At 40.0% G+C, this 72,089-nt stretch overlaps 2 protein-coding genes across 3 annotated transcripts in view; both read right to left on the bottom strand.

Moving 5' to 3' along the window:
• The window catches only part of arpp19 (cAMP regulated phosphoprotein 19kDa), a 17,976-nt gene extending 7,802 nt beyond the window's left edge, over positions 1 to 10,174 (bottom strand). The window contains exons 1-2 of the mRNA NM_001037260.1: positions 10,102 to 10,174; positions 3,278 to 3,400 (exon numbers count right to left, since the gene is read on the bottom strand). Of these exons, the coding sequence (NP_001032337.1) occupies positions 3,278 to 3,400; positions 10,102 to 10,161 (183 nt within the window). The 5' untranslated portion in view covers positions 10,162 to 10,174. The remainder of the gene's footprint in view (positions 1 to 3,277; positions 3,401 to 10,101) is intronic.
• A 4,316-nt stretch (positions 10,175 to 14,490) lies between these two features.
• On the bottom strand, positions 14,491 to 43,563 carry fam214a (family with sequence similarity 214 member A). 2 transcript variants are annotated; one of them, NM_001015702.1, is given in 12 exon segments: positions 14,491 to 15,058; positions 17,361 to 17,557; positions 17,689 to 17,757; positions 18,669 to 18,827; positions 19,201 to 19,306; positions 19,762 to 19,841; positions 21,585 to 21,701; positions 24,370 to 25,798; positions 26,739 to 26,864; positions 27,915 to 28,117; positions 29,251 to 29,435; positions 43,184 to 43,563. In NM_001015702.1, coding segments are annotated over 12 exon segments (2,841 nt in total). In that variant the 5' UTR covers positions 43,200 to 43,563; the 3' UTR covers positions 14,491 to 14,904.
• Between the last annotated feature and the right edge of the window lie 28,526 nt (positions 43,564 to 72,089).

Below are 72,089 nucleotides of genomic sequence, written 5' to 3'. Positions count from 1 at the left end.
TTGGTACCTAATGTTATGTGGGAGATAAGGTGCTTGAAAGTGGAAGATTTGATGTGTTTTTCAGGTATTTCACCAAAACTAGCAATTTTGGGAAAGCACTGCGACTCTGTAGTTTGGAGTAGAAAGACATGGGTACCAATTTTGAATTCGCCCGAATGTGTACTTTCCAAAAATATATGGTTTTGGGGGGTCAATGTATTTTTTTGTGTTTTTACCCCACAGAAAATGCAGTAAACGTGTTGAATTTTCAGTAGCTAAAGAGACCTCTCGGGCAATCTCTATGCACTGACATCCTTATGGGGTCTCTAAATGCCAGATACAGTGCTGATCCTATGCACAATGGGCATCAAACTGTTCAGCGGACCCTTGGCTTTCATATTTAGGGTGTGTTTTCTTGGTACCTAATGTTATGTGGGAGATATGGTGCTTGAAAGTGGAAGATTTGATGTGATTTTCAGGTATTTCACCACAACTAGCAATTTTGGGAAAGCACTGCGACTCTGTAGTTTGGAGTAGAAAGACATGGGTACCAATTTTGAATTCGCCCGAATGTGTACTTTCCAAAAATATATGGTTTTGGGGGGTCAATGTATTTTTTTGTGTTTTTACCCCACAGAAAATGCAGTAAACGTGTTGAATTTTCAGTAGCTAAAGAGACCTCTGGGGCAATCTCTATGCACTGACGTCCTTATGGGGTCTCTAAATGCCAGATACAGTGCTGATCCTATGCACAATGGGCATCAAACTGTTCAGCGGACCCTAGGCTTTCATATTTCGGGTGTGTTTTCTTGGTAGCTAATGTTATGTGGAAGATAAGGTGCTTGAAAGTGGAAGATTTGATGTGATTTTCAGGTATTTCACCAAAACTAGCAATTTTGGGAAAGCACTGCGACTCTGTAGTTTGGAGTAGAATGACATGGGTACCAATTTTGAATTTGCCCGAATGTGTACTTTCCAAAAATATATGGTTTTGGGGGGGTCAATGTATTTTTTTTGTGTTTTTACCCCACAGAAAATGCAGTAAACGTGTTGAATTTTCAGTAGCTAAAGAGACCTCTGGGGCAATCTCTATGCACGGACGTCCTTATGGGGTCTCTAAATGCCAGATACAGTGCTGATCCTATGCACAATGGGCATCAAACTGTTCAGCGGACCCTAGGCTTTCATATTTTGGGTGTGTTTTCTTGGTACCTAATGTTATGTGGGAGATATGGTGCTTGAAACTGGAAGATTTGATGTGATTTTCAGGTATTTCACCAAAACTAGCAATTTTGGGAAAGCACTGCGACTCTGTAGTTTGGAGTAGAATGACATGGGTACCAATTTTGAATTCGCCCGAATGTGTACTTTCCAAAAATATATGGTTTTGGGGGGTCAATGTATTTTTTTGGGTTTTTACCCCACAGAAAATGCAGTAAACGTATTGAATTTTCAGTAGCTAAAGAGATCTCCTGGGCAATTTGTATGCACTAACTTCCTTATGGGGTCTCTAAATGCCAGATACATTGGTGTTCCTATGCACAATGGGCATCAAACTGTTCAGCGGACCCTTGGCTTTCATATTTAGGGTGTGTTCTTTTGGTACCTAATGTTATGTGGGAGATAAGGTGCTTGAAAGTGGAAGATTTGATGTGATTTTTAGGTATTTCATCAAAACTGGCAATTTTGGGAAAGAATTGCGACTCAGTAGTTTGGAGTAGAAAGACATGGGTACCAATTTTGAATTCGTCCGAATGTGTACTTTCCAAAAATATATGATTTTGGGGGGTCAATGTATTTTTTTGTGTTTTTACCCTACAGAAAATGCAGTAAATGTGTTGAATTTTCAGTAGCTAAAGAGATCTCCTGGGCAATTTGTATGTACTAACTTCCTTTTGGGGTCTCTAAATTCCAGATACATCGGTGATCCTATGCACAATGGGCATCAAACTGTTCAGTGGACCCCTGGCTTTCATATTTAGGGTGTTTTTTCTTCGTACCTAATGTTATGTGGGAGATAAGGTGCTTGAAAATGGAAGATTTGAGGTGATTTTTTAGAATTTTCATAATTTTTTATAGAAAATGCTAAATTCAGTAAAGCATTGCCGTTTGGTACTTAGGAGTTGGAAGACATAGTTACCCATTTCGGATTCGTCAGAATGTGTAGTTTTCAAAAATGTATGGTTTCCTGGGGTAAACCTAATGTTCCAGGATTTTTGGCTTTGGAATGTAAAGTATGCCGTATTCTGCTGTAATGCTTTGAAAATTTAGTAATTTACTGCTGGGAGTTTTTGATCTATAGAAGTCAGAAATCTCAATAAAACTATACATATCAGGTATTGGCACGTTCGGGAGACATGAGGCTTTCCAAATCAGTTGAATTTTTGTCCATAAAATAAAATGTGTTTCTGGTAGAAATCCTTATATCATGAAAAATAGCATTTTTTCTTTTTTTTTTTGTATTTCAAGCTCTAAATCTTGTTCCAGAAGTGGAAATACACAAAAACTCAGGTAGATTTGGAAAGCTCAGGTTCTCCTGAAAAAAACAATATATAGTTTGCCTACCTAAACTTAACCCTGCCCCCAGTAAAAGCCCCTACATTGAGAGAGCACAGAATGTTCACAAAACGTCTGGCACTGGGGGGAACTGAAATGACGAATTCGGCTGGCACTTAAAGGGTTAAAAATTTGTTGTTGGCAATTAAATTTGCCCAGTTTTCCTAGCTTCAGCTAGACAATATCGTTCCAAATGGTCTTTCATTGATAGACAAATCATACTTTTCAACAATTGTTTCAGGATAAGCTTGGCCCTACAATAACTAAAAGATCTTTTAAAAAAAGTGCATGGTCATCTTAAGGGCAGCTGGGACATTATTCGCCCCACAACAAATCTTCGTTGTTGCGGGCGACTAATCTCCCAGCAATGCCATCCCACCGGATAGAATGTAAATTGCCTGTGGGATGGTATATGCGTCACTGCAATGTCCCAAAGTTTTGTCTCAAGACAACTTTGGGACATCGCAGTAACGCAAATGCCATCCCACCGGCGAATTTACATTCTAGCTGGTGGGAAGGCATTGCAGGGAGATTAGTCACCCACGACAACAAAGATTTGTCGCGGGGCGACTAATATTCCCGTGTGCCACTACCCTAAGAGAATTTAATAGGTAGCAGAACCCACAGCACAACTTTCAGGGGACATCGTGAATGTGGAAATTCATGGGCGTGGAAGCGCCAAATGGGAACTGAATGCACCTTTAAATGTGAGTTGCAAAGTTGAATATTTACTTTTACTTACACCTTTCTGAAGTCTCTTCCTCAGAAAATCAGAGCCTCCAGGTTTGGGACCGAGGTTAGGATACCTTGCTTTTAACTTAATCTCCTCTGACTTCTCAGGACTGATGACTTTGTCATCCATTTCCTTTAAAGGAAAAAAAAAAGGATTGTAACTGACTGGTAGAATAACACAGACAAGTATTAGATATTCGGGAGTACTCAGTAGCCCCAGATCTAACACTGATCACACAAAAGCCCTGTCCGTACAGCTGGGGCTGAAGGGGCACTGCTAGACTAAGGCAGTGGATACAGTTTATACCTGTTCACCAGGCCATCAGTACTGCATCACTCCCCAGCCAATTATACTGTATGTACAAAGCAGCACTGAGACATTAAAATTAAAAAAAAAAAAAAAAAGGGTCAGAATTTAGTACTCAGAGATGACGAACGGCTAAGGAGCAAAAAACAAAACCTGTCTTGCGTTATATGGACATTTAGAACATGTCAACTACAGCAGTGTGAGCAGACCTTTATGAGTACAGAGGAAACAAAAAACACATTAGAATGCATCAGATATTGATGCCTTATACAAATGCAGAAGTGTGTGTACTGGTCAATTAAATAAGCAGTGTCAGTGTCTTCACTAATAAGAAATAATGCTTTTGGGTGACAGAATTAGAAAAAGAAACTGCAAGAAAGGGGTTCATGGGAATGGGTAAATAAAAATAAGAAAACTTGCCAAAGGACCTGTAGTGCAGCAAAAAACCCTTTATCATATAGATGCCATGAAGCTGTCTCAGGCAATGGATCTCAGGGTATGCATGGAACCAGTTTAAAAAGTGCTGGGAAATTTGCTATATAAAATCACGCTTTAATCAGAGCCCACATATCATTAGGACACGTACCAAGAATTTCATCCAAACCAATTGGTAAGGAGAACAGAGTTTTCACATTTTATGTGAAATCATGAGCAACTTAGATCTGTAACAAATATACATGGATTAGATATTTAAAGGATACCATTTAGTTAGTACAATAATTTATTTAGCTTTAATTGTTTCCAAATGCTTTGCTGTACTAATTAACTTTCCTACTTAGGGCTCTGGCACACGGGGGAGATTAGTCGCCCGCGACAAAACTCCCTGTTCGCGGGCGACTAATCTCCCCGAGTTGCCTACCCCTGCCATCCCACCGGCGAACATGTAAGTCGCCGGCAGGATGGCAGACGCGGCGGCGCGATTTCGCGCAAATCGCCGAAAAAGACTCGCGAAGAGTGGGCGTGTCCTAACGGTCCCTGCCAGAAGCACAGTAGGAGGGGGAGAGCCAATCACAGCCCTGCACTCTCACAAGCACAGACAGGCTTCAGTTCCCTATCAGGTCAGCCTAGCTGCTGATTGGTTCCTGTCCTACAGTGCAGTGTATGGAGGGCCGCCGGCTCCCCTGCACATCCAGAGAATTCAGGCAGCAGGAAGTGGAACAGATGGGCGGGGCTAGTGGGGGTTTTGTGGAATTTCTCAATAAGTCAGTCAGAAAAACTACTTTTTTTAAGCACAATCATTCTATATCTAGAGGAGTATAATTCCCTGGTACATTCATAATTTTTATAGGATATGTATCCTTTAAATTAAGTTTTAGTAAAATGTAGACAGTGATATCCTGAGACAATTTACAGTTGGTCTACACTTATTGTGTTTTTTGTAATTATTTAGCTTGTTTGGCAGATCTCAAGTTGGAATTTTAAAAGGTATCTGGTTGTTAGAGTCTAATTTACCCTAGCAACCAGGAATTGGTTTACATAATAGACTGAAATGTGAATATAAGAGGGCTGAACAGAAAGTTTTGTAGGGACTCATAGGGTTAATATGCCCCTATGACTTTAAACCCTACAACTTTCTTAGTTTATGCTGTTACTGGGCAAAGACCCATGTATCAGTTTATCCTTTGGCTTATGCCTTATTGGTTATTTGGGTTGACCACACCTCTTGCACTCTCATATAGTGTTTAGCAGGAGGGTGTGTCTTCCTCTTTGGCTGCCTCTGTGTCTCAGGGGAAGGTCCACTGAGCCTGGGACCAACAGGGCCCCATTAAAGCCATACTTTACCCTAGAGTCACCACAGGGACCCCATGAATGAGGACCAGTTAGATAGTTACTCTTGTAGAGCACTTTCTAGGAAAGTGAGATAGAGAGGGAAGGAAGCAAGAGCAGTTTCAGCTCCACCAAGAAAAGTAGCTGAAAGTACCCTTCCATACAGGCACTGTTGCCTTATCATAGGGCCACAGTTAAGACATAGGTGACAGGCAGTATCTAAAACCTGATCCACAGTTGGATGTAGGACTCTTAAAGGTAGAGGTATTCAACCTGAGAACTGAGGTATCTATCCTGACTGCTTCAAAAGGGGTACCAGGCTGACCAGGTGTATTTACCCAGCCCAGACTCTACAGGAAGTAGGATAAATCGGTGAGCATCCTCTCTTTGCTGTACTCAGGGAGTACTATCATATAACCTCTGTATGTGAGTATATTGCAATAACCCTGCATAGTTCTAGTGATCAACTGCAAGAACCTTCTGGCGTCCATTTCTGCTATTCTGCTCTGCACACAGCTACAGATAGTTGTAGCTATGCTACACCCCTGGTTACTTCCATTTAGAAAAGGCCCATCCCAAAGGACTGAGTTGCATGTACCCCATGCTCTTAACCTATACCAGCCGTGTTTCGACTGTTTTACAGCCAAATAGGGTTACAGTATTAAAGGGTTTGTTAACTTTTGAATTAACTAATCGGATGTAGAGCAGGGATCCCAAACCTTTTAACGGTGAGCCACAGTTAAATGTAAAAAGTATTAGGGAACAACACAAGTATGAAAAAAGTTTCTTGGGGTGTGGTAAATATGGGCTGTGATCGGCTATTTTGTAGTCCCTTTGTGGACTGGCAGCCTGCTGGAGGCTCTGGTTGGCAGTGCACTTGTTTCTATGCAACAAATACTAGCCTTCAAACCAGAAATTCATTAAGCACATACTTTGAGACCACTGGAAGCAACATCGGGGATCAGTGATGTAGAGAGACAATTTTCTGAGACAATTTGCAATTGGTCTTCAGTTTTTATTATTTGCGGCGTTTGTTTTGTTATTTTAACAGCTGTCCAGTGGGATTTCAGCAGCTAACTGGTTGGTATGGTCCAAGTTACCTTTCAAGACCAGTTGAAAGATTAAAATTTTACTTCTGAAAGTTATACACAATTTGGCTAGTAGAGTCTGTGACCTACACAGGAAAGAGGAAGAATGCCGCCAATAATTCAAACAATTATTTTAAAAACTTGATAAATGTAATTGATTATTGAAACCATTCTTATATTGCTCACACAACAATCCTTAAACAGTACTACAAGATTTCTCTTTCTCCACCATAACAACACATTTACCATGTTTCCCTGTCAAGCAAACAATTATGTAAAAAAAAAACAAAAAAAACACTCTGCTTTGCTTTAAGTGAAGGAAATTTTCTGATTATCACACTGCATAAGGGCTGTGGCACACGGGGAGATTAGTCGCCGTGCCTCTCGAGGCAACTTCGGCAAATCCCCGCGCCGCGTATGCCATCCCATCGGCGATTTACATTTTAGCCGGTGGGATGGCATTTCTGGAGATTAGTCGCCTGTGACAAGGGAGATTTGACGCACGGCGACTAATCTCCCCGTGTGCCACAGCCCTTACATGCAGTGTGGGATGGCATTTCGGGGAGATTTGTTGCACGGCGACTAATCTCCCCGTGTGCCACAGCCCTAAAAGGCCATTTAATAAGCCTAGACATGTGTCAGCACTAAAGATGGGGTTGATCTACCTCTATAAAGGATGAAGACACACGGTACAAAAATAGATAGCACTGATAACTTACTGAAAATTGTTTCTACGTGTTTTTTAGCAGAGGCAATTCTCAGTATTGCCTATGGCAGGGTATTTTCTGGAGTTCAGTAGCCGTGACAAGTAGCTGCTACTAAGTAGCTCCGTGTGTCTTCATCCTAATAAGCTAGTGCAGCAGGAATTCACAAAACGGCTGCCTTTTTTTCAGAAAATATGGCCACAATGGGCACTGTCCAATGACGTATGTGAATTGAGGTATCTAATTTTTGAGCAAAGCCCTATGCAGAACATTATATATATTTTTCTAAACATGTTAATGAAAATGAAATGAACAAAAACCCTCCTAAAGGGCATTTTTGCATCTATCTCAGGTTAGAACTAGTAACACCAAAACAAATTTTAAAATGTGTATATCTTTAGTTATAACATACTGGAACAAACTCTGTGTTTGCTAAATGATAACTGAACTTTTAAAACAGTTTGCAGCTGCTGGATAAACAGATACAAACTAAATAAGCCTTTTAACAGCTTGTTACTCTCATTGGGCATAAGTGCCAAATGATAATTCAGCTGTGCTATTACATGGCATGCAGAAGTAAATTATATGGAATAGTAAATAAGGCAGTAAAAATGGAAAGTCTGCCAAAAGGGAAATGAAGTACCCTTTTTAATTGCTGCAGTTTAGGTGGGGCAATCATGCTGGAGCTGGAATTATGCTTGGCCCGAAGAAGATTAAAGCGCATTTCATATTATCACTGCTGCATCCGAGTTGAGAGAGGATTCCATCAAGCAGAAATCCAAGGCATGATCAGCAACTATTTGAGGTCACGTTTTGCAAGGTTACAGCTTGCAGACACTGACGCAGCTTTCACTGACTTTCTGATAAAATCAATTTTTACTCTGACACGGGCAGTGAATTAAAGCGGTCAGATATACAATTTCCCCTCTATTATTGATCAACGTTACTTACATTTTACCAAATATCCAAAATCTTGACCCAGTTGGGAGTTTCTTAGAGAGACACATTCAGCACATAGGTCATTGCTGTCTAACCAGTGGCCTGCATTAGTACTGTTCATTTTTTCTATGCAATGGACAGATTAGTGCGCTCACTGTATATCTGAGGGACAGATTATTGTGATGATGATGATGCCATACACAGAAGCCGATTGAGATCTTGAGCAGGCTGGCGGTCAAACAAATTCCTTAAAGAGCCAAATCAGGCCTTAATTTAAAAACCTGGCCAAGAAAATAAACATAATGACTAAGTATTTGTTAAGGGTGTGCCTCCACGAAAACCTTGTACCCCCAAACAAAAAGCCCTATGCTGGAAAGCTGCTCTCTAATGAAGACAATATTTAGAAAAACGTGGTGGAGAGGCCACGAACGGAGTAAGAGATGAAGCTCATGTAATACTGAACATTTCCAATACAAACTATAAAAACTCCAATGCTTTACAGGTGTATCAGTTAACACTAATACTAGTTTATGGAGTATGTATTTGAACAAATTGCCTTCAGTCATGCATGTGCTGAGCGGGCAAGTACTGGAAAAATAAGGAGTGGGAGATGGAGACAGAGACAAAAGAAGCAAAAAACCAAATGCAAACAAAAAGAGCAAATGCAAGGAATTGCTGGTGACCCTGGCACAGAATGTGCAAGTAAAGCTGGTCATATACATGCAATATGATTGTATGAACAATGTTTCGTACCATGTGTGAGCTCCAAATAATCATACCAACAATTTTCGTTCCACGCCGGTCATATGGTCAATTGGACACATTAGAAAATTTGATGGATTACAATTAAATCTTTGCACGTATTGCCTATCAGACAATATACTTCTTTTCCTGAGCCAATACTATTGCAAGTGCTACAATTTTCTGTCAGTTAATAGTCAGAATGTCATCTGATTTATTTTTCTAACTTTAATCCTACAATTTAAACCGAATGGAAGCAGCTGGAGTAAAAAAATAAATATATAAACAAACAAAAAAAACAGTGCAAAATATACACAAAAAAACAGTGGGCCTATAGAATAAGACACACTGAATGAGATACTTGTCTTTCCTGCAACAAAGACAGAGAAGCACTGGCAACTTGGTAGCCTTTAGGAAGAAATAAGCATTTGTATATTTACTGCAGGAGACAGAAGGGAGGCAATTGTATAACAGACATTAAACACTGGAGAGATGGGGAACCCCGGCACAAGACTCCAGTTCAATAGGAACTGAAGCTCAATTACTAAAACAAGGAAAAATTTGCCCTATTAGGTAACCCAAGGCAACCAATCAAATGTGTTTTTAATTGTTCATCCTAAAGCTGTCTGGGGAAAAAAAGTTACTCACTGATTGGTTGCTATAGGCTACTGCCCAGGTGCAAACTTTGCCCAGTATCATTAAATGCACAAGTGGGGTTCCGGCCACAAGAGAGGAGACTGGAGCTTAGCACAAAAGAAAGGGTGGATCCTTGGCACAAGAGACAGGGGCAAAGTATCTGTGGCACATGTGAGAGGGGGGAAAAGCAAGAAGAGCTGGTTATAGGCACCTTGAGCAGGAAGCAGAGAATTGGGTATAAAGGAATAGGTGGCAAGTACTGATCCACTAGTCTTGGCATGCGGCAGGGGCTTCTTGGTACAAGAGACTGCTTGGGCTGCTCACTCGGTGTAAGAGATATGGGGCTAAAGGAGGGTTATTAAAGCAAGTGATCCGTGGCACAAGTGAGGGTGGGGTCCTCGGAACAAGCGGCACAGGCTTGGGGGGCTTGGCACATGGCACAGACAGCGTGAGGGCACGCACGGCAGCAGCCAGGGAAAGCAGTCACATTGCACAAACCAGAGAATGTCGGGGCAGCCCAGGCGAGAGATAGCCCAGGGTGGAATCATGGCACTCATGAGGCGAATCAAAGAAAAACGCGCTCACACGCTGCCTTTTAATTCTGAGTCGCTCATCCATCTCTGTCCCTTCTCCACAGAAGCAAATCACTCACCTTCTGCTCTTCCGCCGAGCTTTCCTCCGGGGCCCTGCTCTCCTGATTATCTCCAGACATGGTGGAGTACTCGCCGTTGCCTCTCAGCTCTGTCTGTCCCGGATCTCCCTGGAAGCTCCTCCTATAGAAAGATGGCGGAGAGGCCGTTGCGTTACTTTCACGCTTTACACTACGTCACACGATGCGCAGGGAATCCTCAGGCCCAGAGTAGAGCAGAGTCCTGACCTCAGGGAGACTCGGCGCAAAGCATTGTGGGGAAGCTGTCACAGCTCTCTGTTTCCTAGCCATGTGCTAGCTAACATGCCTGGGGTAACATGCCAGCTCACCCAACCTGTCCCTTTCCCTGAAATCAGAATTATGTGTAAAATAAATGAATGTTCTGCGTATTTGCTATTATCTGAGCTACATGTTTCGAATCGCGTTTGCAGAAAATATTCCAATTTGTGCTGACTGCTGGGAAACAGCTGCTTTAATCGTCCAGGAATAGTGCATCTGCCGAGGGGCCATGGATCAGCAAGCTTTTCTGTAACAATGTTTTAGAAAATGTAGTGGCTTTACTAAAAGAAACAGAAAAGTAACTTGTTAATAAAATGGATGTGCGCTTTAAATGTAACATGTTTTAATGCATTATTTTTTGTTTCTTTTATTTTATCATAATTAGGGGAGGAGGGCAGCAAGGGAGTGACGGGAAGCACAGGCAGAGATCAGGTCTGGGTCTGAATGCAGGGTCGGACTGAGGGGGTGTAGGGCCCACTGGGGCTGCCCAGGGGCCTTGCAGGTGCCCCCGCCCAGCTGCAGGGGCTGAATACCCTTAAGGTTCTTTCGTTTCATTGGTTGGACGAAAGATCTTTCCCACCCTCCACTTAAGGTGGCCACACACGTGGCGATTTTAGATCTTTCGTACGACTATCGGTCACACAAAAGATCGTACAATCTGCCACTAACCGTTCAGGACTGAAAGGGCAGATAAGGAGGTAGAAACAATAGGATTTCTACCTCCTTCTGCCGATTCAGCCCTGACGGCAGATTTTGCTCAGGCGCCTTCTATGGCGCCCGATCAAAATCTTTTAACCGGCCCGATCGGTGAGTCAACCGATAGCAGCAGCTTCCTGCGATATTGGTCGACTCACCGACTTGCCATACACACACCAAATATCGTACGAAACGAGGTTTCGTACGATATTATCGGTGTGTTTATGGCCAGCTTACATTCAGGGCTGAATCGTAAGATATGGAGGTAGAAACAAAAGAAATTCTACCTTCACCTGCCGATTCAGCCCTGGAGGTAGATTTTGCTCGGGTGCCTTCAATGGAAATCATTTTTAAAATGAGAATTATTTGCTTAAAATTAAATCAGTGGGATGTGGCCTTCCTGTAATTCAGAGCTTTCTGGATAATGGGTTTCCAGGTAACAGATCCCATACCTGTATACAGAAATAAAACAACTTTTTCAGGCCCAAATAGCTTTACTTTGAGGATTGTGCCAAAAAAACTTTAAACAGGTTGCTCACCTTTGAGTTAACTTTCAGTATAATGTAGAGAGTAATATTCTGAGAAAATTTGCAATTGGTCTTAATTTTTTAATTATCTTTAGTGTTTATTTCACTTTTTGTTCAGAAGCTCTCCAGTGTTGAGTTTCAGCAGCTACCTGGTTGCTAGCGTCCAAATTACCTTTGTAAACCAGTCTCTCATTCAAACATCATTCTGGTTACTATTAGGAGAGAACCTGAATAGAAAAATAAGCTGTACAAAGTAAAAATAACAATCAAACTGTATCCTCACAGAGCAATAGCTTTGTAGCTGCTGGGGTCATTTGAAAGCTGGAAAGAGTCTGAAGAAGAAGGCAAATAATTTTAAAACTATAAGAAAATAAGTAATGAAAACCAATTGAAAAGTCGCATAGAATTGCATAACATACAAAAATATAATTAAAAAGTTGACCATCCCTTATAAAATCCTTCTGCTAACATTCAAAGCCCTTCACTCCTCACTACATTTCTTCAATGGACTCCCTGCATGTTTCTGGTCGTCTCCTCCAGTCCTCTCAGAGCCTCCGTCTTTTTACACCATCCACACCCACTGCGCTCTCTCGTCTTAAACCTTTCTATCTCGCTGCTCCTTACCTCTGGAACTCTATCCCTGAATCCCTCCGTAGGGAAAATTCACCCACTCTCTTTAAGAAAAAGCTCAGCTGTTACCTTCTGGAGCACTAAGACATTATTTTGCCCAGTCCTGCGCTTAAGGGCAAATGCCCATACCTGGTGCACTCCTACCTTCCAGTTTGTGCCTGTATGTTACCCAGCCACTTAGATTGTAAGCTCTACGGGGCAGGGACCTCCTTCCTACTGTGTCTCATACCACATGGCACTTATAATAAATAAATAAATATATATATATATATATATATATATATATATATATATATAGTAGTTTTGCAGAAAGCACTCACAGCATGGATAAAGTAAAAAGTTTTCTTTGAATTTATTCAGAACATCGCATCCATATATATAGATCACTTGTCCTCCCTGTGCGTAATTTTGTATTCTGTAAGATTGTACAGTGCTGCGTACCCTTGTGGTGCTTTATAAATGAAGTTATACATACATACATAAATAGTTGTATGTTGGACTAGTGTATGGTGATAAAACAAATACCCACGTATGTAATTAAAGGCACTAAGTTTGGCCAGGAGCAGTAACCCAAAGCAACTAATGTTTGCTTTAAAGGAACAGTAACAACAAAAAATGAAACTGTATAAAAGTAATTACAAGTAATTACCATTCAAAGGAGAAAAGGCAGAGGTAACATAGCAGATAACAGATAAAACACCACTATAGTCTACAGAGCTTATCTTTTATCTGCTATGTAACCTGTGCCTTTTCTCCTTTCTTTGAGCTTGAATGGCTGCCCTCATGGCGACACTGCAGCTTAGATAAAATAAGCTATAGTAGTGTTTCTTTAGCAAGAACACCAATTTAACCAGTGCTGGGCAGCAGTACATTATATTTTAATTACTTTAAAACAATTTCATTATTTGATGTTACTATTCCTTTAAACAGGTGACCAGTAAATTCTATTTGCTGATTGGTTGCTATTGATTACTGCTTCAAGGCAAACTGCCTTTTTTATATAAACCCCCATAATCTTTATCTTTCTTTTCCTAACGATAAAGCCCCAAATCAAATTTTCCTCATGTCTATACAGTAGAGATAAGGAATACATCAGTAAGTTGGATAGCAGATATAGCAGTGGCATGAGTTAAAGCAATTCATAACTAACTTTATCTTCAGGCTTGGATGTTCCAAGGGGGGAGTGATTCCTTATGGAAGGGGGGAGCAGGACATGGGAGAGCGGAGAGAGCTGAGCAGACTCTGAGCCCGGGAGTGAAGGATTTTTCTGAGAGAGGAAGTCTGATACTGAAGAACATGTTTACACAAAAGAAGACAAGAAATCCTGCATTTCTTTTAATAGAAGACGGAGTACAGCTTTTCTGTAAGTGCTTATGGCTGTATTTACATAGACCTTTTCCGATAAAGCTTACTTAGTTTTTACCTTTCCTTCTCCTTTAACTAAATAAGTAGGGCAGAAATGTTGTACATTATGTTTTGGGCTTCTTTACCAGCTCATGGCAACCGCAGCCCTTTAGCAGGGACGATCCATGCCCCCCAAAGATTTCCCCAGTAGCTTCCTATCTTATTTTCTGCTGATTCACTGCACATGCTCTGTGCTGCTGTATGTTATCTAAGCTTAGGGACTGATTAACAATGTACAGGTATAGGATCTTTCCGTAATTTGGATCTCCATACCTTAAGTCTACAAAAAGATTATTTAAACATTAAATAAACCCAATAGGCTTGTTTTGCCTCCAAAAAGGATTGATTTTATCTTAGTTGGAATTAAGTACAAGTAATTATTATTATTACAGAGAAAAGGGAAATTATTTTTTAAAAATTAGAATTATTTGCTTATAATGGAGTCAATAGGAGATGGCTTGTCCGTAATTTGGAACTTTCTGGATAACGGATCCCATACCTATATATATAGAATATAATGTTATGATAGAAGGCTGATGTCGGAAACCTGTGCAATTAGCATGAGAATTTAATAATCATTCCTGTAGCATCAGCTTCTAGGACGTGCATTTTTTGCTTTTTAATTTCCAACAGCTCCTAAAAAATATGGCATTTCTAGCCATATTGATTTTTAGGGTTTAGCTCTCTTTCAAAGTTGATTATAATGCAGAAATACATTTCAAACCTATATAAGATAATAGCTGGGTTAAACCTATTTGATGCAAACTTACAAAAGTTCACATTCACCTCTTATGAAGTTTAAGGGGTCAAAACATTAGTTGTTGCATGTTAGCAATCGTCAGAAATACAGACACACTTGATTAGAGACTTGAATATATTTTAGATTTCAATATTACTGTCAAAAATACATTGTATAATTTTACATAGGCTTTGTGCTACATTAGAACACTGAGGCAAACAATCACTTGTGTAGTAAATGAAACATTAAATATTAAATAAAGAAAATAAAATAAAAATGTGTAAACACTAAACTAACAGGAAGAATTGATAATGCAGCACACAACCAATCAAGTGGTATTACATAGTAGAAAAAAAATGGATTAGGACTTTTTATTTCCAGTCTACATTAAATACAATGAAGTTCATTTAAGAAAATGTCTGGAGCTGGTCCATTGTTGTAGGAGTTACTTTCTCAGGCCACAGTCTCAGCTTATCTCTGTACAAGCCAGTTTTATTCTAGAGCCAAAAGATTCTCTCTTCTGCCATTCCATCAGCATCTGGGTGAATACTGAGGGTTTGTTGGTGTTTCTATGTAAGATTTCAACTCATATGCTGCACCGCTGTCAACTTCCATTGACTTTCGGGAGAAGAGAAGTCTTACGTCTCTGTGGAGGTAGATCTTGCCAGACTTGGAACTCTGGAACCTAATTGTGTTAAAAAATAATCTCAGTTATAGAGTACAACAAATAAATCCTTAAATATAGATCACTAAAACATATAAAGAACTTCTTCTTATAAATGCATATTTTTTTCCCATTGTATAGTTTACTCTACCTTCTATAAAGGGTTTTCATTGAAGATTCTCACATTTTCTGGTTCCTTACCAATTACTTGACGTCATTGTAGCCAGTTGTGTTATAATAAGAGAGCAAGTTAGTAAATGGTGCATGGCCCGACAGGCTAAGGAGATTCATGGCATCACTGGGGAGTTGCCAGTGAAAAGTGGATAAACAGGAAACTTGCAGAAAAGCAACAACATTGAATAATCTTGCAAGTTTGCTTATAGCCTGGAAAGAGACACCACAGACCAAACAGAGCAAATGAAATAACCCCAATAGGTAATTATATGCTCAATCATTATAAAGCCTAAGGGCTCTGGCACACGTTGAGATTAGTCGCCCGCGGCAAAACTCCCTGTTCGCGGGCTACTAATCTCCCCGAGTTGCCTACCCCTGCCATCCCACCGGCGAACAAGTAAGTTGCCGGCGGGATGGCAGACGCGGCGGGGTGATTTTGGGAAATCGCCGAAAAAGACTCACGAGTCTTTTTCAGCGATTTACGCGAAATCGCGCCACCGCGTCTGCCATCCCGCCGACGACTTACATGTTCGCCGGTGGGATGGCAGGGGTAGGCAACTCGGGGAGATTAGTCGCCCGCGAACAGGGAGTTTTTCCGCGGGCGACTAATCTCCCCGTGTGCCAGAGCCCTAAAAGAACTTCACATGTCAGATAAATGAATTACAGTATTAGCTCTGCTTCCTGGTCATAGATAAGAGTTTTGATGACTTCTCATAAGGAAGTCCCTGCACGGCCTGAAATTCTGGTTAATATGGTAACTTGAAAAATAATTAATGTGTACTAAAGAGGATCTAAAGGTCAGTTCATAAATGGTATTATGTAGTATAAAAAATAAACGTGTGTATTTGTGCAGCTGTGACAGCTACTGTTATATCTGGAATATAAGGTATAATATATATTAGGTATAACACTACTGTTTTTCACTGATACTATTCTGTTTCTGATATTATTGCCAAAAAAACACACTGTTTTATAAGCAGAAAACAGTCCATCTAGTTGGTCCGTTAAAAGCTTTTTCTGGTTTGTGTTTAAGCACTTAATATTGCTTTGTATATCTGTTAAATGTATAAATTAATTTACTGAACTAGAGAGACTACCTTATTAAAGGATAATTAAAGTTAATAATAAAAAAAAAACACACAAAAGAATCTTTTTCAATTAGGCTTTAAAAGGTCCTATGTAATATACAACTTACTTCACACACACACACACACACACACACACACACACACTTCTTCATTAACCTCACAATTCATGATAAAATTGCTATTGATTTTTTTTTTATTATGATTAAAATATCATTCAACAAGTGATTTACATAGCAAATTAAAATAGTTTAACGCCAAATAGAACAAAGGATAATCGTTTATGTTGCAAAAAAGGCCTTACAATTTCTTAACAATACGCATTTCTAAATAGAATAAATAATAGCCAATTTAATGAAAAATTAGAAAATAAATAAATAAATAATAGGTGGGTTTGCCTATATAACTGACAATCTGTAGTAAATCAAACGTCTACAGGTACTTCATAGATAAAAAAATGGAAACTGCATTTTCCCTTATACAGTAGAAACCAAATTCTAAATTTTTCAGGGGACTAGAAAAAAAAAAAATGGTGGGATAACAAAGTATAAAAATTAAGGAAAACCGATGCAAACAATGGGAGAAGGTCTGGTCTAGATGGAACTACTATATAACCAGCACAAGGGCATACCCCATACAGGATTAACCCTTTTACCTGACCCACAACCAACTCTCCCCCTCTCCCCCAAGGGACCCAAATTCCCCCCCATGTTTCTTCCTCCCCCCATTTATTTTTTCTTTTTATGACTGGCAATTACAACAGTTATTTCTAAACTAATCTAATTACTACCAACTCAAGATAACCTAGTCCACCTGATCAATGAGGAATGTTGATAAACAGGCCTGCCATGTACTTTGAGATATGGTCAACTCAGTTGAATCATCTGATTGTACTGTAACATTGCTACTACTGACCTTTTGAATGCCTGTTATAATTACGGTGTATAAAACACCAATAAAAATCTAAGTTACAAAAAAAAAAAAAAAAATTAAGGAAAACTTATAATCAGGAAACATAAAACTGAGGTTTTACTGGATTACCAATAAAGAAAGGGGCAAAATACCTCAGGTGAATGAGGTAGCGTAACGTCCTGTCTTCAGCCTTCAGACCATTCTCAGTGACTGCTCCCTTGGTTTCTCGCCTTACGGGAACAGAAAACGTCCTCTGCCGCAGGAATGTCTGGTGGTTGGCTGGCATGTCTCTCAGGTCATATTTCACAACAAACATCTTCACCACAGTTTTGTTTGGATTGAATAAGGTCTGAGAAGAATATATTAAAAAATTTAGTGACTTCAACAAAGGAAACATCAGAACAAAATCCCAGTAAATAGTCTCCTAAATATAAATGAGTAGGTAGTCACTCTCAAGTCTCTATAAAGAAATGTACCTACCACTTGTATGGTTCCAGAAGGAGGTATGCGATAACCTCTCTTGCCAAGAGACTCCAGTGTTATATTACCCTAATATTGAAAGAGATATATATGTGTGTAATGTATATATATGCACTCATTTAATGAACATTTACATACAAAATATAATTATTAATACCAGGACTTCTGTATGGATCCAGTGAAGCTTAAGCCTTTTTTTTTTTTTTTTTTTTTTTTTTTAAAGCAGGGATCTGTCCCCAGACAGAAATGGCATTATCTGGGCTGGGATATACGTTCCCTAGTTTTGGGAGATAAGTGTCAGAAATGCTAAAATTATTTATATTTTATTAGGAAAAAATGTAAACTAGAATTTATATCTGAGGTCAAATTATTTCAATATGTCATAAATTAGCAATTTATGTGTATAAGTATACTGCAGTATTTGACATTCTTTGGTTATCTGTTTAGCAGGAGAGCTAATTTTATATTTAAGCTTAAACTATACAGTTATATTTGGTTTATAATTGAAGTCTATTTATATTACACAGGCTAATCTAAACTGAATTTTTAAAAAATATTTACATGTAAAGAATTATTACACCCCATTTGACATTACAGCACACATTTTAATGCAAAATTAATGAATTAGTATACATAGTGCTATTTAAATAAAGAAATACATACATAAATACATACATATACAAAAGCATACCTTCATTTTTCTCTGCAGAAAAAGAGCGCTGTATTTAGTAACTTAATGTATACCTTATAAACTGGTACGTGCTAATAATATGCAAAGTCTACACAGACTTTACATAAAGCTGTACAGCTGTACTGTATAAAGTTAGACAATGGGTCAATCATACACTAAACAGGTGCTAATGTCTGACAAGCATGCTTATGGCATCTGCTGACTTCTAGATAGCCAACATCAGTGTAACCAACTAAAGATTTTAGTTATATCGTTTATAGTCATTTACAGTTGACTGTGAGAGCCTTACCATGTATGGTGAGGGAGCATTGTCATCTGAAACACTATAGAAAGACACTTTGACAGGCAGGGTCATGTGTGTCGGACAGAATATTCCACTTGCTCCAACTTCTGCTGTAAAACCCTCAACTACACCCAGTGGCTCAAAGCGATAATTCAGCACAGATTCCTGGAAAGAACACAGAGATTAATCAATATTTATACATTTTCTTTGAGCTAATAAAGAGACACAGTAGCACACAATGTAACAGGACATTTTATCATGTGTATCCTTGCACTCCGTTTGCATCAGACAAAACACCTGCAAGGACACACAGACTGCATTGTACATATTTCTAACTATTTTTGATTTATAAGGTCATGTAAGATTCAAAAATCAACAGCAATAAATACATGAACTTGGAGCAACTTTAGTCAACTTTTTAAATCTCATTTTGCTGTTAGTCCAGCTTTGATTTCATACACAAGGCAAAAAAAATGCCCATATATTTACATTTTTAATCTTAAACATAAAATGAGAATAAAAATCAATTAGAGATTACCTCAAAGTTCCCCAGTAGGCTGAGGCATGGGGCAGGTGGTGCACTGGAGCTGAGCTGTTTGTTTGTGGCTACGGTGTCTTCATCTGTGAACCCATTTACATGCTGTCTGTTAAAGGGAAAGTGTACCTGTTTATTATGTACTCTTGGGTTATGTAGATAGCTTCACTTCTTAAAAATGTATATTTAATATAAACAATGTATCATCATTCACAAACGGTTTCAAATATCAACAATATATTCAAGAGACACAAGATTTACTTTTTCTATTCGATAAAACGGCATCAAAGATACTAAAATATAAAAGTTGCAAATAAATTCTTCCACGGTTATGAAAAGGTGCTGAAACATTCATTGTTATACGGTGCTAGCATAAGATTATTATCCTTTACATTACTAAATTCTGAAATATTCACATGAAAATGCTGAAAAGCAAAGCCTTATATTACCAGCTCCCATTGGCGCTTCTGCCAATGTAGCAGAACATTTCCTAGTTCTATGAAAATGTTTTTCTCACTAAACAGGGCAAAATCATTTGACAAACATTTGTAAAAGAAGAAATACCTCTGTGTGGATAAACCTTTAAGTTTCAGTAATGAATTGTCCAGATCAAAATACCCTGACTGTGTTTTTCTTTGTGGAACCTAGGCAAAATAACAAAATGCTTTCATCCTTTAAAATTCTTGCACAAGCAAACAGCCAAAATACATTGTGAATAAATACATGGTTGTTAGAGTACAATATTACAGTACAATAGGATAGTGTCCCCACTCAAGGTATAATGTGCAAATAGGCATATCAGGAATATTGCTCAACTTAAATTTTTTTAAGCATCCATTTTGCAGAAACACAGTGATAACAGTGAAAGTATGGCATGTAACTGTTTATTGTTTGCAGCAAGCACAATCATAAGAATTTGTAGGTTCCCTTTCTATCCTGCCTCCCTGAGTAAGGTGCAGGTGTTTGGTATCCATGTATTGTAAACTGATAAATTAGGAATTTTTCCCCATTTAAAGACTAAGGGGCCCATTTATCAAAGTACGATCGCTTCCAAATACAAAAAAATAGTACTATGCGTATTTTTTGCAACTTTTCCATATTTTGAGACAAAAAGTGCAACAAAATCATATTTGTCGCGACAAAAGTTTCAGATTCATTCAAGCTTCAGTATCGTGACTTTCCTTTGGCCAGGTTGGAGCTGCAGAGTACACAGGAAAAAACAGCAGGCAGGCAATTCTCGTATCCACAATGCATCAGAAAGTCAAAAGAAGCAGCTAGTAGTATTCATAAAAAAAGTTCATAGTTTATTTAATCCATAAAGAGTGCCATGAGAGGCTTTCAAAAACATGCACAGAAGGATCAAAGTCAGAAAGGTTTTCCCGCTGTTTACGATCATTCGGATACGAAAATTTTCTGACCTTCGGATCGCCAATATGATATTATCATGACTAATATGATTTTTTCATAACCATTTTCATGACATTTCCGATTATCAGAAATTATCGTATCTAATCCAAATTTTACCCATTTGGAATTCAAAATCGTACTTTGAATCAGCCCCAAATAGTGAACCTACTGAGGAAGAGGTGGAAATGTATGGAGTTTGTAAAGAGTACAAAATACATGGCAATGAGTGGATAAGTATTCATTTTAATATAGAACACCCACTTAGATGAGAAAATCTGCCGTACTACTATTTTAACAGACAGCTTGCCAACCCACATTTAGTTTTGTCAGCTACAGTAGAATATTTTGCTAGCCGATGCAATGTGGCTGCTGACTCATCCCCTATCCTGTAGCAATACTGAAAGGCTAAATGTGTTACCCATTCAGCATTCAGTGTGCCACTTCTGCTACTAGCAAAAGGCTACAGTATTTAGCGTCATACAGTGCTGCCACATGGCAGTCACAGTTACAGTGATACTGCTTTTCTATTGGATCACTGATTTATATTGGTACAGATATACCCAGAATCAGTTAGTTTGTAAGACATATTGTTTAATAATATTTGTGCCCCCTTGTGCTTACCAGACATAGGGTCAATTGAAGATTGAACTATTTTTTTTTTCTTTAAAGGTTCTTGGACACTTATGAGAAAGCTTGGACTGTAGAAGACCACGTGGAGTACTTGAGCCTGCATATATCCCAGACATAGCCAGAGTCAAGAAGATATAGATAACATATTAGGGATATCCCTCTTTGACTGACAGTCTTTTTCCATGGGGGGGGGGGGGCAGGAGTATCGGAGTATCTTGGAATAAATTGGAAGGACATTGATATCGAAGGCAACTAAACCCTGGCATGTATCATTCAAAAAAATGAATAACCACCATCAGTAAAAAAAATAAATAAAACGGTTTGTACCACTAATGAAATATCCAACTTACAGGACTTGAGAGTAAAGGTAATCCAGTGCGGGGGTGAAAGGCCTTGGTTGAAATTCCATCTAGAGACCGAAAAGTCTGCTTTTTCCAAGTACAAGAATGTCTTAGTTGTATTGGTTTCTGCAAAATTCAACAACATACTGTTATTTATTTAATACCTAAAATAGTATTAACTATTAGTCTGTTTCTATAAAATTACTCCTTGTCACAAAATTTTCGTTAAAGGATTCGTAACACCACAAAATAAGTATTTCATATCCAATTAAATATAATGCTCTATTACACTGTAGTGGTAAAAATGGCACATGCTTCAGAAACACTATATAACTTATATAAACATAATGCTGTGCAGCCATAAAGGCAGCCATTCAAGTTGAATAGGACAAAACCCCCCCACAGAAAATAACAAATATACTGCCTCAAATCCAGTGGATTTAGTTTTCAATGCCATAGCAAAAAAAGCTGTTGCTGCCCACTATCATGAATATAATTTGCCTGTCACTGCATAGGATGGATTTGTGCCAGAAAACACTCAAGTTTATTTTCTGTATGAAATCCATTCATGTCCGTTTTTTTACACACAGGCAGCAGGAGGCGGAATTGCCGTTCTCCTGGCAAAAACAAAAAACGCCATTAGCCTTACACAGGCAGAGTAACAGGGCTTAAATGTCATGCATGGCTCTTTACAGGACTATAAATGAAAAATTCTCATATAAAATATGACAATTCTTGGCAAAAAAAAAATAGTTAACTTCTTGAAGTTATTGGTCCTTTAAATAACAATTAAAACGATTTAACCATGTCATATAATTACTTGTGTGAAAGAAAGCATGACAGTGCCAGCAGTCTGAAAAAAATAATAGCACTTCAGTGGCTTTTATTAGTGCTCTAAAGCACAAGAGATGAGCAGAAGGCTACCATACAGCCAAACATGGCCATGTTTTCTTGTTCTGTCTGTTTGTTCTTACAGCCTGTATAATGGCAGCTGTGGCTCTTTCCTTTCTCATCTGCTGATGCAAAATGCAAGGACAATGTGCATGGGCAGATAAAAAACTAGATTTGAACAGATCAACTGCAATCCATGACGATGGTAGGACAGACTACAAAATAGCCCCAACATACATGCCTATAGGCAGTATAGCCCACCAAACCTAAGCAAGAATGGCAAGCTTTAAGCAACACTGACACATTCCAAAGATGTGTGTCAGCAGTGGTCTAACTACCATACAGCATATTGCAGCCACAGAGGGGCCTGGGCTGCAGGGTCTGCTGCATGGTAGACAGTTTCGGCATGGCAAAAGAAGTGGGCAGCCAGGGTGGGGAGAAAGATGCACGCCGGGCCCTTCGTTTGTATACTGTTACATTGCTCTGTGTCAGCCCTAGCCCAGTGCAACCAAAGGAAATAGTTCTGCTTCTTCAGCTCTTCGGCCCCTTCCTGAAGAGCAGGTATCATTGTTATGGGGCCGGCTTGGGGTACTTTTTTGGCAGAAAGCTGTTGGTGTCTCCACAATTTTAGTAATACTGACATGTTTTATGGATTTTTATAGGGAGGTGTAAGTATCAGTTGATATGATAACCACATCAACATTTTGGGAACGTTACTCAGTGTAGTATTATGGGGGAGGAAAACTGGGAAACAACCAACTGGCTACTCTGTGGGAAAGCTCTGACTGGGAATCAAAATAGGTGCTGGCATTTCAAGTACACAGAGGCCCAAACAGCCCCCCACCAGCCCAATAAATAGTGACTGCCTATGGCACCTTACAGAAGCCCCACTGCCATTTGTCAGATCCCACAGATTACCAATATGGGCCCTTCTACCAGTGTATTTCAGCCAGTACAGAAACACTTTTCTCCACAGGCAAGCTGTCATTCACATTATTAGAATCTACCTGTCATCACTGACAACAGTTTAAAACCTGAAAACACACATTTAGGAACTTCAGTGCTGAAAACCTCCTATCACTGCCAGTGACAGCCATTTTCTATTTATGCCAATAACAAGTGACAGAGAGGTATTATGTGTGTCTGTAACAGCGGAAACATGCTGAAAAAAGATGGGAAAAATTAACTGAGTTACTAAGTTACTGTACTTGGGCAAATCTGAATACATATGTTTAACACTAATAAAAAAAAAAAAAAGTAGATATTCCATATTCACACATAGAAGAGCTTCTGAAATTGTTCCACTCTCCCGGGAAAGCTTAAGACTATGGATGGGAACAAATATTAGTTGTTACGTATGCAATGAAAAATTGTTCAAGTAGATTAAATTAGAGTAAATTAAGTCTGCGAAGATATAAGGATATGAAGATATTTTGTAGCTCTCTAAATTCTTTATATCATTCTCTGCAGTTTGGTGAGGCTGTACTTGTGAATACTAGCAAGTAAACAAATCTTTTGTAAACATTTTGTATTCTAATTGTAAAGTTCTGCAGAATACAAATATCATAACCATCTTTTGGCTAATTATTAAAAATCTGCACATCAAAGACAAATTTGTTCCTGAGAACTACAGGTCCCTGCATCTCTCCCTTTCCCTACCAGCCTGTGAGGGTATAGTGGTGCAACATCTGCAGCACAATGGGTTGCCTGACTTTGATCTAAGAAATCAAAGATTCCTCATCATATTCTGTACATTAGAGCCAGGAAGCAATAACATCAGGCACTGTACAGATAAGTCACAGGAAAAGCTGGAACCTTTCAATGTAATCAATCCATGAATTATTTAAAAGTGGGCCTTGGTAGAACATGCATTTCAAGTGCCATTCCCCCCAAAAATACGTACTTGTTCTGTGTTCTTCAAACTCTCAGATCTTTGTAAACAGTTCCCATTACACTTTCTTTGCCCTTGTGCCAAGCAGTCACAGTTTGTTGGGTCTTCATTCTCATCATGCACGCTTTTCAGTTTATCCTGGGGTTCTTTGTACTGGATATTATCTCTGTCCTTATTAATACAATTTTCAATGCTAAGGAGCTGATTGCTGTGGTCAGATTTTCTTGTTTCTCTGCATGTAGTCTCTTGTGCTTGTCCATTCCTGTGACCTACTTTTTGTGAACAAATTTTAGGGTTATCTTTCTGTGGTTTATGAAAGGAATCAGTGCAGCTCTTATCCTCTGGAACAATTTGTGTGTTGGTGCAAAGCCTGTCATTTGTATTGCAGGAGTTAGATAACTGATTACCAGTCCTGGTAGATATTTCACCATGTTCACTCTGTTTAATATCTCTTTTTTCTGGTAATTTGTTAATATTTTCATTATTAGACGATGGAACTGTCGACTGACCAGAAGACTGAAACGGGTTGCAGAAATGTTCATTGGATTCAAAAAGGATAAGTTTCCGTCTGGCTTGTGGGTTTGGTGAGGTATGAAATTCAAGGATAGGCCGTGAGGAATTGATAGGAGTATCAGGTGCTTTTTTAAGGTTACTTATTTGGTTACCTGTGGATAGAGTCAAAGCTAAAGTAGATGTACATATGGGTGGGCTTTCTTTGTTTTTCTTTTGGAATTTTTCATCTTCAGATGAGTTCTTAATCTTGCCATTAATGGAGCTTAATTCATTTATTATAGAATGGCTGTTTATTTGTGATGATGTTTGATCACACTGTAACAGATGCTGTGCAATCCTTGCTATGACCTCCTGACGTTCTTGAATTAAAGATCCTATCAAGGGATTGGTTTCTACGGTTTGGCTAGCTTGGGGACTGCATGGCACTCCAACCAAAGAAAATGATTTAAAATTTCTAACAGGTTCTTGTGGTGCTGCCTTATAGTTACCAGTCATGCTGAAACACTGATGTTTTGATGGTGGTGTTCCTATACTGTATCCTTTATCAACAGTAGAAAGCAGCTTGGAGTTTCTAACAGGCAGACTAAGATCTGTGCTAACATTTGTCCTTGCATGCAGTAAGCCTTCGGGCCCAACACTCCATGACGGCTTGGTGAAGGCATGCTGAGAAACAGGAGCACTATTCTGATCATTATCCTGGGAATTGTGTGGCTGGGTAACACTGTGCTCACGCGGTAGGATTTTCTTTTCGTAAAAGCCAAGATTGCTGTGAATGCTGCAGTTCAACACTGGATAACTGGATTGTCTTGGCAAAGACTGTACGCTGACTTTCAAGGCCACATTGTGAGATACGTTGGGTACAGGGAACACATGTTCAGTTGGAGAATGGGAAAAATTTAATTTGAGCTCTTCATCAGCTGCACTTACACTGTAAAAAATAAATAAATTGATGGGTAATGTAAACACATTTTAACAAATGTTTTCATTCACTCCTGAGGATTTGGTGTGTTGCAGGAAACATGTTCAAATATTAGGGCTTATTTACCGATAGTTATGTACCAGAGCAGAAACTGATTCTGTACTGAAAATTAGGCACTATAATTATACTTAATCCAACTATACCCCAAAAAATAATCTTGACAGCCAAAATAGTTATACTAGCTTAGGAGCAGGAGCATATTGGTTCTCTCCAACTACCTACAAAACTCTGGTGAAGAGAAACTGACCTTAAACATGGAGGCACATTTATCAACATTCTAATTTGAGTGGTTTTAGAGTTTTTTTTTTTTTTTTTTATTTAAACCACAAATAAACATATTTCCACTAAAACCACAAATGTCTAGTCATTTCTTAAAAGATCTGCTTATAAAAGACACTAATTAAGATGCGGAATGAAAAGAAAACCTTGAATTTTCTTGCGCTTACCAACAAAAAAATCCCAGAAAACCTCTAAAACCACAAATTAAACATAGAATGTTATAATTTGCATAGGTAAACTCCCATTGACAGAAATTCTACATGACCTTGACAGCTTTTGGATGGTGTATTTTACATTCGCAGTTTTTGAAGTTTTAACACATAAATAACACATAAAAATTAGCTTTCTGATGTTCACCCAAAGAGGAACATAGCAACTAAAATGCTAGTGTGGGAAATGAGCCTTTAAGAAACCAGAAGGGGTAAAGGATAGATGGATCAGGGGGTATGGTATGAGGTCATTGTAAAAAAAAACAAAAAAAAACAAACTTTAATTTGAGCATTTTATATTAATTGGAACGTACACTTCAACAGGCACTTTTTTCTTGAAGCATAATACATGGTAACATGGTTTCTCGCAAGCACACATGGTAATAGAGTTGCCAGCTTACCGGTAAAGAATGTTGCGTGGCACAGCTCCATGGGACACACTAAGCCAGGCGCTCAGCTGAGAAAAGAAAACAAAGGAACGAACAGCCAAAAGTAGAGTCTTTTCTTCTATGAATCGATCTCCGCTTCTAAAAGGTGTAAAAGCAAGAAATAAATCAAAGTGTAAGGAAGCAAAAGATAAAACACACAAAAGACAGTCTTTAAACCTAGCTTTTCATGGAATAATTATTATATAATTAAATTTATAATTTTGCTTGCAAAGATTTTTTTAGCTTTCTTAGTCTTGCCTACTCAATTTCTTTCCCCAGTGTATTGTAAATATTTGTCGTCATCTCTAAAATAGTGTAAAATCATTGATCTGCATTTTAACTAACCTTACTAGTATGTGAGAAAGATATTATGTTGAAAGCAAATTAGTAAACAAGCTCAGTGCTAGATACTGTACTAATCTGAATAGCGTCAGTGTTGGATCATGTGCTAATCTGCATAGTTTTAAAGTAGAATCCTGTACTAGTGAGAATAGTCAAGAATGTAAGCACATTTTTACTCAACCATGTCACTATAATTTTAGCATAGCCAACTGAATAAAATAGCATTCTCTTTATCAGTACCTAAAAATTGTATCTAGTACAGGTAAAGGGAAAATTGACTTATAGTACAACTCTCCATCTGCAACTTACAGCAGCAGCGTAAGAAGACCATATGTACTGGGTTTTGTAGGGGAGCAACAGCCAGCGAGTCACCAACTGGAGGTTTTGCCAACTGAATCACTTTAAAGTCGAGGCTCACCTTTAGCCCAATACTGTCTGGAAACCTATTATTCTGAAAAACTGCCTTGTTGTTTCCTATAGCGTCCTATTTAAACAAACAAATCTTTGGTACCTTTTGTAATCATTGTACCTGATGATAATTAAGATAGCATAAATCCATACAGATGGCAAAAAATAAATTTTTTAAATAAATATTTTTAGTAGCCTTAAGGTGCACTGTTCTAAATTACAGAAATACCCATATCTGGAAAACCCCAAGTCCCAAACATTCCATATAATAGATATACCTGTATGTATACGTATGTGGTATATATAGAAGTTTATGATGGAATAGTTATAAACAGGCTCCTACAATTGACAAACAAGATGTGCCATTAGCACACAGTTTACTTTAAGATGGAAACATACTGTCTGGGCACAGGCTCCAGAGTCCACCTCTCCAGCAGCAGGGCATCTTGCTTCAGTGCAGGATCATTTAAATCATTCCCGTCTGTGTTTGCTCCTTCATCACTATAGCAACAATCCGGTAACAGCATCACCTCAACCATGATGGGAATGTTATTTCTCCACAGAAAGGCAACTTCAGACCTAGTTTTTCTAGCTTCTCGGCACTGAAAGCCAAATGAAAAAAAGAGCTAGTACAACCAAGCAGTCCGATCTTTATAATATACATCAATACACAGTACCCCAATACTTCTCAGCAAGACAGCTGTGCATGTGATTTAAGTACCTCACAGGAACAAGATACTTATAGAAGACATAAATTACAGACAAATTTGTCAGGCATTTTGCTCCCAGGCAATTTTTTGGGCTTATGACAGTCCTTTAAGCCAAAACATTGGAGCACATTAATAAGCTAATGGGACCAGAGTGCTGTTGCTCATTGCAGTTTAACTGTTCAACCACTTGAACAGTCTACTACAAGTTAAAAAATAAAGGCAAAGATCAAACTATAGGCAACCACTGTGGTTACATGTTATTAAATTGGCTCAAAATATTAAATCAAGAATATTAAATCTTTCCCGAAAATACACGCCATACGCTCCTAACTGTGCCTACACCCGAATGAATGGAATATGCTCAGGTGCAGGCCTAAAAACGCGAGACTTTGCATATCTGCTACTTATGCCTGCACCAGAGTGTATTCCATTCATTCAGGTGCAGGCAAAGGTAGAAGCGTATGGTGCGTATTTTCAGCAAGCGTTTTTCGGCTTGCCAAAAATATACGCCATACGCATCGTGTGGCAGTAGCCTAAGGCCGATGGTACATGAGATTAGTCACCCTGCAATTAATCTGCTGGCAACTAACCTCCTCAAATGCTTTCCTACTGGTGAGAATGTAAATAGGTGGTAGGAAAACATACATTGCTTCAGCTTTCTGAAGCGGCCAAAATTTCCTCGCAAGGAAAGTTTGGGTGAAGTGACACTTATGTTTTCCAACTGGCGATTTGTTATTTTCCTTTACACCCCTTTTTGGGTGACTGCAATTTAAAAGCATTAAGTGTTTACTTAATACCTGTTACAGCACTGTAGCAGTATGGCCACTTACATTTACAAGTAAGCCTACTAAAAACAACAAAAAGAAAAAACTAATTAAAAAAAAAAAATAGCTTCATACAATTGACCACAGTGTAATATGCTCTGAACAGTGAGACGGCATAAGAGTTAAAAAATTCCTACTCAAACTGAGGCATACAAGGTTTATATGGATTCGCAGAAATGTGTCATGGCATGTTTAACTTACCTGTGCCAATTTATCACTGCATTCATGCTTATTGGGTGCAGGTTGGCTTAACTGTGCTGGAGGGCAATGGGGACCTTCTGTCCTGCCTTTGACAGAATGTTCTGGTGTTCGTCCTTCTGTAATCAGCAAAGCTAGGTATACCAGGAAATCCTCTGCTTCATATTCAAAAAACTCATCTAGGGAATCTAAAACAAAGGAATGGAAAGACTATAAGTTGCTGCATCAGGTACCTGAATACTGCAGTTTAGTGAACAACTGCTGATACAACTTGTTCCAGGACAGTCCTTGTATTCTCTCCTGGAACACTAAGGATTTAACCCTCTGTAGCCTGCATGTTTGCAATAGGGTTTTTTTTTAAAAAAAAAGTAGGATTACCTAAAAATTACCTTAGTGAGGACATTTGGTAAAATTAACAGCTTAAAGGACAAGAAAAATATACCATAATTTCTGTTTTTCATCTATGACATTAAAGCATTAGTAAAGTAGTAGAAGAGATAATTGTGTACACCCTGCACTGATACATGGGTGGAAGATAAAAAAAATTTTTAGGCTAATGCCCCAACAAATTTTACGTAACGCCGGGCCCTTTTCTACCAGAAATTCTTTTGTTGCTGGTGGAAAGGCTTTTCAGAGAGATTAGTTGCTCACCAGGGTCGGACTAGGGGGTGCAGGGCCCACCTGCCCAACACCCTCCCGCCCATGTGCGCGTACATCATACTTACCTTCGGAAAGTCGGAGGGGGGGTGCGATCAGCAGCCCAGGGGACTAATCTTTCCAAGGGGCATTAGCCTTACCTAAAACTTTCCCAATTGATATTAGCAGAAAAGCAGCATTTCATGGTCATTATTGCATTACGAACGTTCCTCTAAAACTAACTGAAGATGTAGCCTTTTTAGTTTAAACCCATAATTATGAATTTCATAGATTAAAAGGATAATATACTTAATCCCTGCAAACTGCAAGGAATGCAAAGACATAGAATAATTCATTATTTCACAGGAAATAAAATCTACCAATGTCTAATGTGCTAAATGAGTTGTTTTACAATGAGAAATATATTCATGAGCAAACTACAGAGAAGCCTTTGTTACTGTGCAAAGAATTAAGACAGCAGATGCATTATTCAGCTCCTGTTTTTGCTTTATTCTCTCAGTTCCAACACTTTTGTACAACAATGCAATTATCCATTGCATGCTTTGCACTATGCTGGCTTGGTGAAGTCCAATATCTCGAGCAGCAACCTTAGACTAGAACTAATATGATACTAGTAAATGGAAACAGGAGGAGAATCACAAAAGTCATTACAATTCGTAGATTGCTATTGCCTAAAATAACTGCAAATATAATTGTATGAATACAGTTTTATAAAACCATCTGCAAGCAGTTGGCAGAGCTGTGTGTATGTGACTGCATGCATTTGGAGCTTTGATAATATTACCCTGTGGCTTGTAAGAGAAGACGAGGGCTGCAGGACATGTATGAGACACACTGGCAAAAAAAGAACTCATTTGGGTTCATATTAATACGATCACCAGGGGCAGCCTTTCATTAAACTCTAAGCATGTTTGCTTGTAACACTGGGGTCCCAAGTTTGATTCCACCAAGGCACTATGTACAAGGAGTTTACATGTTCTCCCTGTGTCCAGCTAATCACTAACTTATATAACTTCAAAAACACAGAGGTAGATTAACTAGCTCCTTATAAGATTGACCATAGTGTGTGTGAATGCAATAGGGACCTTAGATTGTAAACTGCATCAAGGCAGGGAGTGTTGTGAGTAATGTATAATCTCACTTATGCAATGTGGAATATGTGGCACTATATAAAAGTATAATAACACTGCTGCCTTGCAGGGTTAGGGTCCTAAATTCAATTCCAAGCCACAGAGTATATTCTCTCTGGTCCACACAGACTTCTTCTGGATATGCTGGTTTCATCACAAATGCAAAAAACATACTAGTGCGTTATTAACTGGCTTTTGACCAAACTCATGTTGTGTGAATGTGATGGGAATGGGAATTTAGCTTATAAGCTCCATTGGGGAAAGCGACTGCTGCAAATGATGAACAATCTAAATACAAAAGTGCTATAAATTTTCTTGGCTTCAAGCTTCAATTTTTGCATGTGATTCAGAAAGGATTACGCTAATTACTGTAGGTAAAGATAACGGTCTATAGCTTGGATTGTTGGGCCAAAGTTTCAGTAAGCTGCAACTACTTTTAACTTCATGTCTGGACTGAGCTTCAAAACAGGAACTAAGTAGAGGCCCAATAAATAGACCGTCCATGGCATCTTACACAGCAGCCCTTTGGCATTTGACTAAATCTACAGATTGCCAGGCTGGGCCTGTCCAGCTTGATGCAGTCAAAAAAACACTAGTTTGTCCACCCTATAGCCAACTGTTTTGAATCATGTGATAAGACAAAACAACAAAAAACACACACACACACACACACAATTATAGATCAATGCAACCATTTCAGCTAGAAGGTGTTGACCCACTAACTGCTTAAGTGTCAAATGTTCTACTAACGCACAACATAGTATATCAATACTGTTCTGATAAGCTTACGAGGACACAGAGTTCAGTCTGTAAACAGAAGGAACTTGAGAGCTGAACACTAGTACATGGCTAATTATATGTAGATGTTATACCAAGGCCTGCACTGCTGACCTCTACGGACCCACAATCCCCACTGGCTACACAAAAATATTTCTAACAAAAGACCCATTTATTAATAACTTTCTTGTGCTAAAATGGGTAAACAAGAAGGCTGCTATTGGATATTGACAGAAAAGCTTATTTTATTAAGCGTCACATTGCAAGTTACACATCATACGTCACACATGAAGCCCACACAATAACAGAGCAACACACTTGCAGAGAATAAACAGACATGCAAATAGTCCCTTGTGTGGTTAGGAAGATTAATCTACCCTGTTTATCTTCAATCACCTTATTCCAATATCAGCTGCTTTTTTATAAACATACATGTATTTGGACCCACTGCCACTTTAAAATAAAAGAGCGCTTGGTTTAGGCTACTCTGGCATCAGTTAAATGGCATGTAAAGAAACCCCATAGTGTGCCCAAAATAAAGCCATCTCCAAAGGATGAATATGTCAACTTCTTGAAACAATAGATAAGCATGGACCTTGATATTACATAAACAATTGCACAAGCCACTAATATGACAGTTTCACCTAAATCTGAATTATTTAGCCATCATCCTCTTTAGAAAAAGAAAAATCACACGGAATACATACATAAAGATGGTAAAATTGCTATACAAACAAACACCGTAGAACTCAAGTAAGGCCAAAATAATTAACCAAAACTTGTTTTCAGGTTACATTTGGGGTTTTTATAATATATATTTATTTGAATATAAATCAGTTTAAAGGGTTTATGTTTTCAATAAAAACTATATGTTGTTTGTATAAAGATAATCATTTGCTTGAGAAATAAAACAAAACTATGCTGATCATCAACCAGCCTCTAACCTTGGAGAGTTCCAAGGCCACCTATCCCCAGACAGCAAGCTCTAATAATAGATGTCTGGTACTAATACGTTTGCAATTTATCTGCTTATATCTACAGCAACTCTTATCCAGCTAAGTAACAAGCACAAAACAGTATTTACATTCCAGTTAAAACTAGTCTGCTGAATCACTCTGACCTATACAAAGCAGCTTTTTATGATCTACTGACATACATAAAGCATATGGCAACGGCAGCTTTGGCATTTGCACACATGATTATTATCCTTTATTTATATAGCACCAACAGACTATTCGGTGCTTTACAGAGATTATCATTCATATCTGTCCCTGCCCCAGTGAAACTTACAGTGTAAAGTACCCTACTACAAACATACACTACTGTCAGTTTCATCAGGTGCCAGTTAACATGTCTGTATGTTTTCTCAACTGTTAGAAAAAACATGATAATTCTGTATAAGTGCTGCAAGACAGCAGTGCTAACCACTGAGCCACCATGCCCTTATACACAAATCTATATACTGTAGTCACATTTAGTGATACATTTAAAGATACATAAATCCGCATATCTAACAAAAGCACGCAGTTTGCCCAGGTGCAGTGACCCATAGCAACCAATATGTTTGCTTTAGGAAAGACCAGTATATGCTAATTGCTAATTGGCCGCTATAGATTTAATAGACGTTAGTAAACATAACCATTTATATAACCCCTTATGCATTTTAAAATTAACCTATCTCCCATTTTGCTTTGGGCAAAAGGGGAGAATAAGGCTCTTTGCAATTAAAGCAGGTGCAATACCAATTCATGGCTATGACTGCATAGATGATAGGTGCACCAGAAGCACTGCAAAATCCACTTCTCTTTTCATACAAAAGCAGCTGGGAGGTTAAAATGGGCAGTAAGTAAACTATAGTTATAACGCCTTATATGTAAACAGCAACTGTAATATGTCAGTGGTTAGTTCTGATATTTGGACCCGGGCACTATTTAGGTTTCCTACCTACATTCCCGTCACACTCCAAAACATACTGAAAGGTTAACTGGCTCCTGAAAAAACCTGTTGCATAAATGTTCTGGTGTTATATAAAGGCTAATAATAAGGTAAACAATATTCAGAACTGATGAAATAAAAATTTTGCTATATTTGGCTTCATAAACACGGGGCAAAATCCAGAAGCTGCCTGCTGAGCACATTCAGCCAGTGTTGTTGGAGTAAGGTTTTCTTCACAAAGAAGGCAGAATAAATAAAGCACATAGCAACAGCATGAGGGATCTGATTGGATGGCACTTGTCCTTACAGACTCCTCAGCTAGCAAGGCTTGTTATCCTTTGTTTGGCAGCCGGTATCATGTTAGCGTTTTTCCTCTGGTGAACTCTGTACAAGCAGAAAACATCACATCCATCTATGTTAGGACAGACAATTCAAAAAGACATTTGAAAAGGAACTTTCCTTCTGTCAAAGTAAACTATATTTGTGCCTTAAGGCTTCAGACACAAGTGGGGGAATTCACAAAAGTGGTGATATTGAGACAAAATAAAAGTGGATAGATATGTTGGATTTTAAACCTTATTCACAAACCTCCACTTTTGTGATTGTCATTTTACAGACATTTCTTTTTTTAAATTTGTCTTCAGCAAATCTGTTGTTGCCATCAAACCCAGGCCCACAGCTACATGAGCCTTGGTATAATGATTTTACCAGCAGGATTTTGCATTTTATATGCCATTTCACTTTGGGGCATTTCCTGAGGGGTAATTTTAGTTTGCCTAGGAAAACTATACAACATTTTTTTTCAGGACAAGCTGGGCTTTCAAATGTTTTCTATATTTCTGTGTAATTCCACTTCTCTAACAAGATTTAAGGGTCTAAATAGCGTCTTCTCTAGCCCCTACTCATTACCGGTCAATCCGGCCCACACACCAACATGCTCGGTAAAAAGAGGTCCAACAGGACTAGGGCCCACCAGGTCTTTATCCAGTGCCCTGTTGGGGCCAGTTCAACCTTGTACCTTGTGTGCTCATTGTTAACTAGGGACAACAATTTAAAATACATAGTAAGGCTAAAGTATGTGAGCTAACATAATGTTACCTGTGTCTTTTCCCTTTCTATAGCCATACATAAAATGCCCAAGCAATTATTCAGCAGAACCTTTTTACCTCACATGCCACTGGTAAAGCTGTTTTTGCCACCACTGCCATCTTCCCTAGTCTCTTAAATTGCACTCAGTTAATAATGTTTTTCATTCAAAACACATCGACCACATCGGTAGTTAGAAGCTTTTTTTTTTTTTTATTGTTCCCCATATTCAAACCCTTAAGCTTTGTTGCTTCCATCTAAATAACACTACAAAAATTCTCCCTTTGGGCTATGGGATGGGGTCATATTACCTTTCACTGTTTGCCATTGTACAGCTCCAAAAACAGGCTCCAAAAAACAAGCCAAGGAATATTTCCCTCACATTCTGACCCTCTTTTTTCATAATGATAATGATTGTATAATAATGTATATTGTGAGTTGCCCTGTGCTAGTGAAAAAAACCCACTTTCGATGCACAAATAATGTCATGGCCTTCGGTCATCTGGTCATAAATATGCCCCTAAGCGTACAGGCCTTACACTTAATGGTGAAACGACAAGCTTAACAGTTAAGCTGGCCATACACGTGGCGATCCGACGATGTTTCGTACGACCATCGGTCGCACGAAACATCGTCAGATCCGCCACACACCATTCAGGGCTGAATCGGCAGGTAAGGAGGTAGAAACAATAGGATTTCTACCTCCTTCTGCCGATTCAGCTCTGAAGGGAGAATTTTGGTCAGGCGCCTTCTATGGCGCCCGATCAAAATTTTCTAACTTGGCCGATCGGCGAGCCGACCGATTTCAGCAGCTTCCTGCGATATCGGTCGGCTCGCTGACATGCCATACACGCACCGATTATCGTACGAAACGAGGTTTCGTACGATAATATCGGTGCGTGTATGGCCACCTTTACACAGTACTGGCAAACATGATTATCAGGGCTAATGCTGTTTCCTCCCCCTCCCAGTTTCGGACAACTAAGGCTAGTTGCCCTTGATAAATCTCTGCTGTCGCAGGCGACTTATCTCCCCAAAAAAAGACTTCCACCGGCAACAAAGAGAATTGCTGGTGGAAAGCCTATGCATCACTTTGGTCTTACGAAATCATTTGCAGGAGGAAACTTTGTGCAACATTGGAAAACGAAGTGATGCATAGGCCTTTCCACTGACAATTCTCTTTCGGGAAGGTCACCCGTGGTAGCAGAGATTTATTGCGGGCAACTAATCTCTCCGTTGGGCATTAGCCTAATATTTAATCATCCTTAGAAACTGCATATTGTGAGTCTAAAAATAGATTAGTTTATTGAAAAGAGTTCTCTTATATAACTAAAATGAGATAAGGGAGTGGTGATATCATAATAATTATATTGTACTGTATTGAGTGTTTGAATTAGTGGATTCTCTGGTTTTGTCACACCTCATGTAAACACTTTGTATTTAAATTCATGCACATCACTCATGAATTCATGTATGTTCCAGAAGGCCAATGTACCCCTAAGTTTGAAATTATTTTTTACTATGGTTTAAACGAGAACTAAACCCTAAAAATGAATATAGCTATAAATGCCATATACTGAACTTATTGAACCAGCCTAACGGTTCAACATCTTTATAGTAGTAATGGTCCAGTACTTCAAAGTTGTCAAAGGGGGTAACCATACTGGAATCTGTAAGCAGTGTTAATGACAGTCACATGGTTAGTGTGCTCTGAGCATTTGTTTGCCATTGCAAAATACCAAAAAGAAAATGAGGCTGGCCTGTCATAGAGGGTGATACAACAAGGCTGATTATTAATTTCTTACGCTAGTTGCACTGGTTTCAGAGCCACCATGCACTAATAATCTGTATTATTTACTAATCAGCCTTATATTGTGACATTTATATTGTATATATAAAGTATATTGTGAGTCAGTCCTTAAGCACAGGTAACTGACAGCAACACAGAACATTAAAAAAGAAGATGGGAGCTACTGGGGGCATTTTGTGGAGGCACAGATCTTCTATGCTAAAGAGCTGTTAATACATTAATTGATACATAGCTCAGCAGTATCCCACCATAAATGTATCAGTTGTTCTGTGAGCGTTTAGAATAGATTGGAATGCATGCGCAGTGGTTGCTGCTTATAAATGTATCCAAAAAAGTATCAAAATTGTAAATGTAAAAAATCTGCTTATATTTTAGAAAAAAAAGCTCAATTTTGTAAAAAAAAAAAAAAGGGTAATTTTGTAAAGAAAGCCCCCTTAAGGCTAAGGTCTCATATCAGTATCCTACGATCCTTGTAACATAGGTCAGTATACTTTAGCCTGCACTGCAATTGACGTCATAGTAAACTGATTGACCTGCAGTCACAAAGGAAAATTTAGAAACCTGGCAGGAGAGGAGGAAGTCAACTAAAATGAAATCCTTGTTTTATGCCAGTTGTTACACAAGAAACCAAGCAGATCTGTTTTTAAGATCTGTTTTAATCAGATTTTACACAGTTTAGCAATTGTGCTATTTGTTAAGAAGAGCACATCTAGTACTGTACAGTAAACAAAGAAACAAGTAATGACTCATGGATAGAGGTATAAAGGCTGGCGATATATGCTATTTTCACCAGACCTATGCTAAATATGCAGGGTGAAAGCAAATTTAGCATTAACTTAACAGAGATGGGAGGGATTTTGCTTAGTGGAAAGTATCTAAGTAGATGGGGCATATAAGCATATAGTTCCTTTTCCACTCAATTTATAGGAGGTGGTAAGAAAGAAAAAAAAAGTAAATTAGGGTGGGATTTGGAGAACTTGCTGTCCTATATATTTTTCGAGCTGTGGCTTAATGCCTATTTTTTTAATTTGTAAACTTTTTATGAACTAAATGAACTAAGGAACTAAAGCAGGTCCTCCCACGGGAATTTGAACCAAAATCTGGCTACAACTACTGACCATACAATTAGGTGAATTTGAACAGAAATCTGTCACATCAAATTGTATGTACATATATTTTATTACACTGATCTGATCTAGTCAGAGAGCCAAACAAGCAGGCCTAGACTGGCAATCTATAGATTGTGTCAACTGTCATATAGACTACTGCCAGAAGCCATAGACAGCCAATTTTTACAAAGCCAGTGGGGAATGGTTGGGCCACTTTGTGCTTAAAATGCCAAGGCCTGTTATAAATCTCAGTCTGGAACTGAAAACTAGTAACAACATAATTTTGAGAGGGGTGCTGTAACTGTTGGCCAATGAACTCCTACCACTCATCAGCGAGGATCAGTATCTAACAAGTAGTTCTACCATATACATGTAACTAATCACAAAGTGGTGGACTGCCTGGTATCCACATTGTTATTTTAATTCTAGAAAACAGATGCACAGCTCATATTGTATAAAAAAGTTTAAATTTTTATTTTATAATCTTAAAATATAGTTTAATGTTTGCTAGTGACATACATCCTTTATAAGCTGCCATACAGTTTGTCTCAGTTGAACCTTTCCTCGTAGGCAACAGCAACACTGTTGATCTGCAAAAACAGATGGTGCATTGACTATAGTTGTCTACGTCGAATGTTAGGGGAAGAGTTTTGGCAATTCCTGCCAGAGTATTATTGAAAGGACAAACTGAAGGATTGTTCAGTTAAATATGTTCTTTATTCTTTCTTGCAAAGTTAACCTAAAAACAGGGCAAATTTACACTGAAAGGCATTACTAAAAAAAAAAAAATATGCAACCACAGACTGCATCTCACCATCTATTTTTCTAAGTTTCCACATTTAATTGGGAGGTCTGATCATCCTTAAAATAGATCATAATTATTAGGTCAAGAAGTTTACATGTTCTGGTCACATTACCAAGAATATTTATAGGCCTGGTCTATTTATATTATATTCTAAATAAGCTCCATGGAAGCCCTACTCGGTTTCAACAACTTGCCACAAAAAGGTATTTAAAATGGGTGTATACACTCTAATCCTAGATTACCCTATTCTTAGGATAACAAAGTTTCATATAAAATGAAAATATTGGTTCCGGGCAACATTTATTTATTTATTCATTGGGTGGTGCCTATTAACCTCCTGCCCAGGCCGCACACAAAGTATTGTTAAATGTGCACTACCAAAATGGTTAAAGCTTTCCAGTACAAACAGACTGCATAAAATAGACTATTTTCCATGAAGTCTAAATTAAACCATGTTATTCTGTTCTACTTCTGCAAGAAAATTCAAACCATATGATCTGTTTTAGTGGTGTAATTGCTGTAAAAAGAAACAAGGCCCAGATACTGCTGGGCAGCTACAAATGTGATCTACCAAACAAAGACCTATTTATGGACTTAGGAGGGATTTAAAACCTATTAAGCCATACCCTCAAATAATTAAAGGAATACTGTCATGGGAAAACATGTTTTTTTTTTCAAAACACGTCAGTTAATAGAGCTTCTCCAGCAGTATCCTGCATTAAAATCCGTTTTTCAAAAGCACAAAGATTTTTTTTTTTTTAATTTAGAAATTTCACATGGGGCTAGCCATGTTCTCCACTTCCCAGGATCTTGTGGCTTGTGCTCTGATAAACTTCAGTCACACTTTACTGCAAGTTGGTGTGAGATCACCCCCTCCATGCCCGCCCCCCCCCAGCCGATCAGCAGAACAATGGGAAGGTAGATATCAGAATGGCACTAAATAGTAAAGTCCAGCTTGGGACTCCTTCAGTTACATGGGAGCAAGAGAAACAATAGGTTATCTAAAAGAATTTCTAAGGGCTGTGGCAGACGGGGGACTAGTCGCCCGTGACAAATCTCTCTTGTTGGGGGCAACTAATCTCCCCCAAATACCATCCCACCGGCAAATATGTTAATCGCCGGTGTGATGGCATACGCGGCGCCGTGATTTCTCAGAAATTGCAGAAGTATCCTCTCAAGGCAACTTCCGCAATTTCGGGGAAATCGCAGCACCGCGTATGCCATCCCACCGGAGATTTACATACTCACCGATGGGATGGTATTTCATTAGTTGCTCGCGACAAGGGAGATTTGTCGCAGGCAACTAGTCTCCCCGTCTGCCACAGCCCTAAGGGTGAGGACACACAAAGCTACTTAGTAGCAGCTACTAAACACCAGAAAATGCACTGCATATTGAGAATTGCCTCTGCTGAACATACATAGAGACAATTATCAGTAAATGATAGCATTATCTATTTTTGTAGCCACAACAAGTAGCTGCTACTAGAAGTTCTGTGTGTCTTCACCCTAATGTGTAGCGCTGGCTCCTTTCGAAAGCTCAGAATCAGACACAATGCACGGAGATGGCTGCCTACACACCAATATTACAACTAAAAAAATGCAATTTGTTGGTTCAAGAATTCAATTTTAAATGGCAGAGTGAATTATTTGCTATGTAAACAGTGTAATTATAGAAATAAAAGTACACCATAAAAATCATGACAGAATCCCTTTAACTACAACTCCTGCAATCCCTCCAACAGCAAAGGCCTACTTGGGTAATACTGGCACTAACTGTTGGAGAGCAAAAATATTTGTGATCTTAACTTTTAGGGTGTACTTTTTATTTCTACATTTTACATTGTAAATTGCAAATAATTCACTCTACCATTTCAAATTTTATTCTTGAACCAACAAATGTATTTTTTTTTTTTTAGTTGTACTATTCGTGTGTAGGTGCATTGTGTCGGAGTCTGAGCTTTCAGAAGGAGCCAGTGCCACATTAGAACGGCTTTCAGGTAACCTATTGTTTCTCCTTTTAACTGGAGGAGTCCCAAGCCGGACTTGGATTTCTTACTATTGAGTGATATTCTGATATCTACTAGGAGTTGCTATCTTGCTAGCTTCCCATTGTTCTGCGGATCGGCTGCTGGGGGGGAAAAAGGGTGGGGGGTGATATCACTCCAACTTGCAGCTCAGCAGTAAAGGGTGACTGAAGTTTATCAGCACACAGGTCACATGGCTGTGGCACCCTAGGAAGTGAAGAATATGCTTAGCCCCATGTAAAAGTTTAAAATGAAACTTTTTTTTTTCTTCTTTTTTTTTGTTTTTTAATGCAGGATTCTGCTGGAGACGCTCTATTAACTGGTGCATTTAAAAAAAAAAAAAAAACATGTTTCCCATGACAGTATTCCTTTAAGAATCAATTTAGAATCCACACCCAAGCAGACTTAAATAAGGTCTCACTAAAGCTTTGTGCTTTTTGCTATATAAGGATCATTTAATTCTTTACTGCCCTAATTTGTATGTCAAGGTAAATATAAGAAGATAGGTTATTTATGGATTGTGGGAGTCGAGTGTTGATCCACTATTTTAGCCAGTAATGCGAGCTAGACTCTACCCTGACACTCAAGACAAGTTTGCTTTTGTACAGATCAGCTGCTACTCAGAACTCCATAACCTGCCAACTCAGCTACTCATTTGCTTAACCCTTAGGTGCTTGCTGCAGTGTAAACTAGCAGTAACCCGATACTGGTGGAAAAAAAAGTGCTCACAGTCCCTTGCAAGCTGGGGCTCTTTGTTTATTTTTTTCCTCTGGGACTGTTGTTTGACAACGATAGATTTAACAAAAGAGATCCATTTATATGCCCTTGAAATCAAAATCTGTTGAATACCTTTTTAGCAAACCTATCATTACAAGCCCTGATTTCCATTCTATTCAAACCAGAGTGTATGATAGTCTGAATTTATGTTACAACAAAATGCATCAATTCACATTGTGCGCAAAGTTAATCACTACAAATTTGGCACACCTATACTATTGTCTTCTTAAAATACCAGCAGCAGCAACAACAAAGGCCAGGCAGTATTCTGGAGTGACATTACCTTTTGTTTCTTGGGATGCACGCAAGGAAATGTTGCTCACTGTGCTAAATTCCTCTGCTTATTTCCAGCAATGGGTTAAAAAGAGCAGATAGGGAAGGCTTTAAAAAGTAAATTAGCTGGCTAAACAGTAGAACAACTAGGAACAGTCTAAACTTGAAGGGTGTCTCTTTCAGTGTTCTGTGTGGTTACTATGTACAGAAAACAATGCTTTGTATAAAATACACAGGAAACAGTGCAATCATAACAGTTTTGTAATTCTATGCAGTTGCCCTACATAGTGTGGTCTACAAAACAAATGGTAAACACTAGCCATTGTCTAGTGCCCCTTTTTTTGTACTAAGCAAGCCACTGTAATTTTTTGGTTCACATTTTTTGGGTGTCCACCATACAGTTAATTGAACTGATAACACCTAGAAAACTGTTCCTTGGAAAAAAACAGCCATGTGTGGCATGATTTGGGTGAGTACAGCATTTTCACATTAAGTTTAATCTAGCTCCAAGTCATAGAGGGACACATCGCTTAGTGGAAAAACAGATGCAGTGTTGCAACTAGGGGGCAGTCTATTTTAATATTGCCCAGTTAAGGGTACTCATTACTTAATGTTTCTGTGCCCATTACCCACCAATACATCATCCCTTATACCAAGATCTAGGCTGGTTGCCTCACTTAAAAACACCATCACCTAGTGGTTCTACATAATATAATATGTATGAGGTGTTCTTTAGTAGGCTGGGAATATCAAATTACTTTTCACCTTATTTTTAGAAGGTTGGGCTTTTATTCAGGAAGTGCAACTGTATACTGCTTCCCTTGACTTAAAAAGAAATACACACAGTATGACATCTACTTAAATATATATGTAAAACCATGTTACGAGCTATTATATAAGCATGGTATAGTTTCATTCCCTTGACAGGGTAAGTCTTGTTTTAGCATTCAAAAGCTATCAGTCTGGCTTATAGACCAAACTCTGAATGAGAGCAAATTAAAATACATAAATATCCTGGAAAGCTATTGGGTAAATATTAGCAACAAGATAGGTCCAGGTATGTTGGCACAGTCCTTTTAGAGTAAAATGTTAATTAAGAAAATATTACGAGAATAATCCTCAATTATACAACTTTTATTAATATTTTTAAAACCTCTCTTGAGGCAAAATGTTAATCTTCCTACCTTATAGTATGTTTTACATTCAACCCTCCAGCTTTGTTACACCACAACCTCCTGCATTTCACCCAAATCATGTCAGGGCATGTTGGAATTTGTAGTCCAAGAGTAGCAGGAGGGCCTCATTTGTAGTTGCAACAGCCCTCTCTATTTCTACTCTGATGCTAACAGATGGCACCAGAAATTGTTAATTACTAAATAAATCAGCTTTATCTAATAAACAGAGAGTATGAGACTTAAATGGAGAGGTTTTACGTATATAAGCCCATATCAGATGATATGGAGCTGTATTATGGGCAGTACAGGGGTGCCACACAATAAAGGGGCTCTGGTGTTAGTAGAATGCACAATGTTACAAGCCCAGCTCTTGTTTACCTCGGTCTGGCTTCATCTTCTCTGGCAGGAAGCACTCACAGACAAGTCTGCTGCAATCAGGATCCTTCCTTACTGAGAAATGACTTTTCTTATGAGACCCCCTCCAAGGAAGGAAAGCTAGCAGTGTGTTTGCATATCGGCTGGGAGAGCTCGGCCCCTACACACAGCACTTCCAGGCACCTGGCTGGTATGAGAAACTAACAATCCCCCACACCAATTGCCAATCTGTCCTCCCCTGACACACAGTCTATTTATACACTGAGCGGTGAGAGGAAACACACCAGCACTCACCATAACCACACAATAACACAGCTCCCCACTATGGGCACCAGCAGCAGGTAGCCACGTCTGGTCAGTGCCGAGAGAAGGCGGACCTTGCCAAGCACACACAAACAGCTGATCCCCCCCCCCCGCCTGCACTTAGATTATCTCCAGCTGACACATTGTCACCTCGGTTAATCAATAAGCGATCAGCAAGGTCGCAGCGGCTACGACCAATAGGAACGATGGCTAGGGGGTTTCACCGAGGTACGGCACCGGCACCGCAAACTAATCAGCTGTTCCACCTCGCACCGACCCCCTCTCCAAAACAAACCCAACCCTAGCTAATGCACCCCCTAACCAACCCCACTGCCATTCTGCCTTACTCTAAGGATTTCAAAGGTTTCTCATCCCACCCTTCCGCTGTATGTGACTGAGACTCCGCCACCCAACACCTTCCCCCTGCTTGATATACTTCCAGCCGAGCCCACAAACCATTTCCCCTTGTGCACTGGTGTCATAAAGCTCCCGGGGCCCCCACTCGACCTCCTCCTCCTCCCCCGTCGGCCTCTCTTCGTAGTGCCGCCCAGCGGATCATGAGAGCCCACTTTGCTGCTAGGACATTGAAGGATTACTGTCGGGGTCCCCTATTGAAGTTGTCTGAGGGTTATCCCCGTCCCGCTACCATCGAGCACTGTCTGACAGAACTATATCTGTCACCTTAATGACCCACCGCCCTCCTCCTCCTCCTTCTTACTGCCTCAACACTGTCAAAACACTGTCTGTATTGCAGGATAGCTGGTCACGTGTCCCAACAACAGCCAATCCACTGCCGTCACTTCCTCTGGAGCTTGAGACTCAACTGAGCTCCTTGTTACCGTGGTAACCTGACCGTGAGAACCCGCAGGTGTTAGGCCAGTGTGGTATATCGGAACGCTCTTGTGAGCTGCTGAGTCGCTTTAGGTCTCTGTACCTATTGTGCCTGGTGGCTTTATATATTAAGACCAGAAATAAGTGAAACTTACTTACTGCCTTAGTGTTGTACAAGTACACAGGAAAAGCAATGCGAGTTCTTTTAAAGGAGCGTTTAAAGGAGTGAGATAATGATCTATTTCCGTTTTAGTCTATTTATTTCTCGGTAGAACTTGCTATACAACTAGAGGGTGGTAATTAACCAACCAGCGGCCATAGTGACTAGTGATGAAGATGTCTGTGGGGAGAATTTGCTAATCTGGAATGGCTGCTAGAGGCACACTAGCCAATGAGGTGTTGTGAGTATTGTTGCAGGGAAAACTGCATTGGTATGCCTTAATAATCAAAACACTGAGCCTCACAAAGCAATTTTAAACATTCAGAAAAGATGATAGCAGGATTGTAAGGTCTGTAAATGAAGTATTTTATCCCATTAAAATATAAACTGTAGGCTTAGCACTTGTCCCTTTCACATTCTAAATCCACTGAATTATTCTTGTTGGACAGAAGGGATTAGTAAGCAGTGTACTCTGTAGCTAATACTTTTTTAATACAAATTTTCCTTTAATATAGATGGGATATATCACAAACCTGATTTATGCCTTATTACATGATAAATGCATATTATATGCCTCCCAAACAATGACTAAATATAGAAGAAAATTGGGCTCATTCAGGGCTGCTTTAAGGTATCAGTGGGCCCAATGGCAAAGATCTCATTGATGGGCCCCACAACTGCTCCAAAACATTTATAATAGGACATCCTGCAAGCAAATACAGAAAAAAAGTCTGTCCTTACTGATATAGACATGATGTCCAGTTATGTTTAAGCTAATTAAAATGAGGGGTCTGCCATTTCTGGGGATGCTTCAGTCACAAATTATAGCAGATGAATGGTCTTATGGTGGGCCCATTTTTTTGCTCATTTATTAAACTGGCCCCTGGCTCATTTTGTGTGTACAACATGCAAACATTGGTGCCAAATATCAAAAGAAGTGTGTAGCAAAATATTACTTTAGATATAGGATCTTTTATTTGGAAACTCATTGTCCAGAAAGTTATGAATCACAGGAAGGCCATGTTGCTAAACTCCAGTTTAATCAAATAATTAAAATTTTTAAAAATTATTTCCTTTTTCTCTGTAATAATAACACAGTACCTTGTACTTGATCCCAATTAAGATATATTTAATCCTTTTGTGGGTTTGTTTATTTAATAAATGAATTCAATCATATTAGGTTTATTTAATGTTTAAATGATTTTTAGTAGACTTAAGGTGTGGAGATCCAAATTACAGAAATACCCCTTATGCAGAAAACCTCAGGTCCCAAGCATTCTGGATAACAGGTCCCATACCTGTTTTTATATGGAACAAGAATAGAAAATACTCTGGAATGTATTGGCACAGTTAAACATTTTTGCCAGCTTGTTCACAGGAAGGGTGAAGCCTATAGTAAAGGCAATTACACTGGAATGTAATTTAATGCTCACGATGACCGAAGTAAGTATTTATATTAGAAGTACAACCAGTAATTAATGTAGTAAACGTGAAGCAAGAATCATATAAAGGTATGCTCATGTTTTTCTTTCTTTGTATGTCAAATAGCCAAATACTGATTTGTACAATTGGAATGTTTCAGTTATTTTACCCTACATAGTGTCAGTGCATATATTAGTAGCAATAACTGCTGTAGAGAATATAAACCTAGTAGACACTTAACCCTTGCAATCGAACCTGTAAACTGGAAAGATTATAGTGACAATCCTTCTGCAGGTCAGATAAGTGGAGATGGGAGTTAAAAGGAGATGAACTGTACTACATTTTATTGTTCGTAAGCAAGGGGTATTGTGGTTGTGATGTGACTGAAAGAAAAGCTACAAACCATATTAGTAAAACTCAACTGATTTTAGTACACTTGCTGTCATCTACTCAGTAGGGTTCAATTGAATATGTCTCCCAGTTGCAAACCACAGTGTACCAGTGTTCCAGTTTACAAGTAAGGCAAATCATCAAAAAAAGTACACTCTTTCTTATATATTGTATGTTTAGATAACGTGTTCATATTCATTTATTGAAGAGTAGTGAATCTAGCAGTAACTTCAGTAACAAATGCTGTAGCTGTGCAATATCAAGACCTGTCCAGTAGTAAAGTGTGCTAAATGCTGGAATCCTAAGAAAGTCATAATGTATATTTCATTGAGATGTCCTGCACATCAGTGAAGCTTATGAAGTATCCTGTAGGTCACAAACAATGTAAGGCTTGTGCTTTGTGATTCTTTATTTTTAAATAAATTTTTAAGCTGTATCAGTTATATTGTGATGATCCAGTTTGTGTTACTGAAGAGTAATTTGACAAATTCAGAACCATATGCATCTATCCATGTTGCTGTTGCTTAGTGTTCAATCAGAAAGCACTTGCACTCAGGGCATACCTGTGCTCTGCAGCTCGCATTGGATTAAAGGTCCCTATACACGTTGAGATTTGCTTGCTTGGCGAGATCGCCACACGAGTGGATCTTCACCCGATATCCCCACCTACGGGTGGGCGATATCGGGGAGCGTGTAGGTAAAAAAAAAATAATTCAATCGTTTGGCCCTGGGGCCAAACAATTGAATTATATTGGCGGCATTGATGCGGTCCCCGATCCGACTGAATTTTCTAACCTGCCCGATTTCAGGCCAGATATCGGTCAGGCAGGCCCGTCGGAAGTGCCCATACACTGGGCGATTAGCTGCAGAATCAGTCCAAGGGACTGATATCGGCAGCTACTATCGGCCCATGTATGGGTACCTTTACATCATAATGATGCAGATGTTAAAGAAACAGTAACACCAAAAAATGTAAGAGTTTTAAAGTAAATGAAATATAATGTACTGTTGCCCTGCACTGGTAAAAGTTGTGTGTTTGCTACAGTAACTCTACTATAGTTTATATAAATATGCTGCTGTGTAGCCCCAGGGGCAGCCATTCAAGCTGGAAAAAAGGAGAAAAGGCACAGGTTACATAGCAGATAACGGATAAGCCCTTAGAATACAATAGTGTTTTATCTGTTATCTGCTAAGTGCCTGTGCCTTTTCTCCTTTGAATGGCTGCCCCCATGGCTACACAGCTGCATTCGTTATATAAACCATAGTAGTGTTTCTGAGGCAAACACACCAGTTGTACCAGTGCAGGGCAGCAGTACACTATATTGGAATTTCTTTTATACACTTGAATTTTTTGGTGTTACTGTTCCTTTAAGCTAACCATACATGCAAAGATCTGCTTGTTTGACAGGTTTGCCAAATCTCTGATCTGCTGACTGGTGGTTGGTGATATCAGGCTGATCAGGGGACCAAACAAGCAGATCACAAAGAGTATCAAGATCAGCGGGGGGAGGACCACATCAACAGTCTTTGTTTTGAAAAGATTTTTAACCTGCTAAATGATGAGATTACAATGACTGTATGCAGGACAAGGACCACATCAACGAGCTGATGTGGCACTCAGCCCCACTGAAATTTTTTAAAACTGCACATAAGCTGTCTGCTTAGTCTGAATGTGCCAAATCTACAGCCTAAATGTGCACTTGTATGACCACCTTTAGGGTATGGGTAGTGGAAGGGAGAGGAGCTTTGTGTCCTCTCACCCCTCTTCAATATAGCGGGTAGGGGGCAATGTGTGAAAAAATTGTTTTTTTTCTCTTTTTACCCATTATTGTTGTAAATGAGCTCTTAAAGCCTTTAAGGAAAGATGTTAAAGCATTATACCCACTATCACCAAAAATAAACTGTGCATTGCTTCTATATCAGGCCTCAAAACTTTCCTAATTTTTATAACCGTATGACAGACTCTGCTGGAAAAGCTAAGGGCCATTACAATAGAAGCATATAATATAACCTTATTTGATGTAATCAGTCTGGGGAAGCTTTTCTCTTTTGTTCCTAAAAATATCTAATCCTTGTCATTAAAGGTTGCTACAATATTATATATGGTTTGTTACAGATCACTGGCTTTGCAGCAGAGCTAGTTCTACAGGTGTTCACATCAAGTGTGTTTCTGTATCTTTTTTTTTTTTTTTCGCTAACATGTATATGTACTTTTCAGGACACTCCTAAATGACTATCTATCCTGCACAATATTTCTCTTGTTACAGATAACAAAAATCTTCATGAGTCCTGCTGTGCTAGCATATCACACAGCAAGGGAGTGTGTGCCTCACTGATTATGAGAATGGTGTTACTGGAGATGAACAAACCTTTTGTATATTGTTTTGCAGAAAGAATTGCTTTCAGAATAGAAACAATCAAGCTCTATACACCACCCCCCTCAAAATAAAGAAATGAATTAACCCCACAAGAATTGTGGTATATATCCTTGCAATGTGCCAGCTAATATGACTTGAGAAGTCATAATTTTGTAATTTTGCTTGGGTTACAAGATTCTATGAAGAAAATGCAATTATATCAGTATATTATGGAGCCTTCATTAAAGAAGGTTAATAACAAATCCTAGACTCCTCTGGTTAGATCCTTGGAACCCCACACTTACTTTAAATAATACAAATGTAGAAGCTGTATTGTGCCTATTAAAGTGTTAAACACCCACTCACCCATGATCAAGTCCCTCGGTGCCAAATTTGTCTGTGTTGGGGGAAAACACAGGGAGCACCATGCTCACCCATAGATATAGCCAGTGGTAAATGCATCCATAGCTGTGAAAGTTTGTACCTTTGAGTGCTCAGTATCATGGATGTAAGGTGTGTGAAAGTGGGTGCAATCAGTAAGGTGCCATAGACAGTCACAATTTTTTGGGCCTGTGGGCCTGCACTACTCACAACTCTGCCTAAATCTTTGCCTCTCTAGCATTAGGCTAAATGAATTGTGCTATTTTAATAAAAACTGCACAGGGCTATAAACAAATAAATTAATAAACAAGTGAATAAATAGTAAGTACTAAGTTTGATAAACACGTGTTATAATAAATAGTGAGGATCAAAAGCCGTACCAAAGTACAGCTGGGACCCAGGTGTAAAAACCCCGGGTCAATCACTCGATCCAAAATTTACAGATGTATCTGTGTGCATGGACAAAGCTCACCGTAGTCCTGTGATGGTCCGGGTGCTCAGGGCCCCGAACCCGCAGCCAAGGGAAGATTCCGAATTTTCAAAAGGTAGCGCCAGACACTCCGGACACCAGGATATACTTTAAAGTTCAATCTTTATTTATCCATTTAAAAACAAAAACGCCTGACGCGTTTCGTACACGAATGTACTTAATCATAGGCAGAAAGTAAAACAAAACGTGGGGGGGTTTATAAAGCAAGGTAGAAAAAAAAAATTCAAATTGCCTTAACAATGATTGACAAAACAAAACCCAACCCACCTCTCAGTAAAATTTAAAGGGAAACTAAAGACCGAAAGTATATCCTGCATTATTAACATCTAACATAGAAACAAAACAAATCAAGCTTAGTTTCATAAAAATGTATCCTAAACTAATAAAGTTAATCATGAGATTAATCAAATTGAATCCATTAAGGTAAATGAATTGAGTTGCAAGGAGCAAAATTAAACTGGGATACTGGTAATCAAAGTGCATAGTTTGCTCCTCTACTTATTTTACCGTATATACTCGAGTATAAGCCGAGTTTTTCAGCACCAAAAATGGGCTGAAAAAGTCACCCTCGGCTTATACTCGAGTATATACGGTAGCACCACCCAGTGGACGGACGCGCGGCCGGGTCCCACCGGCGTACTTGCGCAGTGCTGGGGAAGTGCTGCTGTGTGTATATACGGTAGCGTGGTTGGACGGATGGGCGGGTCCGGCAGCCATGCGTGCGCGGTGCTAGGCAAGCGCTATCAAGTGCTTATACAGCGGCCGGCGGGTACGTGCTACCATATATACAATATCTTACATCTGACATCTGATCACAGGGTCCGGCAGTCGTGCTAGGCAAGCGCTGTCATGTGTATATACACTTGCGGGCGTATATACGGTAGCACTTCCCCTCCGAAGGCCGGGCGGGTCCGTGCTACTGTATATACAATATGGTACATCCGATCACAGGGTCCGGCAGCTGTGTGTGCGCGGTGCTAGGCAAGCGCTGTTGTGTGTATACCGGACAGGCGGACGAACGGGAGAGCTGTAAAGCATAACTTATCCACCAATTAGCATTACTGCATGTGCACCCATGCCTTTCTGCGTTAGCTGATAGAACATTTTTAATATGAGTGGGAGTACAAGCATTTCCTTATTATTTAGAAGTCACTGTGTCTCCTTGCACTTGAGAGTGTTACTAAATTGCTTACCTTTGCTTCCACAATGTCTCTCACCAGCATTTAAATTAAGGGAATGAATAAAAAGTCAGGATAGAATTTCCTCATTAGTCCTACTGTATATACTTTACTGGAATTGGCAAAGCAGTAACTAAAATCTGATCACACATGCAAAGAGAAAGTCATTTTTTACACAGTATCTATTTGTGTATTTAGACTATTTTTTATAGGTTCTTTGCCTGCCATACAACTCATCAGTGCCGGCTACTAGAGCCCAGGGTGGCGCCATATTAAGGTGGCCATACACGAGCAGATCCGCTCGCTTGGCGATGTCGCCAAGCGAGCGGATCTTCCCCCGATATCCCCACCTACGGGTGGGCGATATCGGGGACCATTTAGGTAAAAAAAATAATAATCCGATCGTTTGGCCCTGGTCCAAGGGACCGATATCGGCAGCTATAGTCGGCCCGTGTATGGCCACCTTAAAGGTGGCCATACACGAGGCGATTTCGCTCGTTGTGCGATGAACGATTATATCGACAAATGATCGTATGGCGATCGAGTTCCCATACGATATGCCATCCACGGGCAACGATAATTCGGGAAAGATTTTGTCGCATCATTATCGTAAAATACGTACGATCGTACATCTACGTACGATCGAATGTCGTTGACTTCCGCTGCTGGCAATCGTGACATGCGCAGAGAACAATCGTCGTCTGACACTCACACCAACTGGCAGATTTTATCGTTAAACGACCAAAATTTTTAAACCTGGCCGATCGATTTTGGGGACGATAATGTCGGCTCGTTTAGTGGGCCGACGATCGTTCGTACACCACCAACTATACGATAACTTAACGATAGCATCGGATCGTTCGGGAATCGGTCGTTTGTAAGTAAAAAATCGGTCCGTGTATGGCCACCTTAAGTGTAGTACATTGTGTGATATCATGGAAGCTGGGGAAGCACTTATTTGAGTTGCAACAGCATGGCTTGCTTCGTGCTTATGTGCAACATGGAGCAACAGCACGCCTTGCTATGGAACCAAATATGTGAGGAGCGCTCACAGCAATGGCTTGCTATGGAAGTTATGGAGCTCCTATGGACAGTTTTTACAGCAGGCTGAAGTACAAGGTATAAGTTAACGGTTACAGCCATGTTATATAGGTATAAGCAAAGCACAGTGTTTTATTAACAATGGTAGTGTTCAAAGTGTATAATAATGTATAATATCGGTGCAAATATGTGTTTTAGTAGTGTGACGCAAACTTACATAACATTATCACACAACACAACACACCCTAGGCTTATACTCGAGTCAATATGTTTTTCCAGTTTTCTTAGGTAAAATTAGGTACCTCGGCTTATATTCGGATCGGCTTATACTCGAGTATATACGGTAAGTCAAATCCTTCTGCTAACTTCTGGGGGCATCCGAGGTCTTGTTTGAGGGTACATATCAAAGGTGTTGCAATATTGATAAAACAACAAATTATAATAAACACCATTACGGTGGCTTAATATTTGAGTGGTGAGCCCTCAGGAAAAAACATTTCTTGGCCCCCTCTGCATGGGGTGTGGTAGTGGCTTGCATCCTTAGTCGTCCACCAACCCCCCACCCTTCACTTTTGCTTTGTTGTGGCAGCGGAGCTGAAACCTGGAATGCTGGGTGGGCCCATTGTTGCTCAGAAAAGGTGCCAGTTTGGACACAAGTACCTTTGTGCATAAAATAAATGCATGCACGCTCATTTTTACTTCAATTAATGTTTTGCACTTGAGTTTGCATCCTTAAATTAAGGTGGCCGTACACAGGCAGTTTTCAAATGCTGATTCAGGTCCTTTAGACCAATTTGAAAGCTTATCTGCCCCTGTAGGGGCACCCCCGATGGGCCTATCTGACTGATATCTGACCTAAAATTGTCCAGATCTTGATTGGGCAGGTTTGATTTACCTGTCAGTCCGGTGGCCCATATACCCACCCTATGACCAAACCATGAAATTTGCCCAGTATCACCCACCATAGGTGGGCATTTAGGAAGACGATATTGCACAAGTGGATCGTACCATGCATGGCCACCTTTAGTCTCTGTGTATGAACTGACAAGCAGATACCAATGTAATCTATAGCATTAGCTACCAGCCATTACCAGTTATCTTCTTTGGCATTTTTTTACAAGCTGAGAAAACCTCCTCGAAATGTAGGGAAACGTGTTGCCTTGGCTGTCCAAAGCTGCTTCGCAAGGAAACTTCAGGTGACTTCAGAGAGCCAAAGTGACACATATGTTTTCGTACTGGTGATTTTCATTCTCAGCAGTAGGACATCATTCAAGGAGATTAGTCGCCACTGAATTGTGGGGTGACTAATCTCCTTGTGTGTCATTACCCTAAGGAAACAAAGGACTTTTGAAAACCTTTTAAAAGGATAGCATACACCCCTTTTTAACATTAGATGAATGAATAGGACTTGTGTTGAACATACTTTTTGCCTATTGTTTTATTAAAGAAATATCTATGGTTTCTGTAATTCCTGGTGTTAAACAACAATAGGAAGTCATTTTCACTTTAGCACTTCCTGTCACTTCCACAGAACTTCAAAGAAGCTGCTAAAACTGATTACCAGTCCACAAGAAGCCCCCAATAATAAGCTGCTTATAGGCTGCAGCTTAGATAAGGAAGCGGTTTGTTTGTTTAAACGTAGATAAGGAACTCTGAACAAAGTGCCCTGTTTATAAAGTCCAGTGAACTAAGCTTATCTTTCAAATTAGTGCTTTATAATAGCAAAATATAGGAATATATGGATTTTTGAATTAAAACAATAGCCAGAATGTTATTTCAATATAAGCCCTACTTACTTTCCTTAACCTGGCAGTCTTAAAGGTGAAGACACATGGAGCTACTTGTAGCAGCTACATTTAATGGCAGGGTCGGAATGGCAGGGTCAGACTGGGACCCGACCCTTGCAGTGCTCCCCCTGCCCAACCACTCCTGCCCCGACGTGTTAAATTTACACGATCGGGGAAGGACGTCCGGTGGGGGGCCCTGCGAGGGGGGTTGGGGGGGGAGGCTATGGGCACGGGCCCCGGTGGGCCCTTCACCCCCCAGTCCGACCCTGTTTAATGGCTACTAGACTCCAGAAAATACCCTGCCATAAATAATACTGAGAATTTCCTCTCCTAAAACACATGTAGAGACAGTTAACAGTAAATGATCAGCATTGTCTATTTTAGTAGCCACAATAAGTAGCTGCTACTAGTAGCTCATGGGTATTGAACATATTCTGCAGTGATGTACAACTAAAGGATGTATTCATCAAACATATTATATACAAATACTACAGGTAATCATGATAGAATCATGTTACAATCTTATAATAGAAAATAGGAGAATGATTTAACATAAAGATACGAAATACAAAGTAAAAATGACAATAAAAATGTAGCCTCATGGGTTTCTGAGGTTATTGGCCCTAGCAAAAAAAAAAGAAACATATAAAGTGTAGACAATTTGAAAAGCTGCCATGTTCAATTTATAAAATACACAAGTTGTTTAATGGTAAACTTATAATTTAAAATAAATCTAATTCTTCCAACTCTACTCTTTTTTAGAGAAAAATAAATACTCATACAACAACACAGAAACACATTTTTAGATACAATTCAGGGCCTGCATCATGTTGGTAATCTGCTTTCACACATACTTTAACACGCACACACTTACCAACAGCCGAAGAGCAGTGCCAGTTCCTGATTCCTATGTGCTGTCCTAACTCCTTAGCTTTCCTGTTCAACAAAAAGGTGTTCTCCCTGTAAGAGAGTCCATAACATAGCAAGATTTACTTGCCACAGTTTAGCTATGCCAAATCTAGCAGTTTACTATGTTAAACTGCATGAATCATCCAGCATGAATGCTTTATATATATCATTAGCCACTGCTAACCTTTAAGTACTTTAAAAATCTTTCCTGCACACGTTTCCTCACTGTTCCATGGGTGTGATATAATTATAGGTAGCAGTTATTTTTGTCAGTCACAAATCTTGCTAACATCTCAGATACCAAAATCCTTCCAAATCGAGTATTCCAGTTCAGCTAACTCCTTCATACAGGCTATCACTCCTGTGCTCCTGTTGTAGCACTAATTAAACGCAGTCATCATATAAAATAATGGAGAACACTTGAAAAGAAGAAAATTGTATCATACTTACCGTGATTTTCTTTTCCTGGCCATCCCTATGGGCAGCATAGAACGAAAGGGTTAATCCCCCACAGACCCAACTAGACACGTCAAAGCAGACTGATAAAAGCCCAGCTACCCCCACCTCCTGTGTCTTCGTAACAAGCTATCACAAAAACCTCGGGCGGGTATGCTGCCCTTAGGGATGGCCAGGAAAAGAAAATCACGGTAAGTATGATACAATTTTCTTCTTTTCTGGCCATCCCTGGGCAGCATAGAACGAAAGGGTTAGTGCCCAAGCAATACAATTACTGAAGGGGGGGAAAAATGAATACCACAAGGCTGCTTCAAAAATTTAATTCATTAACACAGGGCTGCCCGAAGGACTTTCTGCCCAAAAGAAGCTGAGGCTGAGGCTCTAACATCTAGTTTATAGTGTTTGATAAACGTAGTAGGATTTGCCCAAGTTGCCGCCTTGCAAATGGTTTCTGAGGAGGCCCCTGCTTCTGCTGCCCAGGACGAAGCAACCCCTCTGGTCGAATGAGCCCGAGCTCCAAATGGTCCCAGAACACCCTGCTCCAAGTAGGCCTTCTTGATTGCTAAGACAATCCATCTCCTAATCGTGGCCACTGAGGCTGCCTCACCTCTCCTTGAACCAGCTGGTATCACAAAAAGCCTGTCTGTCTTCCTGACAGATCTAGACTTTTGGATATAATCCTGAAGGCAACTCTTGACATCTAGTGCATCTAAGTTGCGAATCGACGTTCTCTCTGCCAATGGTTGAAAACCCGGGAGGATAATAGGCTCTTGAATGTGAAACTTAGAGACAACTTTAGGCAGGAACTGTGGGACGGTGTGCAATACCACCGAATCTGCTTGAAAAGATGTATAGTCAGGATTCACCGATAAGGCCTGAAGCTCACAGGCACGTCTTGCTGATGTTAGGGCAACCAGTAGGATAGTCTTCAGCGTTAAGTTCCAGAGGGAGACCATCTCTGGAGGCCAAAATGGTGAAGATCTGAAAGCTCGTAGTACCAGAGGAAGATCCCATGTGGGCGCACAGCTTTTAGCTGGTGGTTTTAACCTGATGGCTGCTTTAAAGAATCTTATTATCAACGGCTCTCTCGCATAGGCTTGTCCCAGGATAGCGGATAATGCGGAAATTTGCACCTTTAAAGTGCTGACACTGAAGCTCTTCTCCAAACCAGTCTGCAGGAAATAAAGGATTCCCGGAACCGAGGGCTGCATTACATCCACTGAATTCTTTTCTGCCCAGGCTTGAAATTGCTCCCAAATCCTCTGGTACCTTAGAGAAGTAATAGACTTCCTGGACTTAGATAAAGTCTCTATAATTGGCGATGAGCAGCCCTGACTCTTTAGCCTAGCCCTCTCAACCTCCAAGCCGCTAATTTTAAGCGACGCGGAGCTGGATGCAGGAATGTCCTCTGACTTAAGAGGTCCTTCCTGAGAGGAAGGCGTATCTGGTTGCAGACTGCCAGACTCTTCAGCAGAGGGTACCATGGTCTGCGTGGCCAGTCCGGGACTACGGCTATTACCTCCATCCGGGACCTCTGAATCTTTCGGAGGACTCGAGTAATTAGAGGTAGAGGAGGAAAGATATAGGCCCAGAGACCTGCCCAAGACTGGGCGAGAGCATCTGACGCTTGAGCCTGATGACACCAATTCCTGGAGAAAAAGTTTTCGCTCTTCGAATTGTGGGGAGTCGCCATCAAGTCTATCTGGGGTCGTCCCCAAATAGTTGTCAACCAGAAAAAGGTCTCCTGGTTCAGGCTCCACTCTGTCGGATCTAGCTTCTCTCTGCTCAACAGATCCGCCTGAGAATTCAACCTTCCTGGTATATAAACTGCAGTTATGTCCACCAGGTTTGCCAGAGCAAATTTAATTATTGGTTCCAACTCCACCATCATTGCTCTGCTTCCAGTGCCCCCCTGACACTTCACGTATGACACTGCTGCTAGGTTGTCCGATCTGATTCGAATTGCTTCGCCCTTCAAATCTTCTGCTAGGACTGAAAGTGCTTCTGCGACCGCCCTTAGTTCTAGCAGATTGGAAGGTAAGTGACTCAGATCCTCCAGCCAGAAACCCTGGATGGCCGTATCGAGAAGGTGGGCTCCCCAACCTAGACCTGAAGCGTCCGTGAATAAATCGAGCCAATCTGGATCTAGTATTGGCATTCCTTGACGTAAATATGCTGGATTCATCCACCATCGTAGTTGATGCCTCACTGCCTGAGACAAGACGATTTTCTGACCTAGGTCTTGGTGCCGGCCTGACCACTGGTCTAGGAAGAGGAGCTGCGCGGGTCTCATTTTCCATCTTGCCCAGCGCACTAGGCCGATTGTAGAGGCCAGAAACCCTAAAAATCTTTATAAAGCTTCTGACTGACAAGACTTTCATTCGGACTGTTGAAGTCACGATCTGTGTAATTTTTTGTATCTTTTCCTGAGGTAGAGAAATGATGCCTAATCTGGAATCCAGATAGGCCCCTAGGAAGATGATTCTCTGGGTTGGAGTAAGCTGACTTTTGCTTAGATTCAGAATCCACCCAAATTCGACGAGAGTCCTCTTGACCTCCTCTCTGTGAAGCAGTAAAGTATTTTCCGTCTTCGCCACAATTAACAGATCATCTAAATACTGATAGATCTGGATTCCCCTCTCCCGGAGAAGTGCTATCACGACCACTAGGACTTTCGTGAAAGTCCTGGGCGATATTGACAACCCGAACGGGAGGCACCGCAACTGGAGATGTAATGGGCCATAAGCGAACCTGAGAAAGCGTTGGTGACCTTGGGCTACTGGAACATGCAGGTAAGCATCCTTTAAATTGAGTGTTATCATCCAGTCTCCAGAGCCAATAACCGCTCTGATGGTCTGAATTGTCTCCATTTTGAAGGTTTGAACCTTCACGCACCTGTTGAGCTTTCTGAGATCTAAAATCGGGCGAAGATCTCCTGAGGCCTTTCGAACCAGAAAGAAGGGGGAGTAATGCCCTCTGCCTCTTTGCCCTTCGGATACATGGCAGACTGCCCGCTTGACCAGCAATTGGAAAATGTACTCCTCTAATACTTGCCTCTTGTCCCTTCTTGCCGGGATATTGGTCTGGATAAAGTGATCCTGGAATGGAATGTCTGAAAATTCTATACGATAGCCTTGAGACACCACAGAGATCACCCAGGCATCCTGGATATTTCCTGCCCACACCTCTGCAAACTTTAACAGTCTCGCCCCAACTGGCAGAAGTGCGGCAGGCAAGTCCTCATTGAGGCTTAGGTTGAGATTTCGGGGATCTAGGTAGCCTGGCTCTGTTCCCCCGAAAAAACGAAGCCTGACCTGATTTCCAGGTTGTGGACCTGAAATTTTCTCTACCAGGCCTGTAAGACCTAGGATCCTCCTTCCGTCTAGGAGCAAATCTTTCCGAGCACCTTTTAGAAGCTTCTCTGAATCTTTTGGGATTCTGAGGGGAAAAAAGTACTTTTCCCTCCAGAGGATTTTGAAATGATATCATCCAATGATGCTCCGAAAAGCCTCTTTCCTTCTAAGGGCAATTTACATAGGGCATTCTTAGAAGCCGTATCAGCGAACCAGTTCTTTAGCCACAGAGCCCTTCTGGCTAACACTGAAATAAGCATATTCCTAGATGCCAACTTCGTCAGATCAGCAGCTGCTTCCAACGAAAAAGAAGCTGTAGTCTTCAGCTGGTCCACATACTCTAGGATATTTTGTCTGCTAACCCTCGACCTTAGGGCTTGCTCAAGTTTCTCCAAAAGTAAGGATGAGGTCTTAGCGACTGCTATCAAGGCTGTAGAAGGTTTACACATTGTACCGGAAGTGATGTACAGATTTTTGAGCTCTGTCTCTATATTCCTCTCCATGGGATGTTTAAGATTAGTGACATCATCAATGGGAATAGCTGTTTTTTTAGACAATCTTGCGACCAGAGCGTCCACTATCGGAGGAGTCTCCCACAAACTTGCCGTCTCAGAAGAGAAGGGATACAGCTTTTCAAATTTTGGTTCAATGGGAAATTTCCTCGTTGTTTTTTGCCATTCTGAAGAAATTAGATCTTGCACCTCCTTATGGACAGGGAAAGTATGAGCTTTCTTCTTAGAAAAGAACAGTGACGTAGGTTCTTCTTGCTCTTGAAGGACTAGGCTTTGCCTAACTAACTTAGTGAGGCTAGGGACCATCTTAAAATCAAAAGCAAGAGGAGTATTATCCTCCTCAGCAGAGTCCGCCTCAGACTCTTCAGATGTGCCTGAAGATTCCTCCTCTCTGGATAGAACTGAGGCTGACTGACCCTCTGCTAGCCTCCTTGATCCCCTGTGAGACCGCTTGTCTAATCCATGAAAGGATATCAGCGGGTTGTACATCTGAGGTAGAAGGCATCTCAGGAACCGGAGAGGGAGAAACACGAAGCTGACGCACCTGAGCCGCAACCGCACGCCTAGGAGGTGACAGGGAGTCCTCACTAGCAGAATCAACAATACATTTGTTGCAAAGTCTCTTGTTTCTCTCAGTTGGGGCTTTACAGGCTCTACACGTGGGAATCCCCTCTTCCTTCTCTGTAGATCTCTTTCTTTTATGTAAAGTAGAATCTTCAGGGTGTCTGAAAAAATAAATACCCCTTTAGCACTCCTTACTTTCGTAGTAGCCAAAGCTTACCTGAACTCAGGACTCACCTAGTGGACTTAGGAGCAGCACCCTTCTCGGCAGCCGGATCCATATCTGGGGCCAACAAAGCAAAAACGCGATGTGGGCACCCAGGGACACCAGCGCCGGAAATAAATAATCTTTGCCGCAAGGCACCCTCAGGCGCCCCGCCCGACACTTCCTACTCGCTCCTCGCCCTGACCGGACGCATGCTGATGACGTCAGCAGGAGCGCGCGCCACCACACAGAGGGACCGGCAAGAGCCGAAGCTGCAGCATACCCCTGGTTCTAGTGGGGATCCGGGCTGAGAGAGCGCTATGGCAGTCACAGGAGCCCGGATCTTCAGGCAGAGGAAGGAGTGCGAAAAAAAGACTGTGCCTGGAATCTAGCCCATCGGGGCTAAGGTGAGCCCTAAAAGAAAAACTTCATGTCCAATTAGGTCAGTGAGAAAGAAAAAAAGACACAGGAGGTGGGGGTAGCTGGGCTTTTATCAGTCTGCTTTATGACGTGTCTAGTTGGGTCTGTGGGGGGTTAACCCTTTCGTTCTATGCTGCCCAGGGATGGCCAGGAAAAGGGCTTTAATAGGTAGCAGTTGGAAGGGCTGCACCTCCCTCCTACCTCATGTAATCCAAACACCAGGCCCTCAGGCTAAATGATTGAATCAGTTAATTTAGGTTAGCGCTGTCCAACTCCTCCTATGTAGTGGGCCAGATAGTTGACAAATTATAGTTTATGTATGTGAGTGTATAGATAGGTCAGTATAGGTTTGTGTGTGCTAGGTTTACTTGAAAGGGTTGAACTTAATGGACTCTGGTCTTTTTTCAACCCTATGTAACTATGTATTACATGTTCATTGGATATATGATAAAATTATGACATCATAGGCAGTACTGAGACCCAGTAACATCATAGGCATTACTGAAAGGAAGTAAATATACCTTGTAGGGCCACATCTGTCTCATGAGCCTCTAGTCAGACTGCCCTGATTTAGGCCATCATAAGCAAACATAATGTATGGAAAAGAGTTTATGTGCAAGTGTTATGCCTAAAGCTGGCCATACACGTGGCGATCCAACGATGTTTCGTGCGACCACCGGTCGCACGAAACATCGTCAGATCAGCCACACACAGTCAGGGCTGAAACAGCAGATAAGGAGGTAGAAACAATAGGATTTCTACCTCCTTCTGCCGATTCAGCCCTGACGGCAGATTTTGGTCAGGCGCCTTCTATGGCGCCCGATCAAAATTTTCTAACCTGGCCGATCGGCGAGTCGTCTGATATCAGCAGCTTCCTGCGATATCGGTCGACTCGCCGACATGCCATACACGCACCGAATATCGTACGAAACATCGGTGAGTGTATGGCCAGCTTTAGTGCAGGGATTCCCAACCTTCTATAACCGTGAGCCACATTCAAATGGAAAAAGTGTTGGGGAGCAACACAAGCATGAAAATGGTTCCTGGGGGCGCCAATGAGAGCTATAATTGGCTATTTAATAGCCCCTGTGTGTATGGGCAGCCTACAGAAGGCTCTGTTTGGCATTATACTGGGTTTTTATGCAACCAAAGCTTGCCCCCAAGCCAGGAATTAAAAACAAAGCACCTGCTTTGAGGCCACTGTGGGGATCACTGCCTTAGTGTGTGAAAATGCATGTTTCCTCTATATTGCCACCACGATTGTCTATATAAATCTGTTTTATGTTGTCCTTCACTGCCCTTTATCTGCTCCGTCATAATGCCTGTTTGTCTACTTGCCACCTGCCCTAGTTCATGACCATGCTTCTGTATTCAGTACTGATACATATGCTAGAATTGCTAATAATCTAATTTTCAGGGGCTTTATGGGAACATTAAGGCACTAGGATCCTAGTCTTTGTAGCAGTAAAAAGCTATAGGGGCTTAAAAAGGGCATTTGTAAATACCATCTTTGGGGCAGCTCTTATAATAACCATTTATGGCCTTAGCAGTCTGTCTAATTCACTGATACAACAGAGCAATATAGTAACCAGAAAGTAGCACTCTTAATTAAAGATTGAAGTGGAATTAGAATACTGAGAAGCTTACTCTTCCTTCTTTACTTAGTGTTCTCCATATTGTGGTGTTGATTCATTCTCTGCCGGTTGACTGGAAGTGATTTTCATATGAAGTCATATCAGGTACAGTATGTTCTAATAAAGATCTTGAAGCAACCCACATAAAATTCTAAACTTTCCAGTTCCACAACTTCTTGCCTGGTTATATTTAGAACAGGTTCACAGAATACACGTACATGTATATATATATATATATTTATATTGCCTTACGTAGGTGCCCTGCTATTTTGACAGATGCATTTTTATATTCATTGTGCTGACAATCTGTTTGTCTGGATCTGGATTTACTGAATTCTTGCACAATTTGTGACCGATGTTTATCCTTACAAGGATTACTTTAACTGTAACTACATAGTAACATAGTAAGTTGGGTTGAAAAAAGACATACGTCCATCAAGTTCAACCATAATGCCTATATATAACCTGCCTAACTACTAGTTGATCCAGAGGAAGGCAAAAAACCCCATCTGCCGCAGAGGGGAAAAAATTCCTTCCTGACTCCAAGATGGCAATCGGACCAGTCCCTGGATCAACTAGTACTAAGAGCTATCTCCCATAACCCTGTATTCCCTCACTTGCTAAGAATCCATCCAGCCCCTTCTTAAAGTTATATAATGTATCAGCCAGCACAACTGATTCGGGGAGGGAATTCCAGAACTTCACAGCTCTCACTGTAAAAAATCCTTTCCGAATGTTTAAATGGAACCTCCCTTCTTCTAAACGAAGTGGGTGCCCTCGTGTCCGTTGGAAGGACCTACTGGTAAATAAAACATTAGAAAGGTTATTATATGATCCCTTTATATATTTATACATAGTTATCATGTCACCTCTTAAGCGCCTCTTCTCCCAACTTGGCCAGTCTTTCTTCATAACTGAGACTTTCCATACCCTTTACCAGCTTAGTTGCCCTAGTTGTAACTATATGACTCAAAATAAATGTACTCAAATTCAGTGGAGTAATTAAAAAAAAAATCTTCAGAGGGGACTGGCACATAGAGATCCCTACCACACCTACCGACCACCCATTCCCCACCCCTCACTAGCATCTTCCACCCACCTGTGTTTTCCATCCCCGCTTGCAATTAGGAGAGCGGCTGGGGAGAATAGTTACGCCACTGCTTACATTCCCTTTAAATCTGGAATTTATCTTTGTCTTAGTGATAAACAAATGGGTAAGGGGTAAAAGCAATCAGTGTCACTATACCTGTTAATTAAAATGGCACACACTCATTAGCCTGCATATAATATCCAACCATAAATTTGTGTATATATATTTTTAGCTATTAATGGTAATTTATAGGATAGCTGACTTTTGTAGGATAAATAATAGTAGTAGTTTGAATAACTTGAGTAATTAATTCAATATGAAATTGGTTTGACAAACTGTGTAGGCATTAACCCTTTGTGTGTCCGCTGCCAATACAAACAACTGCAGGTAAAATCTACAATATTGAAATAACAGTATTTTTGTGTCAGCAGTGTAGATTCTGTGTTTGCCAGCACATAAAGAATTAATGCCCAATGAGCTGTCTGCTTTAGATCTATTAAACACAAGTATTTTCTCATCCGTTCCTCTGTGCTGACTTTTTTATGCATTCCACCATTATACATTTACCTACTGAATACAGCAAGTTGTATATACTGTATATGTTTATTGGAAAGTTGTTTAGAATTAGACCACATAAAATGTGGTTATTACTGTCCAAATTCCATGGCTGTCAGGTCACATATAGCTCCCCAGGGAAGCGTTTTAACCATTGCTTTCACATGCAATCATACCAGAGCTGATCATTTAAAATAGAAAATAAAGTTGGCTAATGAAATGCCCCCCTCTCTTTTGCCTTATGGATATTGCTATCCACCGAGCTAAGAGACCACAGACCTAGTAAACCAGTCAATGGCTAAAAAGCTTATTAGGCAGACTGCACAATATCTAACAAGCTAGACCAGGGCTGTCCAACTGTAGGCCCGTGGGCCATATGTGGCCCTCCAAATAATTTTTAACGGCCCCCAGTCTGCTCTAGGCCTCCATTGACTCTATTGCACAATATCATCATTTTATTGTAATTTGGCCCTCAAACATGCTGTATAAAAATTGGTTTGGCCCGGCACTGTTATGCTCACAGTACAGGTACCTAAAAGGTGCAGGCTGTGTTCACCAGAACTTACAGTAAAGGGATGAGGGTGTTGCTTTTCTTTACCAAATAATCCCCAGGATATTCTGATTTGAATTAAATGCAGAATAGCATCCACCTTGGTTAAACAAATGGTATACACAAGTTAAAGCACCAGCATTGTAGGCTAAACAATATAGTATCTTCCAAGCTTGTTAATAAGTGTATTGAGCTGTAAACATCACTGCTTTGACTGACTACATCTCGCATTAAACAATATATGCCTTTAACTCAAAAGAGTGCTTCAACTGATTAATTTGGGCTTTACTCTCATGTCAGTATTTACAGTATACACAAGTATATATATATATACGTGTGTCTCAGTGGGTATTTTCTGTTTGATGGCAGATATATAGCACCCAGTGTCTCAGTGGGTATTTTCTGTTTGATGGCAGATATATAGCACCCAGGCTATCTAATCTAAATCTAGGGCAAGATAGGCTAGTGTCCTGGAGCATGGCTAGAGAACACTGAAGCCAGTGACACTGAAGCCAGTGGCCATTGGCAGTGTGGATTTTGTTATACCATTCATTGAAACTACACTCTACTCAAGACTTTGTTTTGTTGAACTTTTGTCCCATTTCAAACACGAAGCTGTGTTGTATGTTATTTTGCTGTGAAAATAAAGCACAGGCATGAGCCTGATAATTTTGTTGCCAACCGGTGTGGCCTGTCTTATCTGTGAAGCCCAGATTCCAGTCCGCTACCTACGGCTACCAGATATAAATCCCCACAATATATATATATGTGTAATCAAAGTAGGTACCACACTCATTTGGGAACTAGTGCAACTAAGTAATTGAAAAAAAAATCAATGTTTTAAGCACTGCTGTGCTCTTCCTCAGGGACCAACAAACTGTACACTTGACTGTACTGACATAAGAATAAAGCAGAAATTAATATATATATTATTCAATGACTGCAGGAAGCACATCATTTCCCACACAAGTCATTGTGTCACCAGTGAATGTTCCAAATGTTACAGCACATTCTAGGAAACAAGAGCAAGAGTACTGCATTGTAGTGCATTGTTTTTCTGAGTAAATAGCACGCCTGTGCCTTTATAGAAACACATCCTATTGCTGTTTCATAAAGAGTGTGTTGTTAATAGGTCCCATTAAGTAGACACTCTTTATTTAAGGCATGGCAGGTAGTTCTGGCAGATTTCAATGCCTGTTTTTGTGCTTTTTCTGATTCTTCTTCTATGTAAATTTCTCTTTCGGCATGTTAGGTAGATATGGAGCTCTAAAGAAATTGCCCTGTTTATAAAGAAAGAATGGAGGTGAGTTCAGTAAACAAAGCCCAACTTTCAAGTTAGTGCTTTATAATAACACAAATAGGAACATATGGATTATTTAAAAATTAAAACAATGGGCAGAATGTAATTTGAGAACATATCCTATTTAATGTGCTGATTTTTAGCAAAGATATTTTTAGGTGTATACTAAGTAACCATCTTAATGTGGAGGAGTGTACCAATACCACTACAAATACGGTATTGGTATGAAAGGACTGTAGAGTCAGTACCATAGATATTATGGTGGGTATGGAATACCAGGAACTTAGTTAACCCAGGAGCACTAACCCATTGCAGCCAATCAGCAGGTAGTATGTACTGGTCACCTGTTTTAACATCTTAGTGGTTGCAATGGGTTACTGCTACTAGGCAAACTTAGTGCATTTTTTTACATAACCACCACAGGAGTACTATATATTAGTAGTATTATGAATAAACATATGCCAGATAAACAATACCATCAAGGTGTTAAAACATAAAAAAATAAGACTTTCCCCAAAAACTGTGTGTGCACTGGCAGTAACCATAAATTGTATTGGGAGAAACCTACTGAGTTTGGGTAAGGGCCAGGTCTGGACTGAGAATCAAAATAGGCCCAGGCATTCCGAGTACACGGGCACAAACAACCCCCACCAGCCCAATAAACAGAGAACGTCTATGGCATCTTACAGCAGCCCCTCTGTTATTTGGCAGAATATCCAGGTTTGTGGTGGCATCCCAAAGGCACCCAAGCCAGCTTACATAAGTACCATAAATCACTACAAATATGTCAAAAATCTTTCCAAAATCCATGTGCCATGGAACACAGTGCAGAATCAGAATGTAAAGGAAGGGGTGGGGTGAGAGAGTGTCACTTCACACATACCGCCAATAACACGGCATAGTTAGGAGCTCTTTGACCTATGCCTTGTTGTAGTTTACGTGGCAATAAACAGCATGGCAAATCAAAGAGCCACTGGCACTTTCAGGGTTAAATAAATAAAGGGAGTTATCTTTTGACCTATCACCCCAATGAGATTAGCAGACAAGAGTTTACCTGGCCCTGTGTCCCAGGGCCACAGAGATAATGAGTGAGTGGCAGCATGTGGCTGTAGGCTGAGTAGCTCCTTGCTGGTCTGATGATGTCTGCACTGTGGGAATTATTTCATAACATAGTAACATAGTAAGTTGGGTTGAAAAAAGACATACTTCCATCACGTTCAACCATAATGCCTATATATAACCTGCCTAACTTCTAGTTACTTCTAACAAAATCTCTCCAGTGCATTAACCCCTTTCGACCAATTAACAATGAGCTTTCATCAGTGTAATTAAAGCAAGTGCCTGCTTAGCTGCTGTGGGAAACTGCTCTGGGTACAGAAATTAAATGAGCCTGGTTATGTAAAATGTGTAGGGATGGGTAACCTATTACCTTGCAGATGTTTCTGAACTTTACCTCTTATTATCTGAGTGGTGAAAGCTGTGTTAGTTGTAGTGATGTTGGAATTATAATGCTGCAGTGCGCTCCCCAGTGTATGCTCATTCAGTTGCTGCTGCTGATGCCCAATAAATACAGCAAGACCATATATCAATGGACTCTTCCAGTAAGAGTGACAGTGTTAACACGTTAATGAAGCTTCTGTGTAATGCTCTTTCCCTCTGTGCTGGAAAATAAAGGCTACTCAGCTTAACACAAGAAAACCATCTGTTCTATTCACAAGGTCACACGGGCACACCTTTATTCCCCCTAGATACAATAACATTTTCTCCCACAATAGAAAATAGTCATTTAAAAAAATACATAAAATGCATTAGCCAGTTTTGGGGTTGAAAACTTATTTACTGACCTAACTTAGGTTAGCTTATTTGGGGAACTTTCAGCATATGGCCAACTTTAAAAAGCTAAACTATTGTTGATAAGGTGTTGTACAGTATTAGCAGTACACTAGCTAATACTCTCCGGTATCTAAAGGTGGCCATACATGTACATATACATGAGACCATTGGTCGCAGGAAAGATCATTCGTACCTTCCATTGAAGTTCAGGGCTTATTATTATCATTTATTATTAACATTTATTTATAAAGTGCCAACATATTCCGCAGCACTGTACAATAAGTGGGTTTCATACATTGGACATACAGAGTAACATATAAAGCAATCAATAACCGATACAAGAGGTGAAGAGGGCCCTGCCCAAAAGAGCTTACAATCTTATCTGACGATTCAGCCCTCCCGCCCAGTATACAAGACACCCGATATCCAAGGATGCGATATCGGTCATCATGTCCATCCACCATACACGCACTGAATATCGTATGAAACCTTGTTTCATACATTAATATGGGTGCATGTATGACCAGCTTAACTAATTACAGGCTAGACAAAGGAAAGGCAACAAGGTTAATCGCTGATGGAAAGGCATATGCGTCATATTGTTTTTCCAAAGTCGCATGAAGTTGCCTGCAGGAGGAAACTTCAACCAACTTCAGAAAAACAAAGCATTGTGATTCATTTTGTTGTTGGTGGAAAGGCATTTCGGAGAGATTAGTTGTCCGCAGTAGCAGTGATTTATCGTGGACGACTAATCCATGGGGCATTAGCCTAAGGGACCTAACTTTGTGAAGTTGGCATGCAAAGAAACGGATGACTGCTGTTTTGAGGTCTCATTCGGATGCTGAATTATTCATTTTGTGTTTGTGAAACAGTTCCTTAGGAAGTGAGGGATGATGAAAGAGTCATGTTCTGTTTTCTTTCTCTTTGAAGTAGATGTTTACCTTATAGATTCTAAATAAACTTCCACCAAGTTATATAAGCAAGTCTATTTAGCGATATATATATATATATATATATATATAACCTTGGCCTTCCCAGGCAGACTGTTCAATAAGATAACCTCCACTGAAATAACTCAAAATTAAATTAAAAGTATGGTATAAAAAAAAAAAAAAAATATATATATATATATATATATATATATATGCTGCTTAAGACTGGGATGTACTCTTGTATGTATGTCTTGTCTTCTGTAAACCAGCAGTTTTCTACATCTTATTTGCTTAATGACCTTCTATAATATTGTTTTTTACCAGGGGGAAGAAAAAGGAATATATATATATAAGCCACGAATATCTGGTTGGCGAACTATGCCCGTGTATGATCACTTAAATTCCTTATTTTCTGGTCCTGACAGCCTTGTGGCCCTGAACTAGCACTCATTCTGGGGTTCAAGCCAGTGTTTTCTTGACACTTAGCAGACTGGTACAGACTGGGCCATCACAACTTAAAAAATTCATTACAAATTACAGTTTTTGTGTTTCTGCCTTAGGGGGCACTTAGCCATGAGCCATACAGGCATGTGCACCTGGACCCTGCGGTGAATTCACCACACTCTTTGGAGGAGTTCTATCTGATATAAAAATTTCAAGCCAGGGCAATGGCTGTGTTTAGGTCCAGCACTAACCACTGCCTGCCCTAACCCTTGCCAACTGGCAGCCTCGTCCCCTTTATCTCTATCTAGCAAGTGGCAAGCTGGAGAAAATCTTTTTTTTTTCTATATAGGGCATATTCTACACATGCCCTTGGTACTTATATAGAAATATGGCCCTGACAAGAAACTAAACTTCCAGAAATCATATAGATGTACTGTTTTAGAGTGTTTTTTACACAGACATAACAGATTCTGCAGATTAAAAGAACCCCTGTGACTTTGATGAACCATTTCCCAGTAATCCTTAGGTTCACAGTATTAGGCAGCCCCTCTCACATCTTGCCATTGTGAAATGATGGATTCCGTAATTTAATGGGGTGGTTCGCTTTTATTTTAACTTTTAATATGTTTCCGTTGGTCTTCATTATTTATTTTTTTTAGAGTTTTTGAATCTTCTTCAAACACCTTGTAGCTTTTTAAATGGGGGCCACTGACCCCAGCAGCTAAAAACTCTTGCTCTGTGAGGCTACAGTTTTATTGTTATTGTTACTTTTTCTAACTTTTTTTTTCTCCTATTCATATATCAGTCTCTCATTCAAAGCACTCCCTGGTTGCTAAGGTAATTTGGACCGTAGCAACCAGATTGCAGTTATAACTCCAAACTGGAGAGCCGATGCACAATTATTGAAATAATTAAAAAACTACAGATAATAAAAGTTGTCTTGGAATATTACTCTCTACATCATACTAAAAGTTAAATCAAAGGTGAACAACCCCTTTAAATTCCTTCAGTTTTTCATAGTTGGTGGTACACAGCTTTGCTAGACTTCACAATGGAACAAAGTGAGCAGGTGGTTGGATGACTGTGTCTTTCTAAGGGGTGTGAAGAATCTGGTCCCTGTAGCACATGCAGCAAATCATGGTTTCCTTTTTTAATCTGTGGAATCATGAATGTCTTTGTGAAAAAAAAAAATTATGTATTTTTGAAAGTTCAGTGTTTATGCACCTTTTCTACATAAGCCCAACTGAATGAGCCCATGTCAAAAAGGAGGCACATTTTCACTTGGAAGAGTGGCTACAGGTAGACTATAGGGATTCACTAACTAGTCCTTGTTCACTGGGTTTCTCTTCCCTGATTCCTACTGGTGTCTTTTTGAACATATTGGCTTTCTTCACTGGAGCCTTTCCTACCCTACGCTTCTACCATCAAAAGTCTTCTTTCATGAAAGTAGTCCAAGAGAACTAACAGGATGTGAATCTTTTTTGAAACGTGAATTTAATTAATGTAGTACCTCTAGTCCTTAGTGGACTTTTGGTATTATGTTGCTGTCGTGGGGATGATTACATTGTAATTTGCAGCTGTCAAAATAAATTACCAATCAGTAGGGTTTTAACTTACGCTTAAGTTTAACTTACGCTTGGAAATTGGTTATCAAATGAGTTATTGAGGTAAAACAGTGACACCTACAGGAATTTTAATATATTGCACTAGTATAGCTGGACAGTGGGGATGCAGTAGATATAATCTATTTGGATTTTGCCAAAGCATTTGATACCGTTCCCCACAAATGACTGCTTTCTAAACTAAGGTCTGTTGGTCTTAGTGAAGTCATTTGCACATGGATAGAAAACTGGCTACAGGATCGGGTACAGAGGGTGGTTGTTAATGGTACATTCTCTACTTGGAATAAGGTTCTCAGTGGGGTCCCTCAGGGTTCTGTACTGGGTCCACTTTTGTTTAACTTGTTCATAAATGACTTAGGGGAGGGTATTATGAGTAATGTATCAGTGTTTGCAGATGACACAAAACTCTGCAGACCAGTCAGTTCTATCCAGGATGTGACATCCCTGCAGCAGGATCTTGACCAACTGGCAGTCTGGGCGGCTAAGTGGCAGATGAGATTTAATGTGGATAAATGTAAGGTCATGCACCTGGGATGTAAAAATATGCAAGCCCCGTATACCCTTAATGGGACTGCACTAGGCAAATCCATAATGGAGAAGGACCTTGGAGTCCTTGTAAATAATAAACTTGGCTGTAGCAAGCAATGCCAGGCAGCAGCTGCAAGGGCAAACAAGGTTTTGAGCTGTATTAAAAGGGGTATAGATTCACGGGAGGAGGGGGTTATTCTTCCCCTTTACAGAGCGCTGGTAAGGCCCCATCTAGAATATGCTGTTCAGTTCTGGTCTTCAGTGCTCAAACGGGACATTATGAGTTAGAGAGGGTCCAGAGAAGGGCAACTAAGCTGGTAAAGGGTATGGAAAGTCTCAGTTATGAAGAAAGACTGGCCAAGTTGGGTCTGTTTACACTGGAGAAGAGGCGCTTAAGAGGTGACATGATAACTATGTATAAATATATAAAGGGATCATATAATAACCTTTCTAATGTTTTATTTACCAGTAGGTCCTTCCAACGGACACGAGGGCACCCACTCCGTTTAGAAGAAGGGAGGTTCCATTTAAATATTCGGAAAGGATTTTTTACAGTGAGAGCTGTGAAGTTGTGGAATTCCCTCCCCGAATCAGTTGTACTGGCTAATACATTATATAGCTTTAAGAAGGGGCTGGATGGATTCTTAGCAAGTGAGGGAATACATGGTTATGGGAGATAGCTCTTAGTACTAGTGAGGGAATACAGGGTTATGGGAGATAGCTCTTAGTACAAGTGAGGGAATACAGGGGTATGGGAGATAGCTCTTAGTACAAGTGAGGGAATACAGGGGTGGGGGGATAGCTCTCAGTACAAGTGAGGGAATACAGGGTTATGGGAGATAGCTCTCAGTACAAGTGAGGGAATACAGGGGTAGGGGAGATAGCTCTCAGTACAAGTGAGGGAATACAGGGTTATGGGAGATAGCTCTTAGTACAAGTGAGGGAATACAGGGTTATGGGAGATAGCTCTCAGTACAAGTGAGGGAATACAGGGTTATGGGAGATAGCTCTTAGTACAAGTGAGGGAATACAGGGGTATGGGAGATAGCTCTTAGTACTAGTTGATCCAGGGACTGGTCAGATTGCCATCTTGGAGTCAGGAAGGAATTTTTTCCCCTCTGCGGCAAATTAGAGAGGCTTCAGATGGGGTTTTTTGCCTTCCTCTGGATAAACTAGTAGTTAGGCAGGTTATATATAGGCATTATGGTTGAACGTGATGGACGTATGTCTTTTTTCAACCCAACTTACTATGTTACTAATTATGTAAAGGTTTGATAAAATTAGGGCTCATCTGTGAGGAAAACCAGTGCACAAAGCAAAAAAGGGGTTCAATCAGTGGTGTAACTATAGAGGAAGCAGACCCCGTGGTCTCATTTTTGCGGGGGGGGGCAACACTGTAAAGGTACTCCGCTGGCTGCAATTTGCCATTTTTTTTTTAATTTTGCACACTGTCAAACTCAGGCTTCTGTGCTCTGGGAAGGTAAATGACCCCAATTATTTGAGTTCACCTTACAATGACAGCACATTGACACACTTCAAGAGGAAAGCAATTTAATTGTGATTTATACACTGTTGCACTATCCTTCAAAAAGGTTGCATGGGGGGCTGAAGCATCAGTTGCAATAACATTTCTTATGGCACATGGATTTATATGCAGGTAATGTC

This window comes from Xenopus tropicalis, chromosome 3, assembly GCF_000004195.4.
Source record: "Xenopus tropicalis strain Nigerian chromosome 3, UCB_Xtro_10.0, whole genome shotgun sequence".
NCBI classification, from domain to species: Eukaryota; Metazoa; Chordata; class Amphibia; order Anura; family Pipidae; genus Xenopus; species Xenopus tropicalis.
The sequence above is the reverse complement of the archived record's forward strand: the minus strand, read 5'-3'. Positions and strand labels throughout refer to the sequence as shown.

Bases quoted from the DNA above. Each gene is read 5' to 3' on its own strand.
- fam214a (XM_012958953.3), bottom strand. From the start codon at position 28,054: ATGGTTGAGGTGATGCTGTTACCGGATTGTTGCTATAGTGATGAAGGA. The intron at 25,799-26,738 runs GTAAGCTGGCAA...TATTTTTTACAG, and splicing joins CCACGCAACATTCTTTACCG to TGTAAGTGCAGCTGATGAAG. The intron at 17,758-18,668 runs GTAAGGCTCTCA...TTTCAATATTAG, and splicing joins ATGCTCCCTCACCATACATG to GGTAATATAACACTGGAGTC.